We start from the raw sequence: 70,439 nt of genomic DNA, 5'->3' as shown, positions 1-70,439 counted from the left end.
CATTGGAACAAACCCTCACTCATTGGAAATGTCTGTTTTTATAGATGGACATACCTTTTTTTTTTCAGGTGAGAGAGTAAGGTCAAAATAACATTATATGACTGCATTGCCCACAGCAACCCAATATTCCAATTAGACTGATGTTATGAATTGATATGGATCAATGTTTACCTCTTATTCAATTCTAAATACTCTGGTTGTTATGTTTGCCTTTTGGTTGACAGCAAAAGAGGGAGAGAGGAGGATAGAGAGGGAGAGAAGGAGAGAGAGCAGGATGGTGTCGGCACACCAGAGAGAGAGAGCAAGAACCAGGTGAGAAAGTGGACAGGTAGTCAAGACCACATAAGTAGCCTTGAGAACCGATGGTTCTCGAGCCTAATGGCCCATAGGGCAGGAGCCTATCTCCTGTTTCCGAAGCGTGAGGCGACTTCAGGGCCGGCCCTAGGACTTTTGTAGCACTAAGCGCGATTTTTTATATGCCCCCCCCCCCCCACACACACACGTTTTGTCGGGGGGTTTTCGATTGACGGGTGTTTTCGATAGACGGGTGTTTAATCGACATGGGGGGGCATCAAAAATTGGATTTAAAATATGTTTTTAGACATTTCTGCAAATGTATTAAAATTGAAACACAGAAATACGTCATGTCCAACATCAGTCCTCCAAAAAAAAAAAAAAGTGGCCCCCTCTAGTGGTTGTGGCCCTAAGCGACCGCTTAGTCCGTTTATGCGTTGGGCCAGCCCTGGGCGGCTTGATGTACAAGTACCCCCCCTGGAAATTATGCTGGTATGTCACAGGCTCTTACCCTCAATCCAACCCTTAACGCTGAGTTATTTAGCCTTGGGATTTTTTTGGACAGGCACAGAAGACGAACCGCTGTGCGTGGTGCGCTCTGAGGTTTTATCAAATGAAACTCTGAAGCCATGTAAACTACGTTGTTACCTTGAGACAAAGCATCAACAGTATATGTCCATTGTCCAGATTGTATGATGATGCACATGAAATATCCAATAAGAACAAGAGAATAATTATGAGACACCCCCCCAAAAAATGTAAATGTAAAATACTTTAGAGATACTTTAGAGATTTTTAAGTGGGCCTTGAGTCCAAAAAGGTTGGGAACGGCGCTGATATAAACTATTTTTACAAATGTTTCGTTATGTTTGTGAAATTGATCATTTTGTATTTTTGCACTTTCTATTCAGTTTTTAATTAAACGCCAATAAAGTTGTCTATTCGGTTGTTAAGTCTGACGTCAAACGTGACGTTTAGCAATTTCCGGGTCCAAACCAGAAATTCCCCGCACCAGAGTACCAGTGTACTACAGCGGTAGAATGACAGTTCAATCGTTTTTTAGACTCGGATCTATTCATACAACAAGGGACACAGCACTTTCACGTTTTCCACATTTGTCAGGGTCTTTGAGCCTCGGAAAATCGCTATATAAATATAATGAATTATTATTATTACTGAGGCATTTCGAAGAGAGCGCCTCAGCCAACTTTGGACCCGGAAACACGTCACGACTTAACAACCAAATTGGATGTTTGATATCTCATGATTATACAATTATAACAAATATGACACGTATATATTATGTGCCTCAGGAGAGGCTGGTGGAGGTAGGAATCGGAGGACGGCCTCATTGTAATGCATGGAACACGTGTCTTTGATGCCATTCCTTCTTCCCGATTCCATTCCTGTTATGACACCATGGGCCCTATTATGCACTTCTTAACTTGCCGTCTTAAGTGTTAATTAAGACGCACCGCCAGGTTAAGACCTACCGCCACCCTTATTATGCGCTTCATACGCGCTACTGCTATTATGCAGGTGTCGATAGGCGCCCACACATTAGACGTAAAACTCCCGTGCATATATTGCTCATTGTGGGAGTGTTCATATGTTAATGAAGTGCACTAGGCGCCCCTGCTATTATGCGATCTGACTTTGCTCCTATCGCTAAGAAGTGGTTTGAAAAGTTCTTAAGTTTAGACTTCATGCACGTTTTGAAACACGAGCGCGCCTCCGCGGTTTGCGCATGCATGTCGGCACACATGAACACGCACGTGGCTCCACGGCAAGACGTCAATTACGGTCACAGTATAAATGCTTTATTTCAGAAGGGAGAGGCAGAGAAGCGCGCTGACCTCCTGTTATGATTAATAACTGTCCACACTTGGATAACAGTCATCACTTTATTATCTCCTCACATCGCCATCTTGCACCCCAACAACACGTGTCAACCGGGGTAACTCCACTACCTTCCGGTGTCTCTTAAAGGTGCAGTCCCACATACATAACATTTACCCCCCCCCACAGGAACCAGAAGAACACAATGAATAACACAACATTATAATTATCAAACTTTTTTTCTTTTTTTTAAACTTGATGAACTGGGTAGACTGCCAGTCACCAGCATAGCCATGTGGGTTATTCTGCCACTGAACAGGCTATGCCCTAAACCCTACCCTTGGGTTCACCAGTCCACGTTATAGTCTCTCAGGTGTGCTGGTCTGACCCGGGCACGGGCCGGACGAGCCTCTGGGCGAACCCCGGCCTCCACCAGTTCAGGTGGGAACTCAGCTGGACCCTGCGGTTGTTCTGGGTCTATGATGGGAGGCGATGCCACCTTCCGAAGCCGGCTTGCGTGCCACCGTGATCTGTCGTCCAGGCGAAACGAGGCTGGGCCCAGCTGAGCGGTGACCTTCATCGGCGCAGACCAGAACGAGAGCAGCTTGTGGTCCCGGTTAGGGCGGCGAATCCTGACCCAGTCCCCCTCTGTGAAGGGAGGTATTCTCACCCTCCGTCTCCTATCGAACCGCTGCTTCATCCGCCACTGTGCGTCTGCGACCCTGGCGCTCTGGCCGGGTGCTGCTGCTGGCGTGGCGACCGCTGGGGCCCGCAGCCGATTGAGAGGAAGCTGCAGCTCACGGCCCATCATCAGGAGTGCTGGGGAGCTGCCGGTAGTTGAGTGCGGCGTTGCTCTGTAGTGAAGCAGGGTGCGGAGCAGCGCGGCTGAGAACGGCAGGCCCTCTGCCAGGTGTGCTCTGACCCCATTCTTCAGAGTCTGGTTAAAACGCTCGACCCCCCCATTTGCCTCCGGGTGGTAGAACGCCGTGCGTATGTGGTTGATCCCCCTTTCCTCCACGAAGACGGCAAACTCCGCTGAGACAAACTGCGGGCCATTATCCGTTGTGATGGCGTTTGGATTGCCCCACCGAGCAAACAGAGAGGAGAGGAAGTCAGTGACCACCCGAGCTGTTACGGACCCCGTGGCGACCACCTCTGGCCACTTTGAGTGGAGGTCGTAGGCCACTAGGAGGAAACGTTGGTGGTATGGGACGCCATGAAGTTCGCCACATATGTCCAGCTGGATGTGCTCCCAAGGCGTGGGTGGCCACTGTAAGGGCTGTAGGGGTGGTGAGGGTGGCGGGCCCGTCTTCCCACTGACCAGGCAGGCCGTGCACTCCTTCACCATCATCTCGATATCACGGTCTATGCCCGGCCACCACACCAAATCCCTGCAGCGCTGCTTCACCTTTACAATGCCCAGGTGGCCCTCGTGCGCCATGGCGAGGACGCGCGCCCTGAGGTCGCTGGGGATGAACGTGCGGAGCCCCCGGGCCACACAGACACCGTTCCAGCAGGTCAGTTCATTCCTGACCCGATGAAAAGGCGCCAGCTCCTCCGGCACTTTCGTGGGCCAACCCTCCCGGATGTAAGTGCGGAGATGGGAGAGCGTGGGGTCCTCTGTCGACGCGCGCTGAAGGTCCTCCAGGGAAACCGTGGCCTGGAGTGGGGCGTGAAGCATGAGCACGAGCTCTGACTCCATCTCGTCTGGGCCCTTGTTGGGCAACGGGCCGGGGTTGGGGCCGCCGAGTGCTGGGACGGGGGTGGCTCGGGAGAGCAGGTCAGCCACTACATTTTCCCTGCCGGGGGTAAACAGTGTGGTGAAATCATACGGTTGAAGCCTCTCCGACCAGCGGTAGATCCTCAGCGGCTTGTGGCCCGAACCTGAAGTAGCGAGCAGGGCCGTGAGAGCCTGGTGGTCAGTTCGCAATGTAAAGTGTCGCCCGTACACATACATATGCCACCGCTCGCACGCCCAGACGCAGGCTAGCGCCTCCCGCTCCCCCACCGAGTACTTTTGTTCAGCTGTGTTGAGGGACCGAGAGGCGAATGCCACCGGGCGTTCCGTGCCCCCCTGGATCTGGGACAGCACCGCCCCGATCGCCGTGTTGGATGCATCACACGTCACGAGTGTGGGGCTCGCCAGGTCAAAGAATGCCAGCACCGGCGGCGAGGTCAGCTGCTTCTTCAGTTGGTGAATAGCAGCAGAGCAGGCCGGGGTCCACTCCCAGACCGCGTCCTGTTTCAATAGTTCACGCAGTGGGGAGGTGGTCATGGAGTATCGGGGAAGGAAACGCAGGTAGTAGGCCGTCATCCCAAGAAACGAAGCCAGCTGAGCTGGGCAGGACGGCTCCGGCAGGCGCAGCACAGCCTCTACGTTAGAGTGTAGCGGGCTGAGTCCGTCGGCGGTCAGGCGGAACCCCACGAACTCGATGACCGGAGTGGCGAAGGTGCACTTTTCCCCATTTAGCGTGAGGTTGTGGCTGGCGAGGATGTCCAACACCCTCGCCAGGCACTCGTCATGGACGTCCGGTGTCGCACCATGGACCACTATGTCGTCCAGGAAGATGACCACGCCCGGGATGCCGGCGAAGATGGTGGTCATGATCTTCTGGAAACAGCTGGGGGCTGAGCTGAGACCGAAGGGCATGCGGGTGTAGCGGAACACCCCGCCATGCGTCACGAAAGCTGTCAGGTTGCGGCTGTCGGGGTGCAGCGGAACCTGTAGGTAGCCTTGGCGAAGGTCGAGTTTCGAGAACACAGAGGAGCCGTAGAAATGTGCAGCCAGCTCCTCCACCGTGGGCAGCGGGTACCTGTCCGGGATCACTGCCTTGTTGACTGACCTGAGATCGATGCACGGACGCAGGCCCCCTGACTTTTTCTTTACCACCACCAGGTTCGAAATCCAGGGGGAGGCATCGACACGCTCGATGATGCCTGCATCCGAGAGTTTCTGGAGCTCGGCGGTGACGTCGTCGCGTAGGGCGAGGGGCAGGCGGCGTATGGGCTGTATCACCGGATGCACCTCGGGCTTGAGGAGGGGCTGGTGGTTGAAGGCGGTGAGGCAGCCCAAACCGCTGAATAGAGCAGGCCAGCGTTGTTCCCACGGCGAGCCGACAGACAAGATGGCGGATCCAACATTGTCCATGAGGGTGAAACCCAGCTCGCAAAACAAATCAAAACCCATGAGGTTAGAACCCTGGTGAGACACCTGAAAGGTGAATGAGGGGAGGGCCTTAGTCCCGTAACGCACAGTGAAGGCGATTGTGCCCACCATGTCTATTTTGGAGTGCCCATAGCCATAAAGGGCCTCGGCGTTGGCAGTGAGCGTTCGGAGTGGAAAGAGCCGCCGTACCGTGGCAGCGTTCATGAGCGACCTGGAGGCCCCCGTATCCACCAGCAGTGGGAGGCGAACCCCATCCAGCTCAACAGTGCACCACTTAGCCGGTCGGGGGGTGGCAGTCACTGAATGGATGGTCGTCTGTGTGGGCCGTCCCGGTGTACCTTGTGGCCGTGGACTGTCTGTTGTGGGGATAGAGCGGCAGACCCGGGCAAAATGGTTCTGCCTGCCACAGCGCTGACACTGCTGCCCCTTGGCAGGGCAGTTTGGGGCTCGGCTTTGGTGTGATGATGAGCCACAATTACCACAGGCCCGGCGTGTTGTCGTACCCTGGCGTGCAGCAAAGTTCACATCGAGGCCGTCCTCTGGGAAACGGGACTCGGAAGGCTCCGTGGGCGGTGCCACCATTTGAGTTAGTAGCATGGGTCTGGGGGGAAAAGAGCTGGAGGTGGGCGCTAGCTGTGACTTCAAGGCTGCTGCTGACTCGAGCTGGAATGCTAAATCCACAGCTTTAGCTAAAGTTAGGTCGTCTGGCATCATTAACAACTTGTCTCTGAGCTTTGAGTTATTAGTGTGTTCAGCCAGCTGATCCCGTATCAGTTCGTCTTCCAGCACCCCGAATTTACAGAGGCTGGCTAGTCCCCTCAGATCAGCCACGTAATGGTGGATAGACTCACCCGTCTGCTGCCGACGTTGGCGAAACATTATCCGCCGGAGCATTACATTCTGTGGAGCAGCAAAATGTCCATTGAGCAGTGTCACACAGTCCGCGTATCTCGGAGCGGGTCCGAGAGTCCGAAAAATCCGCTGTCCCTCGCTGCCCAGTGAGTGAATCAGCAGGGCTTTTCTTCTCAGGTCACTAGCACCGGCCAACCCGGCGGCTACTATGAACGTTTCGAAGGACTCACACCAGCGAATCCACGGGACCGGTGGATCGCCCGGCAGGGCGAGGAACGGGGAAAGAGGTGAGAGTAGAGAATCCATAATCCTCGTCGCCAATGTTATGATTAATAACTGTCCACACTTGGATAACAGTCATCACTTTATTATCTCCTCACATCGCCATCTTGCACCCCAACAACACGTGTCAACCGGGGTAACTCCACTACCTTCCGGTGTCTCTTAAAGGTGCAGTCCCACATACATAACACCTCCTTCTTAGGACTTCCATAATAGCATAGCGCTAATGACTCAACGCAGCCGGTTCTTAAAGGGAATGGCACCTGGCACGCTGATTGGGTTGATTGAGAAGACGCCCAAAACACACCCATGACTAATTTCTTTGCTTAGCGCCGGGTTTTAGGCGCCCACTACAGCACGCATAATAGCAAAGTGGCCTTGACCACGCCTCCACGTCTTAAGTTTAGATCTACCGCCTCGTCTTATTGATGAAGTGCATAATAGGGCCCCATGTGTGTTGACCCTGGACTTGATCCACCTGTACCTGTATGTACCTGTACCTGTATGTACCTCTACCTGTAACTGTACCTGTGTGTAGCTCTATCTGTATGTACATGTACCTGTATCTGTATGTATCTCTACCTATGTACCTCTACCTATATATCAAATGTGCAGAATAGTGCTTCTCAAGCGGGAACCAAAACGTAGAACAGACACGTCGTCATATGTGTCATATTCTAGGCTGCAAAGACCTGGGGGCTATTCCACGTATGTTGGATTAGTATATCGGCGATTAAAATAAAAGCCGCGTTCAGGCAACTTGTGATTGGGATTCAAGCCTCAAGTGATTCCTCGAACGAGGATCAGCCTTGTGTCATCAGTGTTCACAGAACACCGTTTGGAAATACTCGATTTGGGCGCGTGCAGGCAGACATAAAGAGCCCAGAAGAGTCGAACTGTCGAAATGAAGATACTAGCCTGCGCTAGTGTTGCACGATATACCGGTACCAACGATATACCGCGGTGCCAAAATGTCAAATTCACTGGTTCTGCTAATGAGGACAAGACTGGCCCGCGACACCGTTGTGACAGATCCCAGTTTGTTTGCTCGCGCACATCTCCGCAGTCACAATATTACCTTATATATTGACGTTATCTGGATGTCTGTCTGGGCGCGAGCCAGTCTTCTCAGTATCGTCATGGCAGAAGCGTTCCCTACCCATAGCGTCGCACCATCAACGCCAAAATTACTAAAGAAAACTAACTCAAAAAGTTTTATCTGGAACTATTTTGGTTTTAAACCAGATCGCGAAGGTAAAGCAATAGATGATGGCCGTCCGTTCTGCAGGAGATGCAATCATGCCATACAGGCAAAAGGAGGCAACACGTCAAACTTAATAAAGCACCTACAATGTCGTCATCCAGACCTTGCACTGGAATACAAGCAAGCTAATGAGGTTAGTATGGCTTTATTTGTTATAATTATCTGTGTTCTTGCAATTAGCTAATATTACAAAAATGAATGAATAAACTTCTTAGCTAAAGTGTGCGGCAGCACTGCTGCTGTTGCTGGCTAACCAGCCGGTGCTAATGAAGTAATAACCACACTTCTGCCCTGCTTAGTGACAATCTTTGGAATATGACCACTGAGTTTTCTTAAGTTGAGTTAAGTCTTGAGCTACAGTTTGGAAGTAGCCCTCTATATTTTTGATATGCCAGTGTTTGCTTTTACTTTTCAAGTTCGTGAAAAAGACCCCACAGACGGACAGACATACAGACACAGAAAGACAGACAGACAGACAGACAGACACACACACACACACACACACACACACACCTACTTTGCTATACTCTTGCAAAAGGCCAGTTGGTCTGTTTGATGTTTCAAACTACTTATTAATAATGTCACAAAAATATCGGTTTCAGTACTTTTACTTACCTGTGGAGTTACAGTGTAATGCATTAAATGCATGTTATTCATGCACCACTCATTAAGTTATTGTAACTTGTATAAATACATTGCATGTTCATAAAAATAAAAAGTGTTACAAAAGTGCCGCGGTATCGCGATACTACTCAGTATCGTGATACTTGGGCTGGTATAGTATCGCAGGGTAAAATATTGGTATCGTGACAACACTAGTCTGCGCAGCGGTCCCACTTATTGTGCAGCGTTTCTATCAATAATATTGATATTTATGAAGACAAAAAATAAGATGTAAAATAGTGCAATACTGCCGCAATTAACAAGGCGAGGGAAATGGTTTGGCAAGAAATTGCTGAACGATTAAATGTGTAGGTAATACTAGCCCCAGTTATTGTTATATGTTCATAGTATACTGCGCCCCAGTATGGTGTCGCAGTGCCCACACCCGCCTCATCGACTCGCCTATAAACGAAGCCTTGCGCATTGTGACAGGATGCCTGCGTCCTACCCCCGTGGACAACCTTCCCATTTTAGCAGGCATCCAGCCCGCAGGCCTCTGTTGGGAATTTGTATTAAAATAACTAGAAGTGATAAATCATGTACTATGTGCTCATTTAAATAATATGTGACTGAGGTCAGTTGAGAAAAATGGGAAGGTCACGCAAAGCCAAAAGAGAGGTTCTGTTTTTGAGCGACATGAAGAAGAAAAGCTCCTGACTAAAAGAAAGTATTATAATTCAAACCGCCTGTAAATTATTTATTTTTACCTATGTGCTAAGTGCTAACAACCATTTTGCACCTGCTGTTATGATATTCTATTTTCCTGTACTGATTTTATACTTTCATAACTAATGATTAATGATAAGTCTATTCTTCTATACTGTATTTTAACTTGTTAATCGAATCCCAAGTCATGGGACTCTGTGGGCCTGGCAACAGTTATGTTTTCACAAGCTATTCTGATAAGGAGGACGTACTGACCTAGTCATGAGGGAATGGGTTTGAAGATCAAATAACTGGCCAATTAGTGCTTTAGAACGCACGTAGAATTAACTGTATAAAAATGTCTGTACATCCTAAAAACATAACTGTGTGCATATGCTTACTGATTTCTTAATGCTTACTGATTTCTTAAAAACATAACAGAATGTGTGTGTGTCTAACGTTGCGCAAGACTAGGCTGCTCACACAGGTGGATACAGTTGCCGACAAAGTGTGCAACCACTCTCACCATGACTAACGGCCGGGGGCCAGAAGAAGAAGATAACACACAGTACTCTCGCACACACACCGAAAGGAGTTGAAGGCCACAACAGATTTAATGCTGACAATTAAAAACTACCAGATAGGGGGAGGAGGGACAGCCCAGCCCCAAATGTGAAATCAAAATGTATAAAGACTATGTATCAAGGCGAAACTGGGCTCTTGTCTGGTGAAGCTTCTGCAGTTAACCTATTGACGACTAGCTGATACTGGCCTACGGAGGTGAAACTAGATAGGACCCCTTTCCATGGAATGAAATGCTATTGCTTGCTGATGTGCTCGAATAAATATTCTCTTAAAGAACAGTTCAGTAGTGGTGCCTAATATTTGATTGAACAATTTTATCTTAGAAGTTATATCAACGTCTCGTTGAGATTAAACGAACTCGCTTGTAAGTGACGACTCAATTCAGGAGAAGTTGATCGCCTTATACCTCCACCGCATGGGAGCCACAGCACGTCTCACCTGCCGGGCCGTGGAGCTTAATAACCATCTGCTCCATGATAGGTCCTGGCTCACTATAACAGCGGAGCCCTCCCGGCATCTCAAGTCGAGACACCCATTTGTGCCTGCCGCACAGGATCTCAGGCAGCAATGCAGAGATCTTAACATCAGTGCGGCAGGATGGGCGGATTATATGTGGCGCACGGAGTGGGAGGCAAACACCTCCAAACTCCGTGACCACATCCCAGTCGCCGGCCCTGAGCCCCTCGGGATGGACTTGCCAAGGCTATCCTGGGTGAGGCTCAATCGTCTCCGGACCGGCGTCGGGCGTTTCCTGTTTCCACAGGTGGGGCTTGGCCCCAAATGCGTCCTGCGAGTGTGGCGCAGAGGACCAAACCGCAGACCATGTTATCCTGGATTGCCCGGTGTACCACCCACCCAACGGGATGCATGGTCTGTCGGCATTAGATGACGAGACGATGACGTGGCTTCTGGAGGGGTGTCCAGAAATATAGCCCGGGTGAGCCCCTCAACCAGGTCTCGGGGTGGTAAAAGGGTAGCCCCTCGGCCCGAGCCTGGTGGAGTGGAGAGGAAACAACAACCCATACACCGAAGAAGTTTTTTAATAAATGAATTTACTACTGTGGTGATATCAGCAGCAGGCTACATACAGTCACACACACAATATTATTGTCACTATGGCATAGTGGTAATGACCGCTGCCATAGTATTAATTCGTCATTTTAACACAGTGGTTCAAATCCCTCTTCTGACACACTTTTTACTGCATTTCGTTGTCTGAATCTAATCTAAAAAAGTATGTAGGCTATAAAATTATGGTGTAGGCTAATTTACAAGAACTGACACGATTACAATGGTGTTTGAAGCCTTTCTGACTAGTAAATGATGTTCTTCTAACTGGACCCTGGATTTGGCATAGATTATTTTTTCTTATGATTACTGATGGATAGATGATTCACTTAGACAGATATATATATATATTGTAAATCGATTTGCATGAAGGCTTCGGTTAAATGTAAAAAAACAACAACATTAAATTAAATATCGAACCGGCAACCTCTGGCTGGCTGCCTTAACCCTTGCGCCAAACACACCACTGTGAAGATGACAATGCAAGTTGATAGACATACCTATTGTTTTTTACACTTTTTTATTTATCTATCTATCTATCACACTTTAAAAATATCGAGTTATCTATCACACAATCAAACTATCTATCTATCGATCACACTTTCAAAATATCAAATTATCTATCTATCACACAGTCAAACTATCTATCTATCTATCTATCTCGTAAAAAGTGGGAACTAATATTTCCTAAAAGACACTTGATGGAACTGTCGTTCGGGATGTAGTTTCCGCTTGTGAGACATTTTTGACGCATGTATTACCTAAACATACCAGCCTGTAAACCAGCTCGCTACCAGGTTTGTTCAGAAGGATTGGTTGCATAGCAACCAAGCAGCAAATAATTTGAGCCACATTGATGGAACGGAACGCAAGCTGAAATTAGCGCCAGGATCTGATTTAAACCTGGATCAGATTTAATCAGGGTTGGAGGAATGGCCTCCTGGAGGGTCAATCCAGGAATAACAAGTTAATCATTGATGGTATTCCAGAGGCTGACGGTGAAAAATGGGTAGACACCGAACAGAAAGTTCTGGAGACCTTCAGAGATAAACTGACTCTGCTCGGGTAGAGATTGAAAGGGTACATTGCACGGGCAAGACACACTGACCGGGATGAGGCCAATAAAGGCCATGGCACTGAAAAGAAATGTGTGGTCAAGCTCCTATAGTTCAAGGACAAGGAAACTGTGTTGCAGAAGGCAAACAAACTCAAAGGGACAAATATATGAATGAATGAATTAATGAATGAATGGTCTTTATTGTCATTGATATAGTACAGGTACCAAACAACGACATTTGGGAGGGGTGGCTCCCCTGGTGCTAGGAAAGAAGAAAAAAAACTAAAAAAGCAAGAAGGGAAAGGAGCTGGTTTACATAAATAAATTGTCATCAATGAGGACTACCCAGAAGCTGTCAGACAGAGAAGGAAGGAACTAGTGCCGAAAATGATGGAGGCTAGAAAGAAAGGTCTTTACGCTGTTCTGAAATATGACAAGCTTGTCATTCGTCCTGGCAGATAATATGATAATGAGCACATGTGTTTTTTGTTATTCTCCTGTTACTTATTTTTTATTGATTTTCTTCACCTTTTGTGTCCTTATGCATATAATATAATGCAATAATAATAATAATAATAACAATCTGAACATTAAAGAAGATATTAACAGAGGCAGTATTACGCCACCTTGCTGCTATGTCTAAAATACCAACAGAAGGCCTGATAATGGCTCATCTAAATGTATGCACCCTTCAAGTCCATGAAGTTGAATATGCTTTGTTGGCATTGCCTGGCTATACAAATAACATTAATATTTTTACATTGTCTGAAACCCATTTGGACCCCTCATTTGGTAATGCTGAGGTTGCAATACAGGGTTACAATATATTCAGAAAGGACAGAAATAGATTTGGTGGGGGGGTAGCAGTGTATATTCAGAGTCACATTCCGGCTGAACCTAGAGATGATCTAACTGTTAATGACATAGAATGTCCATTAACCCCTCCTCCTTCTCCTCCATCCTGGCTGACTCCATCTCTGACTCTGCCCTCACTCCAGGCGTCTCCCCCACTGAACTGGTCAGCACCTACAATGATGCACTTTCCTCCTGCCTTGACCAGGTTGCTCCCACCAAAAGCAAATCTGTCTCCTTCTCTCACTCTGCCCCCTGGTACACAATCAACTCCACCATCTCAAAGCCAAAGGCCGTCAACTTGAACGCCTACACAAAATAACTGGTCTCACTGTCCATTTGGATGCCTACAAACTTCACCATCAACAATATAAAGAAGCCCTCAACAGTGCACGCTCCTCCTACTATTCCTCCATCATCGATTCTGGCCGTAACAACCCCAAAACACTCTTCAGCACCATCAACAAACTTCTCCAGCCCATGGACACCATCTCTAACTCATTCACCACCAGCGAATGCAACCTATTTCTAACATTCTTTCAAACCAAAATCGACACATTACACAACCAGTTGACTGCTGCCTCTCCCACCACCCTCCCTGATCCCCATTCCAACCCCCCACGACCCCCAAGTCCTCCCCACACTCACCCCACTCATCACAAACATAATTAACTCCTCCCTGTCCACCGGTCTTGTCCCCCCTGCCCTCAAGCTCGCTGCTATTACCCCCATACTTAAAAAACCCGGTCTTGACCCCGACACCCCCAACAACTACCGGACCATTTCCAATCTCACCTTCCTATCCAAAATCCTCGAGAAAGTTGTTGCTGCCCAACTCAAATCCCACCTTGACTCCAATAACCTGTATGAACCATTCCAATCTGGCTTCCGTTCCAAACACAGCACTGAAACAGCACTACTAAAAATCACCAATTACATACTACTCTCTGCTGACTCTGGTCACCTCACCATCCTCATCCTCCTCGACCTCAGCGCCACCTTTGACACTATCAACCATTCCATCCTCCTCACCCGTCTCCAACACATTGGCATAACTGGCACTGCCCTCTCCTGGTTCAAGTCCTATCTCTAAGACAGACATCAATAGAGGTCAAAAGAAGACAAAATGGTTCCTCTTTCCCATGCTTACGGAGGCACTGTACTGTACGTCCATGTGAACCAGTGTGTCTCTCCTCCTCCAGCCGCAGCCACCCAGTTCTCCTGCATCCTGGCCCTCCTCTTCTGGAAGCCTCACCCAGACCAGCTGCCTGTCTTCTTTGTGTTCCCTGCTCTCTGGGGCATGGCTGACGCCAGTCTTCATAGTGCACGCCAAGGGTGGCTGGTGGAGGTAGAAATCGGAGGAAGGGCTTATTGTAATGCATGAAATGGAATGAGGAATGGAGCCTGTCGTCCGATTTCTACCTTCACCAGCCTCCATGGTCTCACTTCACTGTGTCTTCCATAGAAACATTGCAGGTGGTAGTTCTATAACAGAGGTAGTTCTGTGAACCACATTTGAGTGATGAGTGCACTTGCTGAGACCTGAAGGCTTCCTTGGCTTTACCTCAGTGGGATAACTCAGTTTTGTGCCACAGGTCACACAGGTTCAAGCCCAGTCGTGTCACACAGGTTAGGCTCATAGGCGCATCTGACAGTGGCTTATAAACGACAGATAGATCCTAAGTGGGATGCTCAGGACGACACAACTCTGACATTGACCCAATTGAAGTTGAGATTTAAAATGGTTAGAGTTTTTATTTTATTTTTATATAGGCATTTCTGCTTTATTGGGATAGAGATGGTAGAGATTGACAGGAAGGATGGGTGAGAGAGAGAAGGGATGGCATGCAGGATAGGTCGAGGGCCGGAATCAAACCAGGAATCCTGCGATTTCGTGGCATATGCCTTAGAGAGCTACGCCACCCAGGCGCCTGCGGTTACAGTTAGAGTTAAGGTTAGGTAAGAGTTGTGGTTAAGATTAGGGTTGGGATAAGGGTTAAGAATAGGGTTAGGGTTTAGGGTAGGGTCCTCCCAAGGATCCCACTTAGAATCTACCATTAATGCTCTCACTTTATTTTTCCCAGCTCTGTATGTTGTTCTCTTCCACGGCCAGAAGGAGGCTGCGTTCACTAACTATCGTCTGTGGGAGGCGGTGGGATACGTCATTGCCTTCGCCTGTAGCAGTTTCCTGTGCATGGACACCAAGCTGTATATCTGCTGGCAGTCCTGTTGCTCTCCCTGAGTCTGTACTGCACCGTGGAGTACGGAGAGTACAGGAACCCCACTCCCAGTATGGACAATACCACTAACACTCCACCCAGTATGGAAAACATCACTAACCTTTCTCCCAGTATGGAGAATACCACTAACTCTCCTCCCATTATGGACCACTATTAATCTCTCTACTTCTCAGCAGTCTATGCAGTTCTACTCTACGACCAGAGGGAGGCAGCAGTGTTCTAACTATCGCCTGTGGGAGTCAGTGGGATTCGTCATAGCCTTTGCAATTGGATATGTATGGACATCATATCAAGCTATAAACGTTATTTAGACTTATGGAAGTGTCAATTAGTATTAGTATTACATATTATTATTTTATGCAGCCTACATTTTGCTATTATTTTCGGTAATTATTGTACTATTTAATCCTCACACCACACATATACTGAACACATGAATCTGTAGTTTTCAAAGGTAAAAAATAAAGTTATTATTCTGTATTCTATTAAATTATATTCTAGATATATTATTACCACTGCTAGGCAGCATGACCTGATATGTTTACCTCAACAACATGAGGGACTTGGGAAAAAAGACAGCAACACGTCCTATAGAATGTAGCCAGATGTGTTCAGTAATTTCAAACCATTAAAATGTGCTGCATTTAATCATAAAAACGTACCTGTGAGACCCATTGGTGTGAGGATGTGTTAACCTGTCCTGCCTGGATGATACATCTACAGCCCGCAGCGTCTCCTAGCAACCGGGATGATCTCGGTAAAGCTAGCTGACCGACACACAGCTCCTGTGAACAACCGTGACCGTCTGACCGACAGACAGCTCCGGTGAACCACCGTCTGACCGACAGACAGCTCCGGTGAACCACCGTCTGACCGACAGACAGCTCCGGTGAACCACCGTCTGACCGACAGACAGCTCCGGTGAACCACCGTCTGACCGACAGACAGCTCCGGTGAACCACCGTCTGGCCGACAGACAGCTCCGGTGAACAACCGTCTGACCGACAGACAGCTCCGGTGAACAACCGTCTGGCCGACAGACAGCTCCGGTGAACAACCGTCTGACCGACAGACAGCTCCGGTGAACAACCGTCTGACCGACAGACAGCTCCGGTGAACAACCGTCTGACCGACAGACAGCTCCGGTGAACAACCGTCTGACCGACAGACAGCTCAGGTGAACCACCGTCTGACAGTTCGGGTTTGGAAAGAAGAGGATTCAACTCAAGGTAAAGAAATCCTTAAAATGTTTTCATAAAAACTGTAAAATAGCCTAGATACTAACCCTAACCCTAGATACTGCGTTTTTGTCGTTAACTGGCGTTCACAAAACACTCGTAAACAAAAGAGGGTGATTTACTGGATCACTGCCCACTGTGATGACTTGGTCCAACAAGACATCTGACCAGTTTTTTTTAGAGAACTATGATCTGATTTGATCAATCATTATTTTGGTCTATTTGTCAACCAATCCACTTAGTAGATTTGTGTAATAAAGATTAAAGAGGCAACGTTTTTTATGTACTTTTTGCATTTTCCATTTGATCCTTCTTGTGTTGTTGATAATTGAAGCTGATCTATAGCAACCCCACAATAAAGGAAACATTCAGCAGAACAATGCCATTTGATTCCGTCACAAACAACCATGCCACCCATGGGCGGCCTACATTTCAGCACCCCTAAAAAAAGGAATAATAATAATAATGAATTATCATTATTTTCTGAAATAATGTTTTGCCCAATTACAGGTTCAAAGGGCTTTATTTAAACAGGTTTAATAACCAGTATTCTTTATAAAGTTATGATGTTCAAGACATCAAGACTAACAGCATGCATCCACTCCGCCAGCCTTGCTGAAGGTAAAGTCTGTCGGTTGCCCCGGCATGGCCATAGGGGTGATCGGCCCCCCACCCCTGGTGTTCCGACTGCACGAGGGAGCCCCCGACCTGGTCAGAGAGGTGCTGCTGGAGCGGGGCTGGGAGGAGTACAACCAGTGGGAGCAGGCGGAGGGGGACTGGAACCTGTACTGGCGGGCCTCTGCCTTCCACACCTCCGACTACGACAACCTCCAGCCCTGGCAGCGGCTCAACCACCACCCCAGGACGGTGGGCATCACGCGGAAGGACTGCCTGGCGCGCAACCTGAAGAGGATGAGGGCGACCTTTGGAGCGGTTCTCTACGACTTTAGCCCCACGGCCTTCATCCTCCCCAATGACTACACCAGGTTTACATATTAAGTATTTTTCATTGGATTTGAACACTGATTCAGTATATTAGTATTAGAAAAACTACACCAGTTTGTTTGTATTTCTATGATACTATTTCTATTTTTATATTGTCGATAATGATGACGCCATCCTTGTCTATGATGTGGACAATGCCTGTTGGGAACTTCTATTTTATCATTGTATTTGAACAATTATTCAGTATATTATGACTGAAAAGGAAAACATGAATTCATTCAATTATTCATTCATTCCTTCAAGAAAACACATTCCACTTGTTAAACAGGAATTCCCCTTTATATTGCCGCATACGTCATTCGTCATTCGTTCAAGTCATTCAATTATTCATTAATTAATTCAAGAAAACAAATACCACTTGTTCTGCTTATGAAGCAGGAATTCCCCTTCATATTGATATATAAATGAACCAATAATAAAAAAACAAAAAAGACATAAAATAATTCTTACCCAACTCTCTCCTATTGGCTGACGCAGGTTCCTGTCAGAGTACACCAAACACCACATGACCAACGGAGGGAGGCGGGGCTACTGGATCTGCAAGCCAGTCGACCAATCGCGCGGCAGGGGGATCTTCATATTCAAGGATATCAAAGACCTGGTGTACGACTCCCCTGTGATCATCCAGAGGTACATCACCAACCCCCTCCTGATCTCGGGGTACAAGTTTGACCTGCGCATCTACGTGTGTGTGAAGAGCTTCCAGCCTCTCACCATCTACATGCATCAGGAGGGTCTGGTGCGCTTCGCCACGGAGAAATACAACCTGTCCTCTCTGGACAACCTCTACTCCCACCTCACCAACACCAGCATCAACATGTTCGGGCCCTTCTACACCACGGACAAGGAGAGGGTGGGACAGGGCTGTAAATGGACCATGAGTAAGTTCCGCTGCTTCCTCCACAGCCAGGGCATCAACGAGCTCCTCCTCTGGCAGAGGATCAACAGCATTGTCACCCTGACCCTGCTCACCGTCGCGCCCTCCATGCCCCCCAGCCCCAACTGCGTCGAGCTGTTTGGGTTCGACATCCTCATAGACGCTGAGTTCAAACCCTGGCTCCTGGAGGTGAACTTCAGTCCCGCCCTCTCCCTGGACTGCCAGGCCGACGTCACCGTCAAGACAGGGTTAATCAACGATCTGATCGACCTGTTGAGCTACAAGTCGCTCGATGGCCTCCGGCAGATACTGCGCCTCAGACAGAAGTATAGGCGGCCGTGCTATCTGGGCAGCCAGTCTCCCCAGGCCCAGGCCCTCCTGGCCAGGCCCAGAGCCAGGCCGGCTGCTGGGTGTAAGCACCACCCTCACCACCAGAAGAAGAGCTACTACAGCCAATCCTCCAGCCTCCCCTCTCTGCTGCTGGCCAACCGGGGGAGATGCCTGACCCTGCCCTCTGCCGACGCGGAGATGAACCGGAGATGCTCGGCCAGGGATCCCGTAAGCCACACCTCCGACTCTTCCTCCTCCTCCTCCTTAAGGTTGAACCCGACACCCCTCCTTCCGCAGTCGAAGACCGCAGCTGTCACTAGAAACAGGAAGACACGTCTTCAGGCGGTGCCGATGTCACACGCGACTGAGGCCCATCGCAAAACTGTGGTTTCAGATACAGACCTGGAGTCACAGGCAGAGGACAGAGGGGTGGAGTCAGGGATGAAGGGCAGAAGGGTGGAGTCAGGGATGGAGGACAGAAGGGTGGAGTCAGGGATGAAGGGCAAAAGGGTGGAGTCAGGGATGGAGGGCAGAAGGGTGGAGTCAGGGATGAAGGGCAGAAGGGTGGAGTCAGGGATGAAGGGCAGAAGGGTGGAGTCAGGGATGGAGGGCAGAGGGGTGGAGTCAGGGATGGAGGACAGAAGGATGGAGTCAGGGATGGAGGGCAGAGGGGTGGAGTCAGGGATGGAGGGCAGAAGGGTGGAGTCAGGGATGAAGGGCAGAAGGGTGGAGTCAGGGATGGAGGACAGAAGGATGGAGTCAGGGATGGAGGGCAGAAGGGTGGAGTCAGGGATGAAGGGCAGAAGGGTGGAGTCAGGGATGGAGGACAGAAGGATGGAGTCAGGGATGGAGGACAGAAGGATGGAGTCAGGGATGGAGGGCAGAGGGGTGGAGTCAGGGATGGAGGGCAGAGGGGTGGAGTCAGGGATGGAGGACAGAAGGGTGGAGTCAGGGATAGAGGGCAGAAGGGTGGAGTCAGGGATGAAGGGCAGAAGGGTGGAGTCAGGGATGGAGGGCAGAAGGGTGGAGTCAGGGATGGAGGACAGAAGGATGGAGTCAGGGATGGAGGGCAGAAGGGTGGAGTCAGGGATGGAGGACAGAAGGGTGGAATCAGCGAAGGAGGACAGACACGTGTCAACATTCCATAGCCCCCGGCAGGTCCCTGCCTCCAGACACCCAGTAGGAGGAACCGGTCGGCTCCCGGCCATCCACGTCCAGAAGAACAGTTTCCCCAAGTTCCCCGGGGACTCTAAAACCCAGGACAAAGGCTCCAGCACGCCTCCGCTGCGCGTGGGTGACTTCATCCTGACGTTCCCCTTCAACGAGGCGACACTGAAGGCCTCCAGGGACAAGCTGAACGTGAAGACAGTCGTCCGCGAGGTCCGCAAGCTCATTTGTCAGTTGGGCTCTGGGCGTCACCAGGAGAGGAGCAGGAGGAGAGAGGAGGATGAGGTGATGGACAGGCGTGTGGAGGAGGAGAAGGAGGACTTTGGGTCTCTGTTCTGGGGGCCTAGGAACCCCCCCCTGCTCAGTGAGTGCTGCTACTCTAGCTGACTGAGACACAGTACTTTTTAGTGCTAATAACATTTTAGTGCTAATGCTTTTTAATTGAATCATTGTCGCAGCCTGAGAATGAAGGTGTAAAAAATATGGAAAATATACAAGTGGAAAACACAATTTCAAGTCTAGTGTAGTCAGGGGAGGCCGGTGGAGGTAGAAATCGGAGGACATGCTCATTGTAATGCATGGCATGACATGAGGAATGCGAACATGTTTCTACCTCCACCCACTTCCACTGGTGTCAAGGTTTAGTGTCGTTTACATCAGAGCAAACATGGAACACAGATACTTTTCAACAGTGACAAATAATGTTGTGATACTATTTTTAGGTAAACAAACATATTTTGTTATTCTCTTCATATCATACCAACAGAGACGTGAGTGATTCATTAACTAACAGGCCATATTGACCCAGAGTTCAGCCATTTTGTGTGTGTGTGTGTGTGTGTGTGTGTGTGTGTGTGTGTGTGTGTGTGTGTGTGAAGGAAGGGATATGTTGACACCTCATAAATAATAGGCCATGCAGTGCAACATAAGATTGCTGCTGACACCAATCCTGGTGTTTTAGGTTCGAACCCTCAAGACAATATTCCCATAAAATATAAAAATCGTATTCCTTAAATCAATCTTCACAAGAATGGTACTGTATGTACATTTGATCGTCACTCCAAAAATGATATATACTGTATGTTACGGTACATGTGGGAATATGGTACATGTGGGAAAACTAGGATTAGGGTTAGGTGCTACGTCGACTTGGTACATCCTGGCATGTCTAACCCTAGCCCTAATCCTATCCCTAACCCTACCCCCAAACCTAACCCTAACCTTAACCGTAGCACCCTAGCACCTAACCCTAACCCGCCTCTTGAACTGGGCCGTGCGGGCCTCTCTCTGCCCGTTGGGGAACTCCCCGCTCCTGGTGAAGGATGAAGCACAGACAACATGGTTTCAAACATGTCACGTTACCGCTCCGCACTCCATTCGCATTCATAATGAGCCCCGTCCTCCAATTTTGTACCTCCACCAGCCTCTCCTGGTATGAAAGCTGTTTAGACAGCAGATCTGGGTCAAAGGTAGTATTTGTTGTTTTTTTGTTGCTGGGCGTTGTGCCTCAGCTTAGACTAGTCACACACTCAGCCTACATGGTACAGTTACATACTCCAGTCTGGACAAGCTTACCCAAGGGGATCAAAGATGAGGAAAGAAAACAAATACATACTATTTTGGTCCCAGGTTATATAATACTGTATACTCCAGTGGAGGCTTGTGGAGGTAGACATCGGAGGACGCTGTGTTTGATACCATTCCTCATCCCGTTCCATGTAAAAGAGCCCGTCCTCCGATGTCTACCTCCACCAGCCTCCGGTGGCAGAGTACAGCTGTTGCTCAGACAGTCCCCTGGCCTACACCATTACATTTTACATTACATTTTTTGCCATTTACCAGACGCCGTTATCCAAAGCGACTTACAACAAATACATTAAGTGAATCATCTATCCACCAGTCATCATAAGAAAAAGTAACCTATGCTCCGGCCAGGGGTCATTGGCAGTCACAATGCTAGAAGAACTTATTTTTTCCCCACCAGACACCACAGAGTGTATCTTAAGGCCGATTTAAGCTTCTGCGTCGAATTTACGCACGTCTACGCCGTAGCCTACGTAAGGGGTCTCGCACTTTACACTTCTACGTAGGTCGCTCTGCAATTACACCGTCACATCGCTAGGTGGCAGTGTGTTTTCTATGCCCCTGTGCTGTGCCTCTTCCGGTTAGCTATCATTCTGACAATGCCGACGGTCGGTGTACTCATAGCGGAATAATAGTGATAAAAAAAGCTTGTTGTAAAGAAAATGTCTATAATGCATTGAAATGACAGTAAACTAAGATAATAAGATGGTTATCATACATTTTCAAATCTTTATTAATAAGTAATTACAGAAAAAGTAAATGACATTTCTGTCATGACTTCCGCATTTACGAGAGAGTCGGAATGTGACGCTACCAAGCGGACCAATCACAGTTCTTATAGATAACTTAACATTAAATATGTCTATCATAAATATAATTTAAACCCAACGAACAGCCATGTAACTAATAATTTATTTCTAAATAAACAGGATTGTACATCTCGTAAATGTGAATCGCGCTCCTTATAGGAAGGCTGTGCCTGACGCTTCCATAGGGTGCTCTACTCAAAGCGGCATAATAGCGATTTTTTTTGTTATGCTTGTTGTAAATAAAAGTTCTATGATGCATTGAAATGACATTAAACTAAGATAATACGATGGTTATCATAATTTTTCAAATCTTTATTAATAAGTAATTAGTACAGAAAAAGTAAATTAAATTTCTGTCATGGCTTCCGCATTTTGGCCGACGAGAGTCGGAATCTTGTCGGAATCATGTGCTACCAAGCGGACCAATCACAGAGCTTACGGTTGCGTAGAAACTGACGCGTACTTACATTTTTGGAGAGGAAACTGGGCTTTACGGTGAGAGTTTGACCATGGTCCCGTCGGGGAAGAGGCTCTCCTCGCTGCCGTCCGGGTGCAGGTACCTGATGGTCTGATCGGGGGAACACAGCCTCCCTCTCCCCCCCCGGGTGGTGCTTCTCTACAGGACACAGCTCAGTGAAACATCACTCATTCACTCATCCATTCACTCGTTCACTCACTCACTCACTCACTCACTCATTCATCAATCCATTCACTCATTCACTCACACACTCTTGCACCCATTGATTGATTTAACATCTCATTGAACAATAGTAATCTACCAGTTTAGATGTGTTGTGTTCATGATGGACAGGTGAGGGTTACCTATCTGCTTGTTAGGGAACATGTTCATGGTGGACAGGTGAGGTGTTACCTATCTGCTTGTTAGGGAACACCAGGATCTCCAGGACTGGTGGGTAGGTGGTATGAGTCGTCTGGGCGTCAGCATAGAAGTACACCTGTCATTCCATACCTGGAGTTATTATTACAAACTGGGTGTAGGACAACTCTCATAATGTATTAATTATAATGTATGTATGTACGGTAGTCACAGTAAAGAGACAGGCAGGCAGGCAGACAGACAAGCAGACAGGCAGGCAAGCAGGCAGAATGACAGGTAGACAGATACACAGACAGGCAGGCAGACAGCCAGGCAGACAAACAGGCAGGTAGACACAAAGACAGGTAGAGAGAGACAGACAGACTGGCTGATAAACAGAACGACAGGCAGCCAGATATACAGACAGGCAGGCAGACAGACAGACAGGCAGGGAGACAGACAGACAGACAGACAGGCAGGCAGGCAGACAGACACACATGTAGACAGACAGACAGGTAGACAGACAGACACACATGTAGACAGAGACAGACAGACATGTAGACAGAGAGAGACAGACAGACGGACACACATGTAGACAGAGAGAGACAGATAGACAGACAGGCAAACAGACACACATGTAGACAGAGACAGACAGACAGACAGACACACATGTAGACAGAGACAGACAGACAGGCAGACAGATACACAGGCAGGCAGACAGACAGATACACAGGCAGGCAGACAGACAGATACACAGACAGACAGACAGATACACAGACAGACAGGCAGACAGATACACAGACAGGCAGACAGACAGACAGGATGTACCAGTTTCCCGTCTGCCTGTATGTGTTTGACGTCTCCGTTGATGAAGGTGATGCTGACGGTCTTCCTGTTCGGCACAGACCTCCTTCCTGGTCCCGTAACGGAACGTGACGACACGGCAGCCATTGGGACAGGAGCTGTTCTACCTGTGTAGAGGGGGAGGAGTCACAGTTTGTGGGTGTTATTGTTGTTGTTGTTGTTGTTGTTGTTGTTGTTGTTGTTGTTGTTGTGAAAGGTACTAGTTAACCCCGTGTGGTGGTGGAGGATTGCTGAAAGGGGAGAGCTACAATGACAGAGAGAGTATTCTCCATTTTGGGGGGAATTGAGCAGAATTCAGCCTTGCCTTCAGGCCTTCCCTTCAGAGGAATGACAACGTCCGGTAGTTTCTCCTACCTTTCCGTCTGGGTAGTGTGTTTCCTCCAGTACATCACTTGTCTGGGTAGTGTGTCACCTCCTGCAGGTGTCTGTCTCTGCAGGTGTGTGTTACACAGGTCTGATCTGATTTGGAGGTCTGCTGACACAAGGAGTCTGACGGCGTCCATTGGCCATGGCGCTGTGGCTCAGTGTCTGACCCCTGACCCCCGTCTCCAGTGTCTGACCTCTGACGCCGGCCTCCTCCCTCTTCTCCTCTGACCAGGACAAACACTGCCGGTAGGGCCAGAGGTCAGGGGTGCACGTCTCCAACCATGGCCATAGTACAAGCACATTTGTATTTATTTATTTAACTCATCATCTCAATTGATTTAGGTTTCCATTGAGAGCAAGTGGACCTCTTTTACTAGTATCAACAGCAAAAAATAGGTGTTACTGTCAAATAGGTGTTACTATAAAAGAGGTAGCCTACCATTCCTCATTCCATTCAATGCATTGCAATGAGCCCGTCATCCGATTTCTCTCTCCACCAGCCTCCCCTGGGGGATCAACATCGCTAAAGAACAATCCAGACTTATTTCGATAAATTTTACGAGACAAATAAGCCTGGATTTTAATTTAGCGACATTGATAGAATACCCCCCTGGTGTCCATATTGTGTTATGTCCCGTGTGGCTACAGACTAGTACCTGGTCCCCGGCGTTGCTGCGATTTTTGGGGTCCTCTCTGTGACGGGTGTCCTCAGAACTGCCTGAGTGCGACAAGAAGCTCTCTGTTGGAAAAGAAAAGCACACAGGAACATGTTGCTGTCACATTCCTGTGGTCTCAAACCAAACCAAACCAAGGCAAGTTTATTTGTATAGTGTAGTGCCGAGAGACGGGAGTCGGAGGCGGTGTATCGAATGTCACAGCTAAACGTTTATTTACAGACATGAACAAGTCTCTACCACATGCTTCAAGAAGTCACAAACTTGGGTACCACACACTTAACTCTCCGTGCGGAACCAAACTCCCCAACCCATAGTTCCGTGGGTGAATTATGTCAACCCACCACACAAGCCCCCCCAGAATTCACCCATAGTCAAAATCCCTGTGTCGGGGAGGGACGACGATCCGACCCCGGCGGGTGCGGGACGCAGGGGCAGCCGGGGCAGGGGCAGGGGCAGGGCCAGCCGGGGCCGGGGCAGGGAGAACCGGGACAGGGGCAGGGGCAGGGGCAGCCGCCGCAGCTGAAGGCACCGCGACCGGGGGCGGGGGGTGGGGCATGGGGGGGCGGCCACGGCGTGGGGGCTGAGCCAGTTCCAATGGCCGGGAAACGTCCACGTGAGCGGACTTGATCCTATCAATGGAGACCGTCTCGTGTCTACCACCAACGTCCACCACCAGGGTCTTGTCCCCGTGTTGTAGGACCTTGAACGGGCCATCGTAAGGGGGGGGTAGGGGGCCGCGGTGGGCGTCGTGGCGAATGAAAACAAAGTCTGACGAGCGCAGCTCGGTGGGGACCCGGAAAGCAGGGGTACCGTGCTGTGAAGTGGGGACGGGTGCGAACACCTCAGCGGCCTCCAGCAGGGAGGAGCGCTGCCTGGCTGCACACCAGGGGACAGTGGCATCCGGGATGAAATCCCCGGGGACTCGTAGGGTTTGGCCGTATACGAGTTCGGCAGACGAGGACTGCAGGTCCTCTTTGGGGGCACATCTGAGGCCAAGCATGACCCACGGAAGTTTGTCCACCCAGTTGCCGTCCGTCAAACTCGCGCGTAGGGCCGCCTTCATTGAGCGGTGGAACCGCTCGCACAAACCGTTAGCCTGGGGGTGATAGGCAGTAGTGCAGTGCAGCTTTACCCCCAAACCACTAGCTACAGCGTTCCACAGTTCCGAGGTAAACTGCGAGCCACGGTCAGAGGACAGGTCAGACGGGGTCCCAAAGCGCGCAACCCACCTGCCGATGAACGCACGGGCCACGTCGGAAGACGCCGTCGAGGAGAGGGGAACGGCTTCGGGCCAGCGGGTCGTCCTGTCCACCATGGTGAAAAGGTAGGTGAAGCCGTGAGAGGCGGGCAGTGGTCCCACAAGGTCGACGTTGACGTGGTCGAACCTCCTCTCAGGAACAGTGAAGGGCTCAAAAGGGGCTCTGGTATGGCGGTGTACTTTGGCGCGTTGACAGGCCACGCACGTGTCGACCCAGCCCCTTACCTCCTTCTTGAGTCCCTGCCATACGAACTTCTCAGAAACCAATTTCACGGATGGTTTCCTGCCGGGGTGGGAGAGGTTGTGTACAGCCTCAAAAACGGGCCGGCGCCAGTTCACAGGGACTAGCGGCCGCGGTTGGCCCGTAGAGAAGTCGCACAGCAGTATCACGTCGGGGTCACCAATGTAGTGCCGAGAGACGGGAGTCGGAGGCGGTGTATCGAATGTCACAGCTAAACGTTTATTTACAGACATGAACAAGTCTCTACCACATGCTTCAAGAAGTCAGAAACTTGGGTACCACACACTTAACTCTCCGTGCGGAACCAAACTCCCCAACCCATAGTTCCGTGGGTGAATTATGTCAACCCACCACAATAGCACATTTCATACAACAAAGAGCTTTATATACATAATTACAACAAGAGCAGCATAGTAAGAAAATAAAAATGACAATGAATAAAAGCAAATATAAGAAGTAAGTAGCTAAAACATTTAATAAGACAATAGTTAATGGATAATTGCTTGGACATGAAACCTCTCATTATAGTTATGTTTTTCAGGTGATAGTAGGCTGATTTAGTTATCGAGTTTACAGTATGTGGCTGTTGACGTTTAGATCGGAGTCTAGAATTACAGTTTACATTAGGGATGCAACCTCAGTAAATATGTTCATGTCAAGACTAAAAACCCATCTTTCTTATATTGCCTTTAAATGACAAAATAATTTAATTATTATATAATGATTGGAACACTTTGAGCTGCAACATTTGCAGGAAAAGTGCTATACAAATAAAAGTTATTATTATTATTAATATTATTATTATCTGTCCACACTTTCGTGGCTTTTGCACTATGCACGATTGCACTGTAGACTCTATATGCAGAATGAGTTTCATTGTCTTTGTACTTTGTACTACTCTGCTACTCTGCCAATTAAATTGAATCTGATCTTTCGTAGTTTATTTTTGTAGTTTTGTACTTTCTTGAAGCAGCATCTAGTTGTAAAACACTGAATGTCCACCTGACCTTGGTGACCTCAGCAAGGTCCTCATGCAGGTTTAATGACGCCTGTCTATTGAGCCGTCAGGTAACTGTGCAACTGTCCCATCTATTATTGAACCTGGGGTCCAGAGGTCTTCACACCAGCGGAGGCTGGCGGAGGTAGAAATCGGAGGATGGGCTCATTGCAATGCATGGAACGGAATGAGCAAATGTATCAAACACATTCCATTCCGTGCATCACAATGAGCCCTCCTCCGATTTCTACCTCCACCAGCCTCCACTGCCTCATACACTATGAAGAGGGGCCAACTATTGAAAAGGAAAAATCTGGTTTGAACACAAGCATTTCTTCGTATTGGCAATGAGCGTATTCATTACGTCCCATGAATAAGTCATATGGTCACAGTCACTGGTCTGGCAGCAGCTATTGTAAATGGTCATGAATTATTACTCAGGTGCTTAAGGACCACTTCAGAGGTCATTTTATAGCTGAATAACTTACTGACTAATTAGATTTAGACTGACACGTTGGCAGTGGACTGACAACTATGTCTATTGGCTTAAACAGCAGGTAGAACACACCTGAGACATACCAGAGTGGTAAGTGGGGGTGCAATTAACGGACCCGTTAACAGCTTTGAGTGGCGGGCGGTGATGTGATGTATATCTCAGAGTTAAAGGGGCAACCTGTAATTGATACATACATTTTTGGACGTTTAAATGAATGAGATATAGCCATTGATTATTGTAGAATATAACTGAACCTAAATGCCTCATGAGGTTAGTTCAACTGTCTTACCCCATCAGAACCCAAAATATATCCTTCTTTTACTCCACAGTTCTCCCCCTCCCCACCCCTCAGCTATTTACCATCCCATGCATTACAATGAGCCTGTCCTCTGATTTCTACCTCCCCCAGCCTCCTTGGTTAGGACTGATGTAGGAGAGAGATCCTACTCTAGAAGTACAGTATATAGCAGCTTTTACACCTTCAATGAATCAGCATGTCCACTGAGAGGAGCTCTTGGGTCCAGTTGTTCAAAACCTTTGCAGAATGATCCTGATTCTTTTTTTGCTCTCCAGGATCAGATCTATCTGGCTGATTTTGAGTCATAGGGGAAATCAGCCAGCGCGATCTGATCCTGAATAGCAAAAAAGAGTTGGAATCATTCTGATCCAGATTAAAGGTTTTGAACACCTTGTGGCCTGGGGTGGTCCTGTGGTCTACAGTGTACACATTATTCCCATGTCGGTATGAGTTCGAATCCGACCCATGCCCTACTGACATGCCCTCTCTCCCTTACTTTCCTGTCTGTCTTCACTGTATCTGTAAAAAAAAAAAAAAAAAAAGTTTTTAACAACTGGCCGCTGGTTACTGTGATGTCAGCGTTGTCCTCAGACAAACGAAGACTGGTGCAGTGCCACACGGTGAATTAGGCAGCGCCACTATGTAAACACTTCAAGGCACTTTCAACTATTTATTTAGTCATGATAGAGTAACAATCTTTGATCGCCAAGGACATCGTTGTTAACAACTGAAGCGAAAGTGAAGGTGAAAGTAACAACTGAAAGCTCCTCAGTGAATTCAGCGTTTTAGCTGGTATCTTAGCTGGTATCTCTAGCTGGTATCTAGAAGATAAGAGCTGTGGAGAATAACAAACCAGGACAGCATAGCTACCACCATCAAAAGGAGGAAGTGGAGCTGGATAGGGCACACCCTTAGGAAGGACTCCAACAACATCACTAGACAGGCCTTGGACTACAACCCGCAGGGGAAGAGGAAAGCTGGAAGGCCGAAAAACACCCGGAGACGTTCCACACTCCAAGACCTGAAGAACATTGGGGTGAGCTGGCAAGAAACAAAGGCCCAGGCCCAAAAGAGAGTGAGATGGAGAGCTCTGGTGGACGCCCTATGCCCCTCAACGGGGTGAAGAGGACTAACTAACTATGTGCTGATTGGTAATCAGAATATAATAATATTAATTAAAAAAAAAAAAATTTACATAGTTTTTCCATTAAATCAAGCATTATTTAATGTCTTATGGGTGGGGGTGTTATGCCTCTGCCCAATCGGCTCTAATGAGGTGGTGTGCCTGAGGAGGCGGGGCCATGGATGTGCTGCTCCTGCTAATGGGATGCTCCTGCTGCTAATGGGATACACCTGCTGCTAATGGGATGCACCTGTGGCTGATGGGATGCACCTGTGGCTGATGTCCTCCAAACCCTTAAAAAAAAGACTACAGTTGGTGTGGATGTTGGTTGCCCTCTCAACAATGCCTACTTTTTGTTTTGTTTAAGTACTGGGTTTTAGTTTGATAGTTTTCTCCCTGTGAAGTATGGTTATCTTTTGGTTTTGCCTGGCAGGGTGGTGAGTATTGGTTTGAGTATTGGTTTCTTCTTTTGTTGTCCTGTTCCACCCTGCCACAGACTGGACAATTAAGGTAGTGGGAGATGCCTGTTTTGTTTACCCTTATTAGTGGATGTTTTGTTCTCTGTGTTGTGTGCAGGTATGAGGGCCTACTATTAAAACATTAACCTTTTATACACCATTTCAGTGACTCTGCCTAACTTCTTATGCTGTGCCCCCCCCCCCCCCCCGGGCCACTCCACTGCATCCCCCGGTGAAGACCGCGTTTCTCTAGCTCACCCAGGGGCCGAGCTAACTAGCACTAGCTAACTAGAGGGTAGTTGTATAACGTTACAGGTAAATTAACATACAGTAGAGTAAATATACATTTTGGGTTGCCAGACGTCCGGTTTTCAGTGGACAGTCTCTATACAACGTGTGTACAATTTGGCTGGTCATTCAGTCATGCTAGATTACAAATCTGGCAACTTTTTTTTATAATATATATTTTATTTACATCACCCAGAGGCCGAGCTGTGGTATTTTGAATATTGCACCATTCATTGTCTATGGGATTTTTTGTCCGCTAAACGGGGCATTGAATGAATGAATGAATGGTCTTTATTGTCATTAATACAGTACAGGTACCATACAACGAAATTTGGGAGGGGGGGCTCCCCTGGTGCTAGGAAAAAAATACTAAAACAAGAAGGGAAAGGAGCTGGTTTACATAAATAAAGGCTATATACACTATCCACTATACTATACAAATAAAACACTGTGCTGTACTCTATGCTATGCTATAAATATCCTAACATTTCCTATCTCTGAACCTTATGTACACGAGGGTTGTCATATTGCAAATAGTATCATTGCACATTCATTTAAAGTGTCGCAGTTTGCAGGTTTGAAATGTTCACAGTTGTATTTCAGTATTGCACTTGATTACAATCTAGTAGCTGCCATCAAATTGTCTAGATTGTCCAGGGCCTAGAACCTAGGTCTTTGCTGTGTTCAGGGCCTGAATGGCCCTAGGGTAGAAGCTGAGCTTCAGTCTATTTGTCCTTGCGGACATGGTCCTGAACCGCCTGCCTGAGGGCAGCCGAACAAAGTGTTCGTTCCCAGGGTGGGATGGGTCTCTGGAGATCTTGGAGGCCTTCCTGAGGCAGCGTGTGTTGTACAGCTCTTCCAGAGAGGGGAGGGGGGCGCCGATGATCTTCTGGGCCGATCTCACGACTCTCTGTAGCGCTTTCCTCTCTGCGGCTGTGCAGCTGGAGAACCACACGCAGATGCAGTAGGTGAGGATGCTCTCCACTGTGCAGCGGTAGAAGGTCACAAGCAGCTCCTGTCTGAGGTGGTATTTCCTGAGGACTCTCAGGAAGTAGAGCCGCTGTTGTGCCTTCTTGATGATGGCTGCTGTGTTGGTCTTCCAGGACAGGTCATCCTGTATGTGCACCCCCAGGAATCGGAGAGTTGAGACTCTCTCCACGCTCCCTCCATCGACGAGCAGGGGCTGGACCTCAGGTTTTTTCTTCCTGAAGTCCACGATGATTTCCTGGGTCTTTGACTGGTTCAGCAGCAGGTTGTTAACCTTGCACAGCTTGCCCAGCTGCTCCACCTTATCCCTGCCTCGTCCCCCCCCGAGATGCAGCCCACCACGGTGGTGTCGTCTGCAAACTTTATGATGGAGTTGCTGGGGTGGACGGGGGTGAAGTCGTAGGTGTAGAGGTTGTAGAGGATGGGGCTTAGCACGCAGCCCTGGGGGGACCCAGTGCTGAGTTGAGGGCTGTGGAGGTGTGGGAGCCCACCCGCACCCTCTGGGGGCGGTCAGACAGGAAGTCCTTGATCCATGCACAGATGGAGTGTGATAGTCCCAGGTCTAGTAGTTTGGTCACTAGCCTGTCTGGAAGGATGGTGTTGAAGTCCACAAAGAGCAGTCTCGCGTAGCTGTTCCCCCTCTCCAGGTGGGATAGAGTGGAGTGGAGAGTCGTCGCGATGGCGTCCTCTGTGGACCTGTGGGCTCTGTAGACGAACTGGTATGGATCCAGGTTGGGCGGGAGGCGTGTGACTATGTGGGCCCGGACCAGTTTCTCAAAGCACTTCATGATGATTGGTGTGAGTGCCACCGGGCGGTAGTCGTTTAGGCAGCTCACCGTGCTTTTCTTCGGGACTGGGATGATTGTTGAGGTTTTCAGGCAGGGTGGGATGGTGGCCTGGGACAGGGACTGGTTGAAGATGTTGGTGAAAACCCCGGCCAGCTGGTCGGCGCAGTCCCTCAGCACCCGTCCCAGGACGCCATCCGGCCCTGAGGCTTTTCTGGGGTCCACCGCCTTCAGCACGCGTCTCACTTCATTCTCTGTGAGGGTGAGGCTGCTGAGTGGGTAAACCAACGAGCACCCCACACACACCACAAAAAAATAGCAAATTTTGCTATAATAATAAACACACTTGATAAACCAGTGCTGTGATATTATTTATTGTCTTAGAAGCATCTTAGCAAGAGGCACATCAACAAATATCATAACGTTTATTATGCATCAGCTCTATTCAACCTACAATTACACAGATGAATAACGTATACATGCCATACCTTTTCAAAAAATGCCGGTTGAGAGAGGACTCTGGCGATGCTTGTTCGCTGCTTCTCTGTCTGAAATCTAGGTGTAATTGCAGTATACAGAGTAGATTGTCCGACAAAGACACTTAGACTTAGATTTAGTCATCTAAAAATTAATTAGACCACTATACTTTTATTTATTTTTGGTTTCTTTTTATTATTACTACTCGATCTATTCAGTTTGTAAAGTGTCTGAGTGTCTAGAAAAGCGCTATATAAGTCTAATGTATTATTATTATTCATTACTTAGACAAATGTAAGTGAATCACCTGTACAAGTATATTTGTCTAAGTGAATCACCTGTACATCAGTCATAAAAACAAAAAATCTATGCCAAGACCAGGGGCCATTGGCAGTCACAATGCTAGGTGCGGTTCTGTATGTGTTCTTACTGGGCTCTCTGCTGCTCTGTGAGATCCAGTGACTGTCAGTTCTCCTCCCGGCCACTGGACAGGAGCTGAGCCTCCCCTGTAGCTCCATGTTCTCTCTGCTCAGGGCCTCCATCTGGACCTGCAGCCGCCCGTGGGCCTGGGACCAGTCACACTCCCTCCTCCGGAACTGCTGCTGGAGAGCTGCTGTCTGAGATCCTACACACACACGTGCACACACAAGCATATGTATAGACACACACACACACACAAGCATGCACACACACACGCACACACAAGCATATATAGACACACATACACACAAGCATGCAGACAGACAGACACACACACGCACACCTACAGACACACACAGCCTCAGCGGCCCTGACCAACCAATACTGTTGCATATTTAACTGCCGTGATCACAGTCTCAATGAGAGGATGAGTGGGTGTTTGCTTATCCAAGCGAGGGGAAGTTTCACTATGAACTGTCCCAAGCACTCATGATAAGAGATGAGGACGTTAACCATAACCTGGTCACACCAGCATGATTCACACCCCTCAACACAGGATGCGGACCAGCCAGTCTCTATGGCCGTAACAGTGAGAGTAAACAGGCCGTAAAAGGGGGTTGGTCTAGCGGTAAGGTCCGGCCCTATGCGTGTGTGTGTGTGTGTGTGTGTGTGTGGTGTGTGTCTGTGTGTTTGTTAGGTTACTCTAGCATTGTGACTGCCAATGGCCCCTGGACCGAGCATAGATGACCTTTTCTTGTGATGACTGATGGATAGATGATTCACTTACTTAGTGTTTGTAAGTCGCTTTGGATAAATATGTCTGCTAAATGCCAAAAATGTAAATGTTTGTTTTGTGTGTGAGTGTGTGTGGTGTCAGGGCTGGTGCCCGTGTCTGCCTTGGCTGGAATCACATGGGGTAGAGTTAGACAGGTAGAGTTAGACAGGTGGAGTTAGACAGGTAGAGTTAGACTGGTAGACAGGTAGAGCTAGACAGGTAGAGGAGAGCTACCGTACTCGTAGAAGCAGGATTTGATCAGATCATCATGTGTAGGGTACAGCTGGGGGGTAGTGGTGGCCTAGTAGATAGTGAGTTGGACTGGTGATTGAAATGAGTTCAAAACCCACCTGGGAACACCACCACTACTGTGCTCTTGAGTAAGACACTTACCCCTGAGTTACCCCAGGGAGACTGTCCCTGTAACCTCTAATCTGTAAATTGCTTTGGATAAAAATGTACGAGTAAAGATAACACAACAAATAATAATAATAAAGTAATAAGTAAAGTATAATGTTCTTTCGCTTTCAGGACACATTTTCACCAGACACCGTTATAGACTGGACTAACCCAGACACCTGTCTCTGTGAGATAGTTAAAACCAGTCCTTCTGCCTCTCTGACACACACACACACACACACACACACACACACACACACACCATTCATCTTCTTCCTGTTTTCCTTGAATCCTGTTAATGACTTTGTGAAAGAGTGGAAGATTTCCACATAAAGGAAATGAGCGGGGACAAAAGTCACCTGACAACTAAACAGGCTCATGACACCATGAGTAACTCTGTATACGTGCTGTTTTCTGACACACACACACACACACACACACACACACACACACACACACACACACACACACACACACACTATTCCTCTCCTTCCTGTTTTCCTTGAATCTCCACCTATTAATGACTTTGTGAAAGAGTGGAAGATTTCCACATTTCCACAGAAATGAGCTGGGACAAAACTCACCTGACAACTAAACCCCACACAGACGCACACACACACAGACGCACACACACACACACACACACACACACACGCACGCACGCACGCACGCACGCACGCATACACACACACACACACAGTTCCCATTCACTTTCACTTTGACTACTAAATGATGCTCTAGTCAGGTAGGCCTGAGGGCTCAATGTTGTGAGATGTCAGAATGTGGAATTAAACTGGAATGACTGCAATGATATCCCAGCTCTGTGCTCATGATTTCACTGAGATTGGGAAATGCAATTTTTTTAATAATCAGTTATTGGAAAGGTGGACCTATTTCCTTGCAACGGAATCGGTTAGTTCAAGGTTAATTTAAGGTCCAGGTAATCTTAATCTGGTCCAGGTAATCTTAATCTGGGTCCATGTAATAGGTAGGGGTAGTGGTGGCCTAGTGGATAGTGAGTTGGACTGGTGATCAGAAGGTCCCATCTGGGAACACCACCACTAATGTGCGCTTGAGTAAGGCACTTAGCCCTAAATTACTCCAGGGAGACTGTCCCTGTCATCTCTAATTGTAAATTGCTTTGGACAAAAGTGTCTGCTAAATGGTAAAAATATAAATAAATAAAAATGGTTTTAAATCATATAGGTCAATCTTAATCTGGGTCCAAGTAGCATAGGTTTGCCTGGGCCTCCTCAGGGTCCATTAATAACATAGGTTTAACTGGGCCTCCTCAGGGTCCATTCTGGGCGGACATGTTTGGCCCTGCAACGCCGGCCCGTCTTCGGGACTTCGTATGCGGCGTCCGTGGCGGTTGTTGCTATTATGTTCGCTACATAATATAATAGATACACTTGTTAGTAAGAGAGCCACACATTGGTATCCATTTTAACTCTGCTTTACTAGCATCATAAACCACGTTATCAGTTACACTCAACGGGTGCCCCCTAACGCATGGAAATACATAACAGTTGTCATCTCTCTCTGCTCTCTCACTGCGCTCCGTCTTTCCTCTATGTAGTTCAGATGAAATGGAGGGAGGGGAGAAATGGATGGAGGGGGAGGGGGGGAAAAACCCTTTTTTAACTTTCAAGATGGTATCTAAAGCTGGCAGAGTTGATAAACGTGAAAAACCACGATTATCTCTTGGCCCATCGAGCTGTTATCTGTCCACCTACACAGCCACGCTCTCTCTCTCGCTTGTAAAGGCTATAAAGATGTGGTGCATACCAGGAGAGGCTGGGGGAGGTAGAACACCAGGGGAGGCTAGGGGAGGTAGAACACCAAGGGAGGCTGGGGGAGGTAGAACACCAGGAGAGGCTGGCAGAGGTAGACATCAGAGGATGAGATCATTGTAATGCATGGAATGGAATGAGGAATGGTATTAAATCATCATTAGAATGATCACAATGATCTCATCCTCTGATGTCTACCTCCGCGTGTCTACCAAACTTGTTTGATACCATTCCTCATTCCATTCCATGCATTATAACGAGCCCCGTCCTCCGATTTCTACCTCCACCAGCCTCCACTGACTGGCACAGATGGATCTAATAGGCACCTACCAAAACCACTATGACGATGAGGTTTTACCTTAGAATTTCCATCGCTCTCTCTTGTTCTGTGTTGATGTTGCTCCGGAATGCATGACTCATTTTTGCTTTCACCATGCACGGCTTCGACGACGTCTGTTTTCCTGTAGGAGATTAAGATGATGGCTAGCGGTACACGTACAGTACAGGCCTCTACAGATGTGGTTGGGCTCAATTCACTGGAAATTCTAACTTACTCAATGTAAGAACTGAATTCAGATTCGATTAGTGATTCTTCATGGAAGTCTATTTGTCATTTTTCATTGAATCTATACATTTTTCACTCACTCCTGAATTCCATTGGGTGAATTCAAATCTGAATTGACCGTTATTCACTGTAGACTACCGTCCACCAGTGGCAGTAACAGGGGATTGGAATGCATGAAATGGCATGATAAGTGGTATAAAAACTCAGAGGTTAACCAACAGCTACTTCCCCCAGGCGATCAGGCTCATAAACAAGCTCACTGTACACAATTGACTGTCATCCCCAAGCACACCCCATGTTTACGCTCTTGCAAAATCTTAAGCTCACACACTTTATTACTTCAACTATCTATTTTATTTACTATTGTACTGCTAATTGTATCCTGTCTTATTTGTCACTAATGTCCTGTACTATTGTCACTTTTGTATCTTGAATTATGCCTATTGCCTTATTGTCTTATTGTGCTGCAATGTCAGGAACTGAAGCCTAAGATTTCTTCTCTTACACTTGTGTAATGTGATGTAACAATAAAACTTGAAACTTGAAAAACACATGTGCATGTCCTCCGATTTCTACCTCCACAAGCCTCCCCTGCTGGGAGAATCTAGCCCGAATACAGTCCACTCACCAAGGCTGTTCCCCTGGTGACATCTGCCCTTCCTGTTCTCCTGCCTTTGGGACGTTACTTTGGGGGGGGGACGGCTCTGAGCCCTGAGGAGGAAGAGGAGGAGGAGGAGGAGGAGGAGGAGGGGGGGTTTGACTGCTGCTGCTGCTGTTGCTGCTGTTTCCCTCCAAGACAGCTATCTCTGTGTTATTGTCTCTAACAGACTGTGTGTGTGTTAGATCTGTATCTGTCTCTGAGGTTGTGTTCCTAACAGACTGCATGTGTGCTGAGTGCTCTGAGGTTGTCACCCTAGCTTGCTGTGTGTTTAGTAGCAGGTCAGTCCCTGTCCCTGATCTTGTGTTTTTACCAGGAGGGGGTGTGTCAGGTGTCTCTCTGTGTTAGCGTCTCTACTAGCTAGTGTGTGTGGTGAGCCTAGCTCTGAGTGTGTTAGCCTAGCTTGCTGCGTGTGTGGTGAGCCTAGTCCTGTCTTGTGCCAGTGTATGTCCCTGAGCTCAGTATCACTGTCACTGTCACTGCTGGAGCTGCAGGTGGAGGTGGAGGTGGGGGTGGAGGGGTGGTGGATGAGGTGATGGTGGAGGAGAGAGGACCCGGGCCTGTGCATACGGGGCCGCTCGGTGGGCTCTCCCCGGCGTCACTGGGGGCGTCGCTGGCGTAGTCGCCCTCAGACAGGTCCAGGTGCCGTCTCCTGGTGCCCTGGGCGTGGGGGGGAGGGGAAGGCTGGGCGCTGGCGGCACTGGGAGTTGGGGTTGTCCTCCTTGTCTCTGCCGGAGCCGCTTGGACCCTGACCTCTGACCTCAGGGGGAACCGTGTTGTGTGTGTTCGGTTGTTGTGTGGGGGAACTTTTAAGAGGTTGCACCGACCGCAGCTCGTTGGCCTTAGCCTGCTTGTGGGGTCTGTTTGTGACATCATCGACTCATCACTTAGATCCACAGAGGTCACATGTGGCGATCTCACTAGCCTCCTCTGCGACGCTGTGACACCCTGTGTCTGTGGAGGTACAAACCGGAGGAAAGGCTCATTGTAATGCATCCTTCATTGTAAAGGAATATTACACTATTCCTCATTCCATTCCACACATTACAATGAGCCCATCCTCCGATTTCTACCTTCATCAGCCTCGTCTGGCCTAATTACAGCAGCAATGTTAAGTGCTAGCATACCTGTCCTCAGGGTTGTCTGGCAGCTGTCTCCTGACCCCAAATGGTCGCACAGGACAAGGACTTGGTCTATATCCTTCTCTCTGATTGGACAGTGATCCTCCCTCTGTTCTGTATTCTTCTCTTTGATTGGTGAGAGGTTCCTCTGCTCCGCTGAAGGGATGTCTATATATCATACAACAAGACAATTACAGTCTGCGTGTTATATTCCCCACAAGGTGTGGGAGTTTTTCTCTATTTTTGAACTCATATGACATACTGTCATTTACTTTCTCACCACACAACACGTGCGAATAGCCTGAACTCTGAATGTGCGTCCGAGTTTCATTTCTGTTACTGATACGAGAATAAGAAAAGGTTATAATGATCAATTCCATATTCTAAGCTTCCTACTGCTGTCAGGACTGCAGAGTCACTTCCTATCTTCCGCCATAGACTGAAGATCCATCTCTTCAGGCTACACCTTAACTGTCTCTCCTGAAACCTCTCCGTCCCCTCTACCCGCCTGTACAGTTTCTCTACTGTAAATAATAATAATTAAAAATAAATAAATACAATTTCTAGCATTTTGACTGCCAAAATGCCCTTGAGCTGAGCATAGATTACTCTTTCTTGCAATGATTGATGGATAGATGATTCATTTACTTGAAGCAAATGTACTTGTTCTAAGTCGCTTTGGATAATGGCATCTGCTCAATGCCAAAAATGTAAATGTAAATCTAAGAATAGATAAAGGCATCAATGGACGCCAGGGATGAGAGAAGACGGTGTGTTTTCCTTCTCCTCTCAGCTCCAGGGACGTGTTTACGCTAAGCCTGGTAACCAGATGTCCAGATGTAATTCAGAACATAATACTGCATGAGCTACAGGAGTGCAAGTTTGGATTCACTACACTGGACACATTGTACTTAGCTGAATAAACTCACAGTGTGACATAAATGTTTTGACACACAGGAAGTATGTTGTTTTTCACTGCACAACATCCAGGAATATAGTTTGGACAGAAACAGCCATAGGGCATTCCAGTTTGATCATTTACCCTCGAATTCACTCCCAGTCATGAGCCAGCTAATGGATTATCTAATAGGAAACACATTGAGAAATAAACACACACACACACATACACACGCACCCCCCCCCCCCCCCCCACACACACACACACACACACGCAGGATAGAAATGGGTCATGTCCTTCAGCTGGCTCTGAGACATTCCCGTAGAAAACCGACCAGCAATTCGACTTGTCTGAACTAGCTACTAATGCAACAGCAGAATGGGTTTAAGGCTTGTGACACACACACACACACACACACACATACACACACACACACACACACACACACACACACACACACACAGAAAAAAACACCTCCCTTAGGATTCAACATTCCAAATGACTGGCTTGTTTACTTTTCCTGACATTTAGAAAACATGTGGTTGGTTAAGACAACAACGACGTCTTATTCCTCTCCATTATAAATCAGTCCTATTCCCATATGACACATTCTCTCAGGTCTCACTGCCTCTCAGAAACATTGCCAGCATTCCTGAATCCATGTTGAGAGAGAGAGAGAGCGAGAGAGGAGAGGAGAGGAGAGGAGAAGAGAGGAGAGGAGAGGAGATATTCTCTGACTTCTCGCCAGCCAGCATCAAACTGTGCTCTCGTACGCTTCTCTCCCTGCGCCTCATCAATCAGACGTATGCTTTGTGGCAACCTCAAATCCTTCTCCCATCTTCCCAGGGATCCCAGGGATCCGATTGGGTTACGCAACCAGAATGACATACGCTTTTACATTCAGGAGAACTCCCCCAGGGCTAACTAGGAACTATGTTGGAATATGTTGGCCACTTCTCACGCCGAGTCACGGACTAACATATGGGATGGCTGGTGTATAATGTGTGAGACAGAGATGGTGCAATGTTTCTACAGTGTTTTGATCTCTCAGGGGATCAGCCGTGTGCTTCTGTGTGTGTGTAGTGTGTGTGTGTGTGTATGTGTGTGTGTGTGTGTGTGTGTGTGAGTGTAGTGTGTGTGTGAGTGTAGTGTGTGTGTGAGTGTAGTGTGTGTGTGTGTGTGTGTGTGTGTGTGTGTGTAGTGTGTGTGTGTGTGTGTGTGTGTTTGTGTGTGTGTGAGTGCAGTGTGTCCCTGTGTGTGTGTGTGTGTGTGTCTTCGTCCTACGGTGACTCGCCCCTTTAGGCAGGGGTGGAGCTTCGCAAACAAGTCTGAACAGTTTTGAACTCAATAGGAGCTGCCGTGTGAGTATGTGTGTGCGGGGGTGTGTGTCTGTGTGTGTGTGTGTGTGTATGTGTGTGTGCGTACTCCAACAGGGCAATAACTTCCAGACTCAAGCTAAGCCGTCAGTTTCACCCAGCCTGCAGACTGCTCAGGAGCTCTGCTAACCTCACAGTGACAGATGGGAAGTGAGAAGTGAGAACTTTTAGTTGCTTCCATTTCTATTCTGGACATTCTGATTTCTGAACAGATACCTTTGGTCTTGAGTCGAGGGGACTGTTTTTTTATTTTTCTGACTGGGGAGGATTCTAACAGAAAGGATTCAAAGAATGGACTCCACACCGCACGTCTCCGCCATAGAGGACTGCGCGGCCAAGAACATCCGTCTGTACACGTTCTACGCGGCCGTGATGATAATCATATTCATCCTAGCTCTCCCGCTGAACATCTCCGTGCTCCACCTCTTCATCTTCAAGCTGAAGTTCTGGAAGTCCAACAGCAACAACGTGTTCCTGTTCAACCTGGTGCTGGCCGACATCCTGCTGCTGATCTGCCTGCCCGTCAAGGCGTACGCCTACCTCCATGGGGAACGCCGCAGCGAGAACGATGTCGTCTGCAAGGCCATGCTCTTCATGCTGTTCCTCAACCGCGGAGCCAGCATCGCCTTCCTGACCGTGACGTCCATCGACCGCTACTTCAACGTGGTCCATGCGGGACGCAAGAACTTCCTCCGGGCACTGAAGAAGTCCCCGCAGATCTCCGTCCTGATCTGGCTCCTGCTGCTGCCCCTCACCGTCCCCACCATGCTCAAGACCTTCGAATGCTGCAACAGCCACAGCCGTGGGGCCAATGGGGACAACTCGACGCGGGACGACGCGCTGGTCAAGGATGTGACGGACAGCCTGAGGGAGGTGGTCTTCTTCACCCAGATCCTCATCCCGTTCTTCGTCCTGGTCTACTGCACGGTCCGCATCGTCAACCGGCTCAAGAGGAAGACAGTGGGCGACAGGACCAAGCTGAGGAGGGCCTCCTTCCTGGTGACCTCGGTCATGATGGTGTTCGCCGTCTGCTTCCTACCCTGCACCATCGCCAGGATGGTTCTGCTGATCGCCCGGGTCCAGGAGTGGAAGGGGGAGGACACGGCGGCCCAGGTGTTCGACGGCCTCATGGTTCTGTCCTACATGGATTGTCTATTGGACCCACTGGTGTACTGCTTCTGCAGCACCAAGTTCAAAGGCCTTTACATCTCCAGCTACTTCCCCTTTTTAGTGAAGGGAGACATACAGCTGCCGGACAGCACAGGGAACTCTACAGGGAACACCCCCAATCCTAGACGCAACAACGCAACCACAACCACAGCGTATTAGGTAAGAGGAACTGTGAGTGTTTCTTTTCAAAAGAGAGGACTTTGAGACAGCATTTTTTTGGTGTGTGTGTGTATGTGTGTGGACAATTGTTTTTCATTGAATACAAGAACTGTTGGCCAACATACCATACATGCCTCCACCCCAACCCCCACACACTCTACAGAAAACCCAGTTTTTACGGCGGCATTTCTCCATGTATGTTTGTTGTTCTGGTGAGACATATCAATGTTCTCTTGACCAACCACATGTTTTATTCACTACCTATCCCTCTGTAATGACGCACCTGTCACCTGGCCTGTCTCTCACCTGTGATGTCATCGTGTTAAACGACTCATGATGAGAACGCTGTCGTGTCCTGTGCCTCACCTGTGACGTCATCGCGTTAAACGACTTATAATGACAACGCTGTTGTGACTAATTATTGTCTGGGACAAAAAGAATCCTGTCATTAATGTCTGTGTGTCAGAGAAATTGTAGTTTTTGTTGTTATCACTTCAATGACGTGGCCGATATATATGTCTATAGAGCGTGTTGTGTTTTGAGTGTTTATCTCGATCTCTACTGTTATTGCATCGGCCTTCAACTGTGCATTATATACACTCATCAGAAAGCAACCTGCAAAGCTGCAATCTACGCTTCTCAATGAGATTCAGAATCTCAGTCACAGTTTACAATAAATTGCCCGTAAGCCTGTGTAACTTTGTAGTTATTCATGAAACAACACTGCGTCAATATGCTGTTACCTAGTACTGTATGTTAGTAATTGCTTTGTTATTACATAGTAATGAGGTAAGGCTTGGGTTTGTGTTATTACTAAGGACTGCTCTTACCTAATAGCACAAACCGCTGAACTCCGTAATACCCATGCAATAATGATAATAATAATAATAATAATAATACCCATGCAATTACTTAATTACTATGTGACAACATGCTTACGTAATGTAAACATAGTGTTACTCCACAGGTCCCTGGTACAGCCGATACTAAATGATGTGATGTGTTACCAAACAATCTTACACAAGCGAGAGCTGGCCTGAAAACTTATTTAGACTACACCCACAAGAAACATTTACAAAGTCCCCCTCAAAGGTGGGGTCACGTGGTCAGCCATGATGATTCACATCTCACCACGGGGGGGGGCTCGTTGGCACAGGCCCGGCCCCAGGCCAGCATCCATCTCCTGGTGAGGCTGGGGGAGAGGGGTGACCCCCCTCCCTGACCCACTGGTGGTTCTTGGAAGGACTCTGTGGGCTGTCTCTGGCAGGGAGGAGAGGAGGAGGTCTGTCCACATCCACCTCAGGAGACTCGGCTGCAGGCGTCAAGTCCAACCACGGGCCCGGGGAGGAAGGGGCGGGCAGCAGGCCTGAGGCAGGGGGGGGCGAACAGCAGGCCTGAGGGGAAGAGGAACACAGGGAGAGTTTAGTTCAGTTTGGTGAAGTATCCCCTCGAAGGTGAAGGTTTACATTTGGAACGTTCCGTCTGAAAAGACTGTGGTGAAATAAGGTCTTCCTGTTTCAAGGAAGCATCAATAAAGAGTTAGAATTATTTAGGTTGTTTCTTGGTTTTTTTATATCAAAAAGGAAGCGATAACACAACGTCATCCTATGAGGCCTTTCTCTGTCTAAACACTACTGTGAAACACTACATGTTGTACAATCCTATTTCAATGTGTGAATAATGTAAATAATGATCATTCAATAAAAACTATTATTATACTGTAAACGTGTCTTACTTGCTTTAACACTGGAATGAAACACTTATTTATGTATTTATTTAACAATTTAGCTGACAGTTCTAACCCTAACCCTAACCCTAACAGTTTCCACATCAATTTAAATGTGTCAGAGATAGCTCATATGGTGTACATCTGTAACACATCTGACTGAGTGATGAACATTTCACCCAATCCTATGTTTAGTAACTTGGCCCAGTGAGAGTGGCTCTTACAGTAAAACCATTCAGATGAAACCAGGAGGTTCATATTGGCTGACAGTCTGAGTGAGACGTTGAGATCTGAGTTGGCCTTAATCCTCTCAAGAATGCAAGTTTGGTTCTGCCTGAGAGATCGTATTTCAACATCATCAGTTTCTGGCTCAGTGTTCATTCTCTCAAGTGATAGGCAGCAGCAGAGGGACAGAAACAGTCTCTATCATTACTGTATAACTCAGTATTATACATAACTGTATAATTGTCATATGAATGCCTATAGAGGTACTGTATATCAATGAACAAGTTAAAGGTGGGATCTGTAATTCAAACAACAAGGTGGGCTGTCCGCCACCTTTTTGGTAAACAGTTGAGGGGTGGGGCTGGAGAAATGTAACCACTCACAGTTACATAGACAGAGGACTGACCATCTATGAGATCAACACAATAGTTTTAACCATGTTTTGAAGCTGTGAAGTGTTTGTTTACAATTGCATAGTTTACCAACAATAAAGTAAAACAAGGTTGTATTTTGCTTTCTGGTGAGGTAAGACAGTTGATCTAAGCTCATGAAGCATTCAGCATATACGTAATATTCTTCAAGAATCAATGGATATCAATATCATTAATTTAAAAGCAACCAAAGATTACAGATTGTCCGTTTAAGTAGGAAATGTCATTATCTTTTCACATCAGTATTCCAATGCTACATCACAACTTGTGCTCAATACAGTATGTCAGTCAAGGAATATAATGAAAGGGAAGTATGGAATATAATGAAATAACATACTTTAAATCTGTAATTTCATCCAGTAAATATGTACGTCCCCTCAGAAAGTCTATCTAGGTTCCTCTTCTGGACGTGTTGTATCATGGCTACTAGATGCGACCAGAGATAAACCTCCTTCCTGCTATGTTCCTGTAGATAAACCCTTTAAACCACACCTTCTTGTTTTTTCTTCCTCTAAATATCAGATAAAACCAAAAGTTTGCACGCAGAGTGCTCTACATGTTCTTATCCACAGCTGTGCAGTGGAGGCAGCCACATACAGAGACACAGACACAGACAGAGAGAAGCTCTTTCTGCCTCATTGAATGTGGTGCACAGCGGCCCTAACTGGCAGAAGTTGCAGGAGTTGCAGGTTCCCTAATTCTGATTCTAATTCTGGAGGACGATGTCTGCCAATGTCACCATGCCGGATGACTGTTACGTCGCCAATAAGATGACCTACAAGATCTTCTCCTATGTGATGGTGGGGGAGTTTGTCTTGGCCTTGCCTCTCAACCTCACCGTCCTCTACGTCTTCCTCTTCAGGTTCAGGTTCTGGAAGACCAACAGCGTCTTCCTCTTCAACATCGTGGTGGCGGACCTTCTGCTGCTCGTCTGCCTGCCGGTCAAGGCCTACCACTTCCAGCGGGGTGAGCGGCGCAGCGAGAACAAGGCGGTGTGCAAGGCCATGCTCTTCATGCTGTTCCTCAACCGCGGCGCCAGCGTGGCCTTCCTGACCGTGACGTCCATCGACCGCTACTTCAACGTGGTCCATGCCGGACGCAAGAACTTCCTCCGGGCGCTGAAGAAGTCCCCGCAGATCTCCGTCCTGATCTGGCTGCTGCTGCTGCCCTTCACCGTGCCCACCATGCTCAAGACCTTCGAGTGCTGCAACAGCCACGGCCGCGCGGCCAACTCGACGCGGGACGACGAGCTGGTCAATGACGTGACGGACAGCCTGAGGGAGGTGGTCTTCTTCACCCAGATCCTCATCCCGTTCTTCGTCCTGGTCTACTGCACGGTCCGCATCGTCAACCGGCTCAAGAGGAAGACGGTGGGCAACAGGACCAAGCTGAGGAGGGCCTCCTTCCTGGTGACCTCGGTCATGATGTTGTTCTCCATCTGCTTCCTGCCCTGTACCATCGCCAGGTTGGTGCTGTTGATCGTGAGGGTGAAAAAGTTCTCGGCGGCCGAGGAGATAGCCGTGCAGGCCTACGACGGGCTCATGGTGCTGTCCTACATGGACTGCTTGGTGGACCCTGTGTTGTACTGTTTCTGCTACTCAGGGTTTAAGAACGCGTATATGTCCACGTTCTGCCCCTTCCTGTTGAAGAGGAGATGCAGTGATCCAAGCACTGATGAACAGGGGATGACCACCTCTCAGTCTATCTCCCAGGGGAAGATAATGTGATTTCATGTCATTTAAAGAAATATGTATTTTAAAAATGTATATGTTTGGGTTAAAGGCGCAATCTGTAATTCCTAAAGCCGTTTTTTTACATGTACATTCATGATAGTATATATATATATTTATTCGGCAAGAATATTACATATGTTGTAAATGAAGATACCTCAAGAGCTTAATACAACTGTCTTACATTGCTTTTGAACAACATAATTTCCAATGAAATGATAATAATCTAGGTAGAAGAGATTATAATAGTTTAAGAAATTATAATAATCTAGGTAGAAGAAAGTGAAAATAGTACAGGACATACTGTAAAAGTGACAAATAAGACACGATACAATTAGCAGTATAACTAGTAATAAAACAGACAGTTCAAGTAGTAAAGTGGCTGTGAGCTTAAGGCGTAGGTAGGTAGGTAGGTATGTAATGTAACTGTCTTTCACCACCCAACCACCATCACCATCAATCACCCTGCATGTGAACCAGGCATGTACAAACATATGTTGAGTGTGTGTGTGTGTGTGTGTGTGTGTGTGTGTGTGTGTGTGTGTGTGTGTGTACCTGTGGGTACAAGCACATGTTGAGTGTGTATTGTGTATGTGAATGTGTGTATTGTTGTAATTATCACAGTTAATTTGTCTTTCTCCTTTGTTGTGTTTGTTAGTTTACAAAAAGTTACAAATAAACAAAGTTACTTGAAAAACAACGGTTGTCATGGTGGCTGGCCTATTCACCCCTTCCTCCTTTGTTTTCCAAGTAACTTTGTTTATTTGTATTATATTTTTTTCTTTTCTTTCATTTCTTTCTAATTCACCCAGAGGTAACTGCCGTCACACATTGACATCAATCTTACCCTGCAGACAGCAGCTATGGTGTTTAGGTGCAAAGGTCTTTTGATTTGTGTGGGGGGGGGAGGGGTTTACCGACGCATGACACAACAGTCCTCAAACGGAAATGCATTTCTACACGCAGGCTAACACAGTATGTATATATATATATATGTATATATATATATATATATATATGTGTGTGTGTGTGTGTGTGTGTGTGTGTGTGTGTGTGTGTATGTATGAGTATTATGCTAAAGATTTTAACACCTTTATAAAAATCAGGGTGTGTTTGACTGTGTGTGACAATTATGCTAAAGCTTTTAACACCTTTGTGCAGATCAGGGTGTGTTTGACTGTGTGTATTGTGGTCAGTCCTGCAGCCAGGTCAGCAGGAGCACAATGCTGTTTCATGGGGGCTCTCCAGTCCTGTTTACTCCAATTAAATAATTTGATTAGATTAGATTCAACCTTTTTGTCATTGCACAGAGTACAACGAAATGTATTTTTTGCTCTCAGCCATAGTCGGTGCCCCTGGAGCAATTAGGGGTTAAGTGCCTTACTCAAAGACAGTGGTAGGCACTTTAGATATGATGCCAGCAACCCTCCAGTCACCAGCTCAAATGCAGCTCCCTTCCTCCTAAACTGCAACTATCCACTGGACTACTAGATTGACTGTGTTTTGTGGTCAGTTTTGCAACCCAGCAGCAGCACAATTTCCAATGAAATGATGTTCCTTATATACAGTAAGTGTGTGTGTGTGTGTGTCTGTGTGTGTGTGTGTGTGTGTGTGTGTTGTGTGTGTGTGTGTGTGTGTGTGTGTGTGTGTGCGTGTGTGTGCGTGCGTACGTGCTATTATCATTTATAGCCTTGAGAAACTTGCAAAACCTGAATTCATTTGCTATCAGCTCACCCTAGAAATGCTCAATCAGAGTTCTCTCTCTCTCAGTAGAGAGCGGCTGTGTCTTCTCCAAATCCTCCGCTCTCGACACTATCTCCACATCTTAAACACGCCATGCTTTGTAGTTGACGGGGATTCACTTTTTTAAAAACATGCTTTCATCTCCCTCGTTACGAGAAACTCCCCTGGAGAGGAACTTCAGAAACACGTCCGGCTCAATAGCTTCTCTTTGGATTGAAAACAAAAGAAAAGGGAGAACTAGCCTATATACAAAAAAAAAATACCTCATCCCGTGACCTCCCCTTCGTCTGTGCAGCAAACCCTCAGTAGGTGGGGTTTGAACACATGGAAGACACAGGTGTCTCACCCACCTGGCCCTAGGACAGACAGGTGTCTCACCCACCTGGCCCAAGGACAGACAGCTGTCTCACCCACCTGGCCCTAGGACAGACAGGCGTCTCACCCACCTGGCCCAAGGAGAGGTAGGTGTCTCACCCACCTGGCCCAAGGACAGACAGGTGTCTCACCCACCTGGCCCTAGGACAGACAGGCGTCTCACCCACCTGGCCCAAGGACAGACAGGCGTCTCACCCACCTGGCCCTAGGACAGACAGGTGTCTCACCCACCTGGCCCAAGGACAGACAGGCGTCTCACCCACCTGGCCCTAGGACAGACAGGTGTCTAACCCACCTGGCCCAAGGACAGACAGGTGTCTAACCCACCTGGCCCAAGGACAGACAGGTGTCTAACCCACCTGGCCCTAGGACAGACAGGTGTCTAACCCACCTGGCCCAAGGACAGACAGGTGTCTCACCCACCTGGCCCTAGGACAGACAGGTGTCTAACCCACCTGGCCCTAGGACAGACAGCTGTCTCACCCACCTGGCCCTAGGACAGACAGGTGTCTCACCCACCTGGCCCAAGGAGAGACAGGTGTCTAACCCACCTGGCCCTAGGACAGACAGGTGTCTCACCCATCTGGCCCAAGGACAGACAGGTGTCTCACCCACCTGGCCCTAGGACAGACAGGTGTCTAACCCACCTGGCCCTAGGACAGACAGGTGTCTCACCCACCTGGCCCAAGGAGAGACAGGTGTCTAACCCACCTGGCCCTAGGACAGACAGGTGTCTCACCCACCTGGCCCAAGGACAGACAGGTGTCTCACCCACCTGGCCCTAGGACAGACAGGTGTCTAACCCACCTGGCCCTAGGACAGACAGGTGTCTCACCCACCTGGCCCAAGGACAGACAGGCGTCTCACCCACCTGGCCCAAGGAGAGACAGGTGTCTAACCCACCTGGCTCTAGGAGAGACAGGAATCACACCTGGTTACGTACCTGTCCCGAGCAGAGACAGGCATTTACATACCTGGCCCTAGGAGAAACAGGTGTCTCACCCACTTGGCTGTAGGAGAGACAGGTATCACACCTGGTTACGTACCCTGTCCTGAGGAGAGACAGGTGTCTAACCCACCTGGCCGTAGGCGAGACAGGTATCACACATGGGTACCCACCTGGCCCTAGGAGAGACAGGTGTCTAACCCACCTGGCCGTAGGCGAGACAGGTATCACACATGGGTACCCACCTGGCCCTAGGAGAGACAGTAGCCTGCTCTGCTCCTGCAGAACTCTGTGTAGCTGCTCCACCTGCTGTTGCACCAGCTGGTTCTGCTGGAGGCCCGGGCTCTGTGGAGAGATGGACCCGACTTAACACCCGACCACAGGGACCAGGGACAGCAGAACACAATAGAACAGTAACACTAAACTAATCTGTGTCAGATGTGTTCACAACACATAACAGCTGTGCTCACTTAATCTGTCAGGTAGTCCTAGTGCTGTGTCAATTCCAGGGGAGACTGGAGGAGGTAGAAATCGGAGGACGGGCTCATTGTAATGCATGGGATGTAATGGGGATTGCTATCACATGTTTGATACTATTCCTCATTCAATTCCATGCACTACTATGAGACCGTCCCCTGGATTTCTACCTCCTCCAGCCTCCACAGGAATAGACACAGCACAAAGACTAATTGAGCACAGCTGTTATGTGTTGTGTGAACACATGTGAAACAGATGAGTTTAGTATTCTGGGCCCTTTTTTGCATTGAACAATATGGCTGCATGCGAATAAGAGCGTAACTGTCATTATGAACTATCAATAATGATCATACATGTTCATCCAGTTGACAACGGGAGGAAACACAGAAGAGCAGACCAACTGACCACTAAACTAACACAATTGTGTATTGCTGACATCTACTGGTGAGTAGTGCAACATAAAGTGTTGTATTTGAACCCCATGAACCAGAGGTTAAGAATCAAACAGGGGAGGCTGGTGGAGGAAGAAATCTGAGAACGGGCTCATTATAACAGATGGAATGGAATGCAGAACGTTTGATACCATCATTTCTCATTCCGTTCCATGCATTACAATGAGCCCGTCCTCCGATTTCTACCTCCATCTGCCTCCCCTGACTAAAACTGACCTGCAGGAGAGACGTCTGAAGAATTGCCTGATGTAAAGATTGCATGGCTGAGACACTGCCTGGGCCAACAGCCTACTGGGGTACTTCTGTATGGACAGCACCAGAATTCTGGGAGGGAGGCTGGGGCTGGAGCTGGGGCTGGGTGGACCAATCTTTCAGGAAGGTTTTGTCCATGGTTATCTCAGCTGACTTTGTTACCACTTATGAAATGGCATGAAATGGTGTCAACGTTGCTGTGGAGGCATGTGTTATATCACTGTGAACTAGTATGGAGAGAAAGATGACAGTTGTGGTATCTATATTTACATAATTGATAAACATATATGTATTAATATATCTACCAAGAGTACTAAATCAGTAGGCTATCCTCACCAAACACAAGCACACTGATTAACTGAACTGAACTGAATGCATAAAATCCATTACGACTTGTGGTGTTTACATTCTTTTGACACAAGTAAACATCCAAATTCAAACTCTTACCTTCTCCCCTCGAAAAACAAACAGTGATAGTTTCCAATCCTTATTTTGACGTGTCTCTAGTCTCCATAAAGATGCATCATGCTCGCTTCACATGTTGTATCTGTTGCTAGTGGTTACAGCTACTGTAAACAGCCAGCTACAAAATATGATGTGTTTTCTCTACCATTTAACTAACAAATGAATTACATACAACTAGAAGTTAAGATGGTAAATAATTGACTAATATAAATGGGAAAATATACTATTCGACAGTATCAGAAATATTAAGTGAAACATTTGACGCTTTCTTCCCGCTCAAACCACGCTGGAGAAGAGCACGTGCCGCCTGTGTAGCGCCAAACAGTTCAACTTTCAGCGGTAATCTGGGCTGCGTCTGGAAATCTGATCAGCACTCATGGAATGCCTCTTGTCCAATCAAATTACTTGGTCCCTTGATGATGTTGAAACCATTGTGCGCTCCGGCGCTCTCAGAGAGAATTTACGAACGCTGCCCAGGCCAAAGCAGTTTCAACACAAATAAGAACATCTGATCAAAACCTATTATATGGTTTGGCGTTTGCAGAAGACAAGAAAAAGAGAGAAATTATTCTGATATTAAGGTGACATGTCGAAGCATTATTAACATAATAACGTAGCATACTTACACACACACACACACACACACACACACACACACACACACACACACACACACACACACACACACACACACACACACACACACAAAGACCTGGAGACTCTGTTCGCACTGCAGTTATTTTTTTTTTTTTTTTTCTTAATGATCAATTATGCCAAAAGAGGCTGATGATAGGCCTATCATTCCTTAGCCAGCGATTATCTGTGAACATACTAGTAAGTTATATGAGAAGAGTAGCCTTTTTATTATTGTCTTAAGTCTCAATGTATGATGCTTGAATCAATGCTCCTAGTTTATCTTGACTGTAGTTCCCCTGTCATCCTGTCTTTCACATTAGGCTAAATAAGTTACAATTACCGTAAGCAGTGCAGAAACCTCCTTTATAAAAGTAGGTTGTTTTGTTTGCAGAAGAGTTCATAGGTCTCTTGTTGCTGATGATTAACCTCCCAATATTGATTTCAGATAGACTAGACAACCACACCATTTTGTCAAACTTCAATATGAAACATTTAGTTTAATTCATATTGTTGAATGTAATCTTTCACATGTAGGTTACTGTAAGCTCTATATGTCAATCAATGCTGACCTTACATTTTGACTGTCACTGTCTCTGAGATACTGTCTCTGTCCCTGACTAGTCAGAATTACTTGTTGAAATTGATCAGAGATAAGATCATCATAGTATAAAAAGGAGGGGGACAAATTGGAAAATTTCCATCATCAAATATATGAGGAGAAGAGTTCCCGTAGGCTGACTGGACGTCACGAAACGCAGCCCTGCATGTTCCGCTGCCCCACTGGACAAACACGCCTTTTGACCTGGGCTGACTGTCCTTGCTAGGACAATGATTGACTGATGAGCAGGATCTATCTATTTGTCTTACTGACATGGCTAAAAAGACCCCAAAAACCTGACTCTCCTGTGAGTGTGTATTCTGTATGCACTGCACCTCAGTGCTCCAACATGGACACCTACAAGGCAGTGTTCTTACTAGGGACCCTCATCTCTGCAGGTAAGATAAATGGATCATTATCCACAGCTTCTTAAACTGACTGAAAGAATCTGAGAGAACTGAAAGAATTTTCAACAGTTAAAACCATTACCTGTAATTTAATCAGGCTAAGAATTATGTAAATTGTGAGATTCATACTAAAACTGCTTTTTTTTGCAGTGATGTAATAACTTGTGCAAGAACTAGTCACGACACTAGTTAGAGTTGGGGGTACTGTTCCCAGACAAGCCTAATATAACAGATTAAACGTAAACCCTGGACTAAAATGCTTCTTCAACTGGGATTTTCTAATGGAATTGTCATTTAGTGTAAACCTAAAGGTTTAGGGTAACGTCAAAGTTTATATATCACATGCATAGAATACAGCCGTAGACGATGCAATGAAATGCTTAGGGCAAGTTAGCTCCTCAAGAATGCAACAATCAAACAATCAAAAATATTATATAATAAGATAATAACAATAACAATAATAACAATAATAAAAACAATCATAATCACAATCACAATCATAATCATAATCATAATCATAATCACATAAGTGGCAGCAGAACAACAGCAATCCAAAAACGGACGGTAGCAGAATCTGTGTCTAGGGAACTAGGCCTTTGAATAGTATAACAGTAAGTAATTACAGTAGTCCTACAGTTACACTGTAGTCAAACACTAATAGGTAGAACTTTACCACATTCTCCATTCACTATGTATATTAACATGTATTTTCTTAGTTCTGAATTGATTTGGGACATTTTGGGACATTTGAGACATTGATTTGGGACGTTGTTTTTGTGCTGTTCCTGTATCTTGTATACACAGTTCACTCATTAAGTCAATAGACTGCAATGTTGCAACCCCAACCCACCCACGGCCTGTTATAGAAGCCTAGCCCTGACTCCCCATGGCCTCTGCGTTGCATAACAGTGGAGCTAGTACAGGATACCTAGACCCAGAGTCAGGCTGTAGCTGGACAACTGAGTCACTTTTGAGTCTTACTCAGTCTTTACTCAGTCTCTTTGGTTGGTTTGTTGGTTTGTTTGTTTAGTCATTGGTGTCCTGGATGACTCAAAATGGCTGACAGTAACTCAGCACCATTAGAAAGAATAGAAGAGTGTTTTATTTGCCATGCAATCAACTTGTCAGTCAATTGTTGGAATTTGGTATTTTTGGCTCTAGGCACACGGTCAGCCATAGTCGGCGCCCCTGAGAAATCAGGGGTTAGGTTCCTTGCTCAAGGGCACATGCAGCACCCTCCTGAGGCAGGGATCGAACCAGCGACCTTCCTATTGCTTGCCGGCCTCTATAACCTCTAGGCTACTGCCGCCCCCATTATGAGATGATGCTAAGATATTGGTATATTATTATACTGTAATGGAGTTGTACTGTACATCAGTGGAGGCTGGTGGAGGTAGAAATCGAAGGAGAGGCTCATTGTAATGCATGGAATGGAATGAGGAATGGTATCATTCCATTCCATGCATTACAATAAGCCTGTCCTACAATTTCTACCTCCACCAGCCTCCCCTGCTGTACATCCTTACATCAATACATGTACTGGTGCATTATACCTGCACATAGCACCTTATGCCTGCACATATCCTGGATAAGCACACCAAGATCAAGACATTAGAGTCATACATGCTTATGACAAGTGTTATAAAGCATCATAGTTATAGTTTGCAACGTACTAGTGCCCCTAAACTCAAAAAAGAAAAGAAGAAAGTTGTGCCGATTGTATTGTTTGTTTAAATGTTGTAATGTTGTATTGATTGCTGATGCTGATTCTTTCTTGTCCAGGTCTCTTATGCAAAAACAGACTCTGTGTCTTAATTGGCTTTTCCTGGTTAAATAATAATAAAGAACACAAATGAAGAAATAAATAATATACGAAATTACAATAATAATATTATTATTAATAATAATAATAATAATAATAATAATAATAACTAGACAGGGACAATTCCTGTGGAAATTGTGAAGTGTGCTTGCCCCCCCCGGGCCACTGGACTGCATCCCTGGCGAAGACCATGTTTCTCTAGCTCACCCAGGGGCCGAGCTAACTAGTGCTAGCTAACTCCCCTGCACCCCCCGGCGAAGACCGCGTTCCTCTAGTTCACCCAGAGGCCAAGTTGTGGGGTTGTGTGTGTGTGTGTGTGTGTGTGTGTGTCTGTGTGTGTGTGTGTGTGTGTGTGTGTGTGTGTGTGTGTGTGTGTGTGTGTGTGTGTGCGTGCGTGTGTGTGTGTGCGTGCGTGTGCGCCTCTCTCTCTGTCTCCCTCTCGTTCTTACCCTACCTGCTGCTGTCGATCAGAGGGACACCTGCAAGAGTTAAGTGACAGTTGGTGGTTGCTACGGCAACGTGCTCTGACCAGACCTGCTTTTGTCTTTGGCCAGATCTCAAACAAACGTCTGAAACGTAAAAACTATTCATGTTTGGGCTTATATGTTGATATTTGAAGTGACAGTAAGAGTTGCTCTACGTTTCCATGTAAAGATTGTGAATATAGACATACAATTGTAGCCGTGGGAGCAGTTTGCACAAAAAGTTCAAAAACCTAGCAAATTTTGCTATAATAATAATATTATTAAGTTATATGTACAATAACAATAAGTGCTGCTTGCTACTGCAAGCACACTTAATAATAATAATAATAATAATAATAATAATAATAATAATAATAATAATAATAATAATAATAATAATAATAACTAGACATGTACAATTCCTGTGGAAATTGTGAAGTGTGCTTTCCCCCCCTCCGGGCCACTCCACTGCAACCCCCGGCAAAGACCGCATTTCTCTAGCTCACCCAGGGGCTGAGCTAACTAGCGCATGCTAACTAGCTACGCTACGTGCTAGTTATCTATGTCCTATGCACCTCCCGGCACCCCCCGGCGAAGACCGCGTGTCTTTACGTTTTGACACCTCTCATGTCTACCTAGTCCCAAAACTGTGGGACGAGAAGCCGGGGCAAATTTAGCTATAATAATAATAAGAATATTGCATTCTGCAAGCACACTAAATAAAATATAATAATGAGACATAACGTGTTATAAGGCATCATAACCATTTTTCCTCAGCCAGCTGCGATGTCCTGGATGATGAGTATGTCAAGACGGAGGGCGCGTGGATCCTGTCTCTGGTCAAGAGAGAATACTCTCTAAACAGTGCCCTCGAATGTGCCGTCAAATGTAACACGGAGACCACCTTTACATGCAGGTAATTTACTGGTACCTTTCACATGCAGGTAATTTACTGGTATCTTTCACATGCAGCTAATTTACTGGTATATTTCAATGCAGATAATTGACTAGTATCTTTTACATGCAGGAGATTTACTAGTATCTTTACACGCAGGTGATTTACTGGTATCTTTCAATGCAGGTGATTTACTAGTTTCTTTCAATGTAGGTAATTTACTGGTATACTGTATATACACTTCAGTAACTCAGGTATTCTCTGGTTCTAGAGATATAGTTCGACCCCTTTTGGGATCCGCATAGAACCCTTTTCACAGAAGGTGGAACCCAAATGGAACCCAAAACAGTTCTCCAAAGGTTTCCTCAATGGGGGCAAATGGAGAACCCTTTTTAGAATCCCCTTTTCTGAGAGTGTAGAGAACATATACATGTTTACAGTTCAGTTGTTTAGCAGATGACTTTAAGTACCTGTGGAGGCTGGTGGAGGTAGCGATGTGGAGGCTGGAGGCTGGTGGAGGTAGCGAAGTGATTTATGTGTCTTTTCAGGTGATGTATGTGTCTTTTCAGGTCATTTATGTACATTGAGAAGGACCAGGAATGTTACACCATACCAGCAAACACCAAATCAGAGCAGGTGCTGCGCAGAGCGAGTGCGGCTCTGTACGAAAAGAAAGGCAAGTCCTAAAAAAAGTATTCTAAAATGGCCTCTATAGAAGTATCTGTATCTTCTAAAATGGCCTCTATAGAAGTATCTGTATCTTCTAAAATGGCCTCTATAGAAGTGTCTGCGTCTTCTAAAATGGCCTTTATAGAACTACAGTATCTGTAGTTGGCTTGGGGAGTGTGTGGTATTAGCTAGGGGAGTGTGTGGTATTAGCTAGGGGAGTGTGTGGTATTAGCTAGGGGAGTGTGTGGTATTAGCTAGGGGAGTGTGTGGTATTAGCTAGGGGAGTGTGTGGTATTAGCTTGGGGAGTGTGTGGTATTAGCTAGGGGAGTGTGTGGTATTAGCTAGGGGAGTGTGTGGTATTAGCTAGGGGAGTGTGTGGTATTAGCTAGGGGAGTGTGTGGTATTAGCTAGGGGAGTGTGTGGTATTAGCTAGGGGAGTGTGTGGTATTAGCTAGGGGAGTGTGTGGTATTAGCTAGGGGAGTGTGTGGTATTAGCTAGGGGAGTGTGTGGTATTAGCTAGGGGAGTGTGTGGTATTAGCTAGGGGAGTGTGTGGTATTAGCTAGGGGAGTGTGTGGTATTAGCTTGGGGAGTGTGTGGTATTAGCTAGGGGAGTGTGTGGTGTTAGCTAGGGGAGTGTGTGGTATTAGCTAGGGGAGTGTGTGGTATTAGCTAGGGGAGTGTGTGGTATTAGCTAGGGGAGTGTGTGGTATTAGCTTGGGGAGTGTGTGGTATTAGCTAGGGGAGTGTGTGGTATTAGCTAGGGGAGTGTGTGGTATTAGCTAGGGGAGTGTGTGGTATTAGCTAGGGGAGTGTGTGGTATTAGCTAGGGGAGTGTGTGGTATTAGCTAGGGGAGTGTGTGGTATTAGCTAGGGGAGTGTGTGGTATTAGCTAGGGGAGTGTGTGGTATTAGCTAGGGGAGTGTGTGGTATTAGCTAGGGGAGTGTGTGGTATTAGCTAGGGGAGTGTGTGGTATTAGCTTGGGGAGTGTGTGGTATTAGCTAGGGGAGTGTGTGGTATTAGCTAGGGCAGTGTGTGGTATTAGCTAGGGCAGTGTGTGGTATTAGCTAGGGGAGTGTGTGGTATTAGCTTGGGGAGTGTGTGGTATTAGCTAGGGGAGTGTGTGGTATTAGCTAGGGGAGTGTGTGGTATTAGCTAGGGGAGTGTGTGGCATTAGCTAGGGGAGTGTGTGGTATTAGCTAGGGGAGTGTGTGGTATCTCTAACGCTGTCCTGTGCTCATGCAGAGTACCTGCTGGAGTGTGTGAATGGGATCGGTGTGGACTACAGAGGCACCAAGGCCAAAACCAAGTCAGGGAAGACGTGCCAGAGATGGGCGTCAAAATTCCCACACAAGCCTAAGTATGTATGCACCCCAATACCCACACACATCTAAGTATGCACCCCAATACCCACACACACCTATGTATGTGCAGTATGTATGGTAGGCTGGAAGCTGGTGGAGGTAGAAATCAGAGGACAGGCTCATTATAATGTATGGAATGGAACAATACATGTGTTTGATACCATCCCTTATTCCGTTCCATGCTTTACCATGAGCTGGTCCTCCGATTTCTACCTCCACCAGCCTCTCTGCAAATGTCACCATATACAGTGTACTGTCCATAATAACTTAATAGCCCTTTACCCACTCATAAACTCTTTATGGGGGTGAGAAATGGGGTGAGAAAGCAGATCATGAGAATGTTCTATCAGTCCATTGTTGAAAGTGTAATCAGATATGGAATAATTGTGTGGTTTGGCAACTTAACTGTACAACAAAAAAACTGACTAGTCAGCATTCACAAAACAGCTATGAAAATTGTAGGTGAAAGAGACTATGTGATCCTAAATAAACTATATGAAAAAGCTGTCCTGGACAAGGCTAACAAGATAATCGCAGACCCTCAACATCCGCTCTCCACAGAATACGAAGTTCTCCCCCTAGGTAGAAGGCTTCGCATGCCAAGATGTAATTATAAGCTCTTAAAACTATCATTTGTCCCATTCTCCATTAAACTAATCAATTCGCTCAAGCAGAAACGATGATTAGGACATGATCACCAGCACCTGCACTTTATCTTAGACACCACTTGAAGGGCCATGTGCAATATTCGAAAACACCACTTGAAGGGTTATGTGCAATATATATTTATACCAAATGATGCCATGTCCAGGTGGAAACTGCTGCCAATGTCACTCAATGTTTGTTGCTGTCCTGTTGTTTACTTTGTCTACTGTATGTTGTATGTATCGTCTCTGTTGCACTTGAAGCATGAAAGTACCATGCCCAAGACAAATTTCCCCTCGGGGACAATAAAGTATAATCAATCAATCAATCAAAACTCAAATCCGTTTAACATGTGTGTATGTGTGTGTGTGTGTGTGTGTGTGTGTGTGTGTATGTGTGTGTACGCGTGCGTGTGTGTGTGCGTGTGTGTGTGTGTGTGTGTGCATGTGTGTGTGTTTCCTTCCTCCACCAGCATGACGCCCCAGACCCACCCCAAAGCCGACCTGGAGTCCAACTTCTGCAGGAACCCAGACCAGGACAGCAACGGTCCGTGGTGTTACACCACCGACCCGGACACGCGCTGGGAGAGCTGCAACGTGCAGGACTGCAGCGGTACGGACGCGTGACAGTCGGTAGAGCATGGCACTGACAACGCTTAGGTTGTGTGTTCGATTCCCGCTGGGACCATACAGTATATACTGACATGTATGCACTCACTGCAATGTACGTAAGTCGCTTTGGATAAAAGCGTCAATTAAATGGCGTATATTATATATGTGACCGAGACGGGGTTTGAACCTGAGTCTCCCGCAGTGTGGAAGACGTGTAAAAAATACACATTGGAGGCCGGCGGACGGCTCATTGTAATGCATGGAAACGGAACCGTACCGTTCCTCATTCTGTTCCATGCATTACAATGAGCCCCCCGATTTCTACCTATACCATTCTCACCTTTGACCCCATCCCCCCCGTCCTCCGATTTCTACCTCCGCCGGTGTCTCCTGACGTGCCTGTGTTGTGCCTCCCCCCCCCTCAGAGGAGTGCATGGTGTGCAGCGGCGAGGACTACCGGGGAAAGATTTCCACCACGGAGAACGGCTTCACCTGCCAGAGCTGGGACGCACAGAAGCCCCACCAGCACGGATACCAGCCCAGCGCGTAAGCACCCCCAACCCCCCCGTCGCAGTCTGCCAGAGGCATATCTGTGCAGGGGAGGCTGGAGGGAGGTAGAAACCGGAGGACGGGGCTCATTGTAATGCACAGAATGGAATGAGGAATGCTCTATCAAACGTGTGTTTTCGATTTTCCAGAATTCTTGATTCCATTCCATTCCACGCTTTGGAATGAGCCCGTCCTCCGATTTCTACCTCCCACTAGCCTCCCTGGTGTCTGTGTATTATAAGTCGTTAGCCTCATAGCATAATTGCCATGCATAAGTCATGCTTCACTTGTGGTCAGCCGTCTTTGTGTGTCAAGAGATGACTTGGGCAGATAGTGATTTTGAAATGTAACAAGCATTCTGATTATGCTGATGGCATAGGCAATAATGCAAGGTGAATCAGCAGTGTTAGGAGAGTAGAGTTAGGCAGATATCTCAATTTGATCAAAATATGACTTTATGCTATGAGGCTAACGAAATGTTATACAGAAGGTTATATCTATCTATCTAACCATCTCTCTCTCTCCCCCCTCTCTTCCTCTCTCTCTTTACCACCTTATCGCTATCACTCTCTCTCCCAATCTCTCTACCCTCCCACTCCCTCTCTCTCTCCCCAGTCTTCCAGAGAAGTACCTGGAGATGAACTACTGCAGGAACCCAGATGGAGACCCCAGACCCTGGTGTTTCACCACCAGCCCCTCCAAACGCTGGGACTTCTGCTCCATACCTCGATGCAGTGAGACGCACAACCCTCTCATCTCTCTATCCCTCCCCTCCTCTCCTCTATCCCTCCCTCACTCCTCTAACCCTCCCTCTCTCCTCTATCCCTCCCTCACTCCTCTAGCCCTCCCTCACTCCCCTATCCCTCACTTCTCTCTGCCTCTCCTCTTAGCTCTGTCGCTCTCTCCCTACCCCTATCCCCTCTCTCTCCCTCTATTCCGTCCCCCTCCCTTCTGTCCCCTACCTCCTCTCTCCCTCTACTGTCCCCTCCAGGCCACCATATCTCTGATCTACTAACTGTCCCCTCCAGGCCACCATATCTCTGATCTACTAACTGTCCCCTCCAGGCCACCATATCTCTGATCTGTCTGTCAGAGTCTCAGAGCCTCCCATGCTCACTGGGTCATACATCTGTCTATGTCCCTCTGACTATGTCCTCCCCTCCCTCCTCCCTCTTTCCTCCTGCCCCCATCCCTCCATCCCTCTACCCCCATCCCTCCCCCCCTCCCTCTAGCCGCGGAGCCTCCCACAATCGTAGAGGAGCTCACCTGTGCCACAGGTGAGGGCGGGGCCTACAGGGGCACGGTATCCGTGACGACCACAGGTAAAGCCTGCCAGCTGTGGTCGTCTCAGGCGCCACAGAAGCACAACAGGACGCCAGACAACTACCCCTGCAAGTAAGATCAGAGACCGGATTAGTCCGTTTGTAAAAATGTATTCAGTCATTACAATCATAAAGGCGTTTGTACGGCTCAGATTAAAAAAGGACTGAGCGAATTTACAGAACACAAATACTGTGACTGTCAGTTATGTGTGACTGTGTGTCTGTGATTGATGTCTGTTACTGTGTGTTATTGTGTGTCTGTTATTACTGTGTGTCTGTTATTACTGTCTGTCTGTTACCGTGTGTCTGTTACTGGGTGTCTGTTATTACTGTCTGTCTGTTACTGTGTGTCTGTTATTACTGTGTCTCTAACTGATGTCTGTTACTGTGTGTCTGTTACTGTCTGTTACTGTGTGTCTGTTACTGTGTGTCTGTTACTGTGTCTCTGTGACCGATGTCTGTTACTGTGTGTCTGTTACTGTGTGTCTGTTATTACTGTGTCTGTTACTGCGTGTCTGTTATTACTGTGTGTCTGTTATTACTGTGTGTCTGTGACTGACGTCTGTGACTGTATGTCTGTTATTACTTTGAGTCTAACTGATGTATGTTTCTGTGTGTCTGTTACTGTCTGTCTGTTACTGTGTGTCGGTGACTGTGTCTGTTATTGTGTGTCTGTGTCTGTTATTGTGTGTCTGTTGCTGTGTGTCTGTTGCTGTGTGTGTCAGAGGCCTGGACCTGAACTACTGCAGGAACCCGGACAATGAGAGGATGCCCTGGTGTTACACCACGGACTCAGAGACACGCTGGGAGTACTGCAAGGTCTCCAGCTGTGGAGACGCCCCCGGACCAGGTCAGGGGGGGGTGGGGGGGAGGGTGGAGGGGGGGGAGGGAGGTAGGGGGGCGGAGGGAGGGTGAGTTACATTTTTATTTATTTATTTTATTTTAAATAAACTCACAGGTCTCTTCCTATAGGCTCCCCAGAGGTCATCCCCCCGGCGGTGGACTGTTACGAGGGCGACGGAACGTTGTATCGCGGCGTGATGTCAGAGACCATCAGCGGGAAGAAGTGCCAGTCCTGGAGCTCCATGACGCCTCATAGCCACAAGAAGACGCCGCAGAACTTCCCCCAGGCGTGAGGCTCCTCCCCCTCAGGCGTGAGGCCCACAGCCTCCCAGGGAAGGCCGGCGGAGGCAGAAACCCGAGGACGGGAGGCTCAGTGTGATGCATGAGGACGGAATGAGGAACGGGATGGAATGCCTCCTGTGTTTGGTACCAGTCATCATTCCATTCCATGTATTACAATGAGCCCCGTCCTCCGATTTCTACCTCCGCCAGCCTCCCCTGGATGTGATGTGGCGTTAATGTGTTTTAAAGTGTACTACAGTTCACAACCTCATAGGGGAGGCAGAGGTTGCGGGAGGAGGTCGTTTTAATGCATGGAACGGAATGAGGAATGGTATGAGACATTCCTTATTTCCATTCCATTCCATTATTTCATTCCATGCATTACAATGAGCCCGTCTCCGATTTCTTCCTCCACCAGCCTCCCCTGCAGCTTAAAGTATTCATTGTTAAATTCAAGCTCTACCACTACAGCTCCAACAGCACTCTCTACACTGCAAAAAGTCAGTTCTCAAAAACTTTTTAAAAAGGCAGAAATATTACTGCAAAATTATCTGTCCAAAGAACATTAAAATTTCACTTGCCAGTGAAAGTGAAAGATATCTTTAAAATATTGCAGTCAGACAAAAAACAAGCATATCTTGCCTTGATGTAAGATATATCATCTTACTTATATTTTCTTTTTGCAGTGTACAGACTACAGAGCTCTACATACGTTTTTGGATGTGTTGATTTTCACACACATTAACAAAGAGAAAAGACAACACAAAGAAAAACTTTGGCTTCGTGCAGCAGTTCAGAAGCCCTGTTGACCTTGTTGAGAAGAAGTCTTACAACTTCTCCACTACATCTGTCTTACTCTTATCAATGGCACTTTATCATTTACGGCACAGAATGTAATCATTTGTTACAGTTTGCGCAGCATCAAATAACTTTGTATAAAGATGTTTCATTATAAACTCCTCAAAAAAAGTTTGGAAACGTTATTTCAGTCGATTCTTCCTCCCCTTTAATAATACCAATTGGTATTGTATTTTATATCGTTGGAAAGCCTGATTGGTCACCTTTACAATGAGGTACAACTTGTAAGGATCATACATTTATGGAATGAGTAACACAGCTAAACGTGTGGGTAGCGGCCCAAAAAAATGTGTTTGGTATTCACTCTCGTTTTGAGCTTCAAGTGCTGGCAGGTGTATGTCAGTCACAGGTGTGTGACTGGCACCTGAATGGCACCTAATTGACAGGAATGATATTCTGGGGCCAGTGGCGATCCCATATCTCCAGAATCTGGGACCTAACTCCATCCTGCATGATGACAACGCTCGCCCCCACAGAGCCAGGATCATCACAGAGCACCTCCAGTATTTGGGAGTGGAGAGGGTGGAATGGCCTGCCGTGAGTCCAGACCTCAACCCAATTGAACACTTGTGGGATCAGCTTGGGCGTGCTGTACGTGCCAGAGTGACCAATGCAACCATGTTGGCTGACTTGCGGCAAATCCTAGTTGAGGAATGGGATGCTGTCCCACAGCAGTGTGTGACCAGGCTGGTGACCAGCATGAGGAGGAGGTGCCAAGCTGTTGTGACTGCGTATGGATCTTCCACACACTACTGAGGTCCCTGACAATGTAAAATGAATAAAGTGTAAAAATGGCCAATATGTGTTGTTTTTTCCTTATTACTGTGGGAGAGTGCAATCATCCAATCCACCAAGCAACTCAAAACGAGAGTGAATACCAACAGAAGAATATAGGGGATTTTGGCAAATATCTTTGGGCCGCTACCCACACGTTTAGCTGTGTTGCTAATTCCACGAATGCATGATCCTTACAAGTTGTACCTCGTTGTAAAGGTGACTAATCAGGCTTTCAAACGATATAAAATACAATACCAATTGGTATTATTAAAGGGGAGGAATAATCAACAAAATAAGTGTTTAAAAACGTTATTATTACTGGTTATTCTTTTGAGTGGGGCAGTCACACTCTTTTATTCGATAGAGACAGGAAAACCAGGAAGAAAGGGTGTGTCAGCAGGGTATGGGCCGGATTCTAACCCATGCCAACATGGGCCTGTGTGTGCACTGTATAGGCAGGCCGTGGTGCTAGACCACTGGACAACCCCAGGCCATGGTGCTAGACCACTAGACCACCCACTGGACCACCCCAGGCTGTGGTGCTAGATCACTGGACCACCCCAGGCCAGGGTGCTAGACCACTGGACCACCCCAAGCCATTGTGTTAGACCACTGGACCACCCCAGGCCATGGTGCTAGACCACTGTACCACCCCAGGCCAGGGTGCTAGACCACTGGACCACCCCAGTCCACCATATTCAGTATTTTGATGAGTGAAATCACAGTGAAGTTAAATCTATTTATTTCCCTGTTTCATAGAGATCTGAGAAGAAACCTGTGTAGGAACCCTGATAACGACCGCGCTCCCTGGTGCTACACTACTGACCCCTCTGTCCGCTGGCAGTACTGCTCTGTGGAGAAATGCTCCTCGGCCACTCCCACCAGGCCCCCCACCACCACCACCACCGCCAGCCCCAAGCCAGGGAAAGAGGATGTCCCTGCCAAGCCCTCCATCCCTGAACAGAAACCACCAGAGAGAGGTTGATCCACTGTTTATTAATCCATTCATTCACCCATTCGTTCATCCATCCATCCATCTATTAATTAATTAATTAATCCATCTATTCATTCATCCATTCGTTCATTCATCTATCCATTCATTCATCTATCCATCCATTCATTCTTTCACTCATTTATTAATTAATTTATCTATCTGTCATTGAATTAATGACTTACTTCATGACTTACTTACTACTGCACTTCATCCAATGCTCATTGAATATTCTGAATGTAGCAATTAACCTGTGATAATGTTTTATTTTGGGTGTATTTCCGCAGACTGTAAGATAGGCAGCGGGCTGATGTACAGGGGTCCCACCGCCATGACGATGACGGGGGTGACCTGCCAGGCCTGGAGCGCCCAGAGCCCCCATCAGCACGCCAGCTTCACCCCCGAGTCTCACCCAGATAAGGGCCTGGAGTCCAACGTAGGTCCATGGAACCTCTGACAGATCAGTTGATTCACCGTGTCAGTTGATTCAGTGTGTCAGACGATTCAGCGTGTCAGTTCATTCAGCGTGTCAGTTGATTCAGTGTGTGTCAGTTGATTCAGTGTGTCAGTTGATTCACTGTGTGTCAGTTGATTCACTGTGTGTCAGTTGATTCAGTGTGTGTCCATTGATTCAGCGTGTGTCAGTTGATTCAGCGTGTCAGTTGATTCGTACCCTTCTTGTCTGTCAGAATTGCAGAAACCCAGATGGCGACGTGAACGGGCCGTGGTGCTACACTACTGATAGAACCAAGAAATGGGACTACTGTCAGATACCAGACTGTGGTATGTATGAGACACACACACACACACACACACACACAGCTATTTGACTCAGACACATGTGTCCTTGTGGTCCTCAGCGGGGCTGAAGTGTGGCCAGCCCGTCATCAAGCCCAAGAGGTGCTTCGGCCGCATTGTGGGAGGCTGCGTGTCCAAGCCCCACTCCTGGCCCTGGCAGATAAGCCTCAGATACAGGTACGCAGGATGCCCTCCACTGTCCTTGACCCTCAATAACATGAACCACCATTGTCTGTGAGTGTTAGCTGGCTGGGAAGGTGCAGGCTGATGTGTGTCCTCTGCCCATCCCCCTGCAGCTCTGGTAGTATCCACTTCTGTGGAGGGACGCTGATCCACCCCCAGTGGGTCCTGACTGCTGCCCACTGCCTGGAGAGGTGGGAGTCTCCTCGTCGCTAACTAACCATTTACATTTAGGACATTTAGCAGACGCTTTTATCCAAAGCGACTTACAAACAAGTACATTTGTCTAAATCATCTATAGGCTACATCCCTCATCTTCAATAACTACTGCAACCCTACATCTAACCCTAACCCTACTAGCTAACTAACCCTACAAGCTACTAGCTAACTAACCCTACAAGCTAGTAGCTAACTAACCCTACAAGCTACTAGCTAACTAGCCAGACATCTACTAGCTAACTAACCCTACATCTACTAGCTAACTAACCCTACAAGCTACTAGCTAACTAACCCCACATCTACTGCACCACCTCAACACCACTCACCTTAGCCACCTGTCTTCACCTGGGTCACACCTGTCTGTAATTAACCTGTAGTCTAGACTGTCACACACCTGTCTGTAATGAACCTGTAGTCTAGACTGTCACACCTGTCTGTAATTAACCGGTAGTCTAGACTGACAGTAAACTGGAGGTCTTTTAGGGAGAGGACGCACACTTCGACACACCCTTATTTTACCAGGTGAGTTACCTGAGAACATTTTCTCTTTGGCATCAACGGCCTGGGGATGAGTTGGAGGGGAGGGGAGGGGAGGGGAGGGGAGGGGAGGGGAGGGGAAGAGAGGAGAGGAGAGGAGAGGAGAGGGGAGGGGAGGAGAGGGGAGGGGAGGGGAGGGGAGCAGAGGAGAGGGGAGGGGAGGGGAGGAGAGGGGAGGGGAGGGGAGGGGAGGTTAGGAGAGGAGAGGGGAGGGGAGCGGAGGGGGGAGGAGAGGGGATGAATGAGCCAATAGAAAGCAGGGAATGATTAGGTGGTCATCCATAGTACGAGGACCATCCTGTCCTCTCCTCCCTCCGTCCTCTCCTCTCTGCATCCTCTCCTCTCCTCCCTCCGTCCTATGCTCTCCTCTCCTCTCTCCATCCTCTCCCTCCATCCTCTCCTCTCCTCCCTCCATCCTGTCCTCTCGTCCCTCCGTCTGCTCTCCTCTTCGCCCTCCGTCCTCTACTCTCCTCTCCTCCTTCCATCCTGTCCTCTCGTCCCTCCGTCCTCTGCTCTCCTCTCCGGCCTCCGTCCTCTACTCTCCTCTCCTCCCTCCATCCTGTCCTCTCCTCCCTCCCTCCATCCTCTCCTCTCCTCCCCTCCATAGTCAGGATATATGGTGGTTGTGGATAGCCTCCTAAGCAGAACACAAACAGCATTTAGCACAGTTGGTGGCATGAATTGATTCTGAGGCTACAATGATGGAAAACTTTTTCTGTGTGCGTGCGTGTGTGTGTGCATGTGTGTGTGTGTGTGTGTGCGTGCGTGTGCATGTCTGTGTGTGTGTGCCAGGTCCAAGCGGCCCTCAGCCTATAAGGTGTACCTGGGCCTCCAGACAGAGAGAGCCAACGAGGCGTCCAAGCAGGAGCGCAGGCTGGAGAAGCTGGTCCTGGGGCCCAACGGGGCCGACATCGCTCTGCTGAAGCTGGAGACGTTAGTACTAGTAGTTATTTATTTATTTTTCATATAGGCTATATCTTAAAAAAAAATATGTACCTCTATTTTCCAGTCAAAGGTTGTGGTGTAACAAAGGCCAATGTGTGTGTGTGTGTGTGTGTGTGTGTGTGTTTGGTTACCAGCCCTGCGCTTCTCAACGACAAGGTGTTACCAGCCTGTTTACCTCAGAAGGACTACGTGGTTCCCCCAGGGACAGAGTGCTATGTGACGGGATGGGGAGAGACTCAAGGTGCCCACACACCTCTCATCATATAGGAGACACAAATGTTCAGAAGTGGTTCACCCTGGGGCACTTGGTGGCGTAGCATACTAAGGCGTCAGGAGGTGCTAGTACCACCACCTACAGTACACACATACGTCCATGTTTGCACAGGGTCGAGTCCCGCCTGCTGTGTCCTGGTGACATCCCATTTCCTCCTCACTTTCCTGTCTTTCTCTACTATCTGTCACTTTCCTGTCTTTTTATACTATCTCTGTCCAATAAAAAATTAATGAAAAATTCAAAGGTGGAACTACCACACTCCAAAACATAACCATTAACCATAACCACAAATGTGTAATTCACAAATCTATTCTTGTGTTCTACAACTCCAGTCGTTAATTGAAGAAAATACGCCAAAGAGTTTCATGAATGCTTTTTACATTTTATTTTCGGAGGTAAAACTGAAGTGTTTTTGCAGGGACGGGTGGAGACGGGGTGCTGAAGGAGACAGGGTTCCCTGTCATCGAGAATAAAGTGTGCAACAGACCGGCCTACCTAGCAGGCAGGGTCAAAGATCACGAGATGTGTGCCGGCAACATCGAGGGAGGTCAGGACAGCTGCCAGGTATCAAACACTTTACTACCCATACCTTAATATTAATAATAATAATAATAATAATAATAATAATAATAATAATAATAATGATAATAATATAATATGTTTATAATGTGTTTCAGGAACTGTGTGGTTTGCAGTATTCTTTGACTACTTTAATGATGATGATGACATTTATGAATGTGATGATGATGATGATGATGACTATGATAACAATGATGATGATGATGATGATAATGACTATGATAACGATGATGATGGTGATGATGATGATGATGACGATAATGACTGATGATGACGATAATGACTATGATAACGATAACGAATATGATGATGAAGATGATGACGATAATGACTATGATAACGATGATGAATATGATGATGATAATGATGATGACGATAATGACAGATGATGACGATAATGACTATGATAACGATAACGAATATGATGAAGATGATGACGATAATGACTATGATAACGATGACGAATATGATGATGATAATGATGATGACGATAATGACAGATGATGACAATAATGACTATGATAACGATGACGATAATAATGATGAAGATGCTCCTGACCTCTAAACCCCTCCAGGGTGACAGCGGAGGTCCTCTAGTCTGCCACGCCCAGAACACCTTCGTCCTGCAGGGGGTGACGTCGTGGGGTCTGGGCTGTGCTAACGCCATGAAGCCCGGCGTCTACGCCCGAGTGTCCAAGTTTGTGGACTGGATCGACACGACCATTAAGACCAATTAACCCTAATTAACCCCAATTATCCCCCCCCCCCCAATGTATCTGTGTAATCTGGAGTCGACTGTGACTTTTACCACAAGACCCAAGTGGTACTGTATATCTCTGAAATGGCTCAATGGGTCACTGTTTTCATCTGTAACAGGCTAACCTCAATACATCAGTCATTAAGAACCTAATTCATTTCATTTATTATTATACAGGAAAAGAGACAAAAGTAACATTACAGATGTTAAAATGTGTTACATTTAGGCTGGCCTGACTTAAAACTGGTCTGCAGCAGGTTCCTGCCCTGCAACATATCAGACAGAAACACAAAAAATACAGAAGGTACAGTCAGGAACAATCAGGACAAAGGGGAGTGAGTAAGATGGTATACAGTATGTGAGTTGGATCAGTGGTTGCAGGTGTATCCTTCCATCAAATGGTGTTTATATGCCTGTTTAACCCCCCTAATGTATCTTTGTAATCTGTAGTCGACTGTGACTTTTACCACAAGACCCAAGTGGTACTGTATATCTCTGAAATGGCTCAATGGGTCAATGTTTTCATCTGTAACAGGCTAACTTCAATACATCAATCATTTTCTGAAGGAGAGGACATTTTGTAACGGTTTGTGTATCGTTGGCACTTTGTGTTGGTTAATAAAGCGCAAAGTCAAGGAGTTGATCTGTGTTCATCTGTTTAGAAACATTTCCTTATTTTCAGCATAATATCAATTCACAAAATCACCCCCTGACCTCCCATCCCCTTCTCTACTGTAACATTGTCAGGTTGAAAATGCATCCATTATATATCATAATGGATGCATTTTGGATCCAATAGATGCATATATAGTATATACTAACATTTGGTAACAACATATACTGTATACTATGGAGGGCGGATCGTGCCACATTCAAATGCAATACACACATCAGAATGCAATACATGTGTAACACTATGCTTGCTGTTCATTATTTTGATGATAAATCGTAGCTAGCTAGCTAGCTATAACACCTTCATATAGCAGGAACTTCTGGTAGAACATACAGCATTCTAAACACTGCATTGCAGTCATATGGAAATGCTTTTATAGTTCATATCGGTTTTATGTAGCATTTGCTGTTAGGAATGAGGTTCATGACAACAGCATTCATCACAAATTATTTATTTACATTCACAGAAGAGGTGGAGTCCACAGTCCGTGCAGGGTGGAGAGCAGTGCAGTAAGGTAGATTTTAGAACATGAGGGAGCAAATAGTTGTCAAAAGACTGACTAAGCCCTGTCCGGATGGCATATAAATTACCTGAGGACCTCGGTAATATTTGTTTTACCCTAGGACCCCAGTGATTTTAATGACCGATCCGGATGTAATAAAACATCTCCATGCATGTTTGCGTTTCGGGTGCAAGCTGCCATTTAACATCACAGAAGAAGAAGCTGTTCCCGCCGGATGTTTTGTCAGACCCACAACACAACGCACGTGTACTGTAGTAATTTGATTGGACAAGAGGCATTCCATGACTGTTGATCAGATTTCCAGAGCAGCCGAAACCACTCGCAGACTCGTTTTTTTCATAACACGAAACTTTACGTTTTAAAGTACCCACTCGATAATAAACAGCAGTTTAACGATCACAAAATACTCATAATTTGTGGATTCTCCTTTGCCATAGGCTACTGGTAAGGGAGACTTTTTTGTAAATACGTTCGTTTTGGGATGTGTTCGCGTTTGGGGCTGTGTGATCATCTAATTATGTGTAGTTATGTGTTTCTAGCATGTCGATGTTCTATCAGAATGTTGTGATGTTATCAAAATTAAGAAGATGAATGGCTGAAACGGCGCAAAGCGGGGAAAAACAGATACGACATCTAAAGTCTGGAACGATTATATTTCAAAACAAGGCTTCCCTCCCCGAGGGCTCCGACTACTGCCAAGTCTATCTGGGTTTATTTGCAAGGACCTTCGCCTGTACAGTGTTGTGGAAAACTAAGGTTTCTGCCGAATGCTGCTAACACTGGAACTACGTTATGAAATACCAGTTAACAGATATTGTGATGTATCGTTGATGAATTGTCTTTTACAATGTATAGATTATCGGCAAAATATTGTACGGTTATCAATACGTGAGTTACCTTGCGATTCCCACCCCTAACTTCATCCCTGTGTGTTGTCAGACACCGTGATTTATAGAGTGCTAGATCCAGACCATACAAACTGCACAGTTTACAAGCTAATGTTAGGTAAATTCGCTAGAACTGGTTCAGAAGAAGAAATCAGTCCATCGTCACTTACATCGTCGTCGATTAACCTTTTAGGTGGTTTGGTTATCTGATAGTGGAGATTCAAGGGA

At 47.1% G+C, this 70,439-nt stretch overlaps 4 protein-coding genes across 4 annotated transcripts; all 4 read left to right on the top strand.

Annotated features, from left to right (window-relative positions):
• Positions 1–16,690: 16,690 nt before the first annotated feature.
• Positions 16,691–19,811, top strand: ttll2 (tubulin tyrosine ligase-like family, member 2; the record flags this gene model as incomplete). Its single annotated transcript, XM_080525502.1, has 2 exons — positions 16,691–17,031; positions 17,528–19,811. The coding sequence occupies 2 exons, from the start codon at positions 16,691–16,693 to the stop codon at positions 19,809–19,811; spliced, it is 2,625 nt and encodes an 874-aa protein (XP_080381628.1).
• Positions 19,812–40,245: 20,434 nt separating this feature from the next.
• On the top strand, positions 40,246–41,283 carry LOC308152497 (12-(S)-hydroxy-5,8,10,14-eicosatetraenoic acid receptor-like; the record flags this gene model as incomplete). The annotated part of the gene is made up of 1 exon (XM_080525492.1): positions 40,246–41,283. One exon carries the CDS (start codon positions 40,246–40,248, stop codon positions 41,281–41,283), a length of 1,038 nt encoding a protein of 345 aa, XP_080381618.1.
• Positions 41,284–44,387: 3,104 nt separating this feature from the next.
• LOC308152487 (12-(S)-hydroxy-5,8,10,14-eicosatetraenoic acid receptor-like) lies at positions 44,388–45,392 on the top strand (the record flags this gene model as incomplete). The annotated part of the gene is made up of 1 exon (XM_080525480.1): positions 44,388–45,392. The coding sequence occupies one exon, from the start codon at positions 44,388–44,390 to the stop codon at positions 45,390–45,392; it is 1,005 nt and encodes a 334-aa protein (XP_080381606.1).
• Positions 45,393–51,615: 6,223 nt separating this feature from the next.
• Positions 51,616–68,769, top strand: plg (plasminogen). The gene is made up of 19 exons (XM_080548327.1): positions 51,616–51,737; positions 54,810–54,948; positions 55,497–55,603; positions 56,843–56,957; positions 58,079–58,218; positions 58,643–58,763; positions 59,382–59,500; positions 59,999–60,161; positions 60,814–60,938; positions 61,061–61,220; positions 63,608–63,828; positions 64,127–64,275; positions 64,529–64,622; positions 64,700–64,814; positions 64,934–65,011; positions 66,366–66,506; positions 66,653–66,759; positions 67,211–67,356; positions 67,947–68,769. Exons 1-19 carry the CDS (start codon positions 51,689–51,691, stop codon positions 68,106–68,108), a joined length of 2,451 nt encoding a protein of 816 aa, XP_080404453.1. The 5' UTR covers positions 51,616–51,688; the 3' UTR covers positions 68,109–68,769.
• Positions 68,770–70,439: the final 1,670 nt, after the last annotated feature.

The sequence above is a fragment of the Nansenia antarctica genome (genome assembly GCF_963989245.1).
Source record: "Nansenia antarctica genome assembly, chromosome: 1".
NCBI classification, from domain to species: Eukaryota; Metazoa; Chordata; class Actinopteri; order Argentiniformes; family Microstomatidae; genus Nansenia; species Nansenia antarctica.
The sequence above is the reverse complement of the archived record's forward strand: the minus strand, read 5'-3'. Positions and strand labels throughout refer to the sequence as shown.

Excerpts from the sequence above, each read along its gene's own strand:
- plg (XM_080548327.1), top strand. The coding sequence starts at position 51,689 with ATGGACACCTACAAGGCAGTGTTCTTACTAGGGACCCTCATCTCTGCA. Across the intron at positions 64,276-64,528 it reads ATAAGGGCCTGGAGTCCAAC|AATTGCAGAAACCCAGATGG; the intron begins GTAGGTCCATGG and ends CTTGTCTGTCAG. Across the intron at positions 66,760-67,210 it reads GGGATGGGGAGAGACTCAAG|GGACGGGTGGAGACGGGGTG; the intron begins GTGCCCACACAC and ends GTGTTTTTGCAG.